At 31.4% G+C, this 72089-nt stretch overlaps 4 protein-coding genes across 53 annotated transcripts; 2 read left to right on the plus strand and 2 right to left on the minus strand.

Moving 5' to 3' along the window:
- Nucleotides 1–17261: 17261 nt before the first annotated feature.
- LOC111284579 (heat shock 70 kDa protein-like) lies at nt 17262–21908 on the minus strand. Of its 3 annotated transcripts, none has more exons than XM_089762148.1 (4): nt 21792–21908; nt 20822–20971; nt 19786–19925; nt 17262–17854 (listed from the first exon to the last, which is right to left on the minus strand). In XM_089762148.1, the coding sequence occupies exon 4, from the start codon at nt 17851–17853 to the stop codon at nt 17419–17421; it is 435 nt and encodes a 144-aa protein (XP_089618274.1). In that variant the 5' UTR covers nt 17854; nt 19786–19925; nt 20822–20971; nt 21792–21908; the 3' UTR covers nt 17262–17418. The 3 variants fall into 3 exon arrangements, with proteins under 3 accessions (XP_089618274.1, XP_089618275.1, XP_089618273.1); XM_089762149.1 differs by lacking the exon at nt 21792–21908 and adding an exon at nt 21312–21451 and having other exon boundaries at nt 19786–19871; XM_089762147.1 differs by lacking the exon at nt 21792–21908 and adding an exon at nt 21312–21451.
- On the plus strand, nt 21710–42880 carry LOC111284578 (E3 ubiquitin-protein ligase BRE1-like 2). Of its 45 annotated transcripts, XM_089762180.1 has the most exons (19): nt 21710–21848; nt 23145–23306; nt 23397–23560; nt 23651–23738; nt 24262–24326; nt 24643–24836; nt 24899–25008; nt 25120–25239; nt 25319–25505; nt 25597–25745; nt 26298–26369; nt 26732–26808; nt 27529–27717; nt 37738–37809; nt 37995–38077; nt 38206–38343; nt 38437–38655; nt 42418–42487; nt 42592–42880. In XM_089762180.1, exons 9-11 carry the CDS (start codon nt 25337–25339, stop codon nt 26337–26339), a joined length of 360 nt encoding a protein of 119 aa, XP_089618306.1. In that variant the 5' UTR covers nt 21710–21848; nt 23145–23306; nt 23397–23560; nt 23651–23738; nt 24262–24326; nt 24643–24836; nt 24899–25008; nt 25120–25239; nt 25319–25336; the 3' UTR covers nt 26340–26369; nt 26732–26808; nt 27529–27717; nt 37738–37809; nt 37995–38077; nt 38206–38343; nt 38437–38655; nt 42418–42487; nt 42592–42880. The 45 variants fall into 45 exon arrangements, with proteins under 45 accessions (XP_089618306.1, XP_089618303.1, XP_089618292.1 ...); XM_089762177.1 differs by lacking the exon at nt 25120–25239 and having other exon boundaries at nt 38451–38655; XM_089762153.1 differs by lacking the exon at nt 21710–21848 and adding an exon at nt 22033–23015 and having other exon boundaries at nt 24917–25008; nt 26249–26369; nt 38206–38655.
- On the plus strand, nt 23721–25215 carry LOC149518432 (E3 ubiquitin-protein ligase BRE1-like 2). Its single transcript, XM_089761568.1, has 5 exons — nt 23721–23738; nt 23845–24084; nt 24225–24435; nt 24643–24836; nt 25120–25215. Exons 1-5 carry the CDS (start codon nt 23721–23723, stop codon nt 25213–25215), a joined length of 759 nt encoding a protein of 252 aa, XP_089617694.1.
- A 3723-nt stretch (nt 42881–46603) lies between the features above and the next one.
- Nucleotides 46604–54621, minus strand: LOC111285108 (uncharacterized). 4 transcript variants are annotated; one of them, XM_022874355.2, is made up of 10 exons: nt 54387–54621; nt 52823–53160; nt 52341–52466; nt 52199–52238; nt 52031–52113; nt 49291–49368; nt 49019–49072; nt 48734–48868; nt 48398–48542; nt 46604–48337 (listed from the first exon to the last, which is right to left on the minus strand). In XM_022874355.2, exons 2-10 carry the CDS (start codon nt 53129–53131, stop codon nt 46734–46736), a joined length of 2574 nt encoding a protein of 857 aa, XP_022730090.2. In that variant the 5' UTR covers nt 53132–53160; nt 54387–54621; the 3' UTR covers nt 46604–46733. The 4 variants fall into 4 exon arrangements, with proteins under 4 accessions (XP_022730090.2, XP_022730088.2, XP_022730089.2 ...); XM_022874353.2 differs by having other exon boundaries at nt 46604–48542; XM_022874354.2 differs by having other exon boundaries at nt 46604–48542; nt 52823–53217.
- Nucleotides 54622–72089: the final 17468 nt, after the last annotated feature.

Below are 72089 nucleotides of genomic sequence, written 5' to 3' on the forward strand. Positions count from 1 at the left end.
CCTCGCCATAATACAAATACCACCTATGTTCTGCCTAGTACTGAATGCCCTATCAAAATTAAGTTTTATCATATTTTCTATGAACTTCAGCCATTTAACCTCTTTTTGCCTTTTCGATACCTGTTGCCATTCCTACACCTACTAGTATTGCTCCAAATACATCTCTATAAACTTCATAGTCTCTTTAACTATCCTTTTAACATTATTGATCACCTCATCGTTTCTATTATTCCAAATGGCCTAGGAAAAGATAATCATACTTTCCAACTTATTTGCATTAACAACCATTACCAAAAGTTTCATCCACTCTTTTACGTTTTGTAGGTGTTGTCCTTCGATATGTATTGTTACATCAGATGCTTTCTACACTACTACAGCACTTAGACAAGTTAAAATTACATTCAATGTTCATTCATCTTCACGCTTACACCTTACTAACTTCTTGATATGTAGATTGGCATAAACTGGTAAAAATTCATAGGCCAAACCCCATGCAAAAACCTTTAGGTTGCTAGGGACACATGTCCCCCAAAACTTTTACTAAAGTTCAGCCTCATATGCATCTCCTTCTCCTTCTGTTCTAGTTTGGTTAGCATTAGCCTCATTTAATGCCAATCAAATTAGTTTATAACCACTCCTAACGTTATAACGACCATCCCTGCTATAATGCCATACATCACATCTTGTTTTCCAAAACTATTAAAAGGGATCAATAGCACCTTAGCAACCGTATCTGGATGAAAAAGACTAGCTAGCCTGTTGTTGTCCTAATCATTTATGTTATCCTTGATAAGCTCATACACCCTAGTATCAACTTGGGTGACTCCTTCCTTCAGTTGTGGCTTGAAATTTCCATTCTTAAGTAACCATGGGTCCCTTCATATATTGATTTTGGTACCATCCCCCACTTTTCATCTTATCCCTAATTCCAACAATTTTAACCATTTACAGATACTCCTCCAAATGTAAAAAGTGTTGTGCCCCATTTTTACTTCAAACAAGGAAGTATTAGGATAGTATTTTGCTTTCATCACACTATAAACTAATGTTTCTTTTTTGTGCAGTAGCCTCCACCCCTGCTTTGCTAGGAAAGCCATATTGAAGGACTCTATATCCCTAAAACCCTATTCCACCATCACTCTTTCTTCGGCATAAATTCTTCTAACATACCCAATGTATTCCTCTTCTATTGGTTCCACAACCCCACCAATAATTACTTATTATCATATCCATTTCATGACATAGGCCACTTGTAAGTAGGAAGCACGACATTGAATATAAAGACATGGATTGTAACATTAGCTTGATGAACACTTCTTTGTCCCCATTAGAGGTCCATTGTTGACTACAACTATCTACCCTTTATCTCATCTTGTCTACCATTCCCAAAGTACTTCTCTAGATTGTATGTGATTTGGACTCTAAAGCTAGTTTTTATCATCTTTTGATTGGCTATACCGGTATTCTTGCTGAAAAAATAGTCCTAATTTAGCGTAGTTGATCTTTTACCTAAAATCATCTTAATAGATCTTTAACAAGTGTCTTACCCTTTCACTTTCAATCTAGTTTGCTCTTATGAACAGCAAACTATCATTGCGAAGAAAAGATAAGCAATTCTTGGCCCATTCCTACTAGCTCAAACCCTTTTTAACAATCTTTCATTCTTGTACTTTATCAATAAAATAAATAATCCTTCTGTATAGATTAGGAACTAGTATGGTGATAAAGGATCCCCTTGTTGAAGTCTTATTTCTGGATAAATAATATCAATCACAACATCTTTAGACACAATATTATATCAAACCGTTTTCACACATTGCATCATCAAATATATCCACCGACCTTTGAAGCTTAATTTACCCATAACAGCTACAATAATATCTCATTCTACTTTATAATAGGCCTTTACTTATATCAAGCTTCAAAGCCCCCAATCCTTTTCTCCTTCTTTGCTTTTTCAATTTCATTGCATGCAACAACTCATAAGCAATAATAACATTATCAGTGATTAACCTACATAGGACAAAGGCACTTTGGTTTTCATTAATGCAATAAGGAAGCACCCGTTTTACCCTGTTAGCAAGAGTTTTTGCTATGATTTTATACATAACATTATAAAGACTAATAGGTCGAAACTAGGTCATTTTTCTAGGCTTAATGAGTTTAAGAATTAACACAATATGAGTGTCATTAATCTTTTCTACATTCTCTTCCCCATTTAACATAAAAAGGTAATAATCTAAAACATCTGTACCAATAATATGCCGATATTTATGAAAAAACAATGCAAGCATATAGTTTAATCCAAATGCTTTCATTGGGTGGATCTATGTCATAGCATCATAGATCTCATTTGGTGTAAATTTTGATAACATGAGTGTGTTCATCTCATCTGTCACACAAATCTTTATTGCCTTAAGGATTTCTTCGAGCTTGTGTTTTCTTTGTGTCCGAAATATCTCTTTGAAATACCTCATGGCTTGATCAACCTTAGCTATTTCACCTTCATGCCACTACCCATTTTCATCCTCTATCTCGTCAATTCTATTAATTTTCCTCCATTGATTAGCTTATGCATGGAAACAACTTGTATTCTTATCCCCCTCTTTGAGCCAAGCTATTCTGGATTGTTGGAGCCAATAAACTTCCTTTTTTTTCACCAAGATGCTCAAATAGTGCTTTGATTCCTTTCCCTTGCCATTTTATTCATATTGTTTCCTTATAGCTGGATACACTACAAGTCCTTGTTTAGTCTCTCTATTTCCAATGCAAGCCCATAAAAATTCACCCGGCCCCACTTCATCAAATTTCCCACGGTATCTCTTAGTTTTTGCTTCAATTTGATGCTTTGTCCTTATGCCAATTGTCTTTTATTATCCTACAGTACTTTGGCTTTTTAAGCTATAAAGCTTCAAAATGCTTCCTCTTATACGTTTTCTTCCATTTCTTTAAGTCGTGGGTCCCATAAAATCCACCATAATGGGTAAATGGCTAGTTCTTAATTGCTTTAATGAGATTAATAATTTTTAATGCACGAATATTTGTTTTAGATAAAAGCTTTAAACATGGCTATGAGTTGAATATATTGATTTCTTGAACTTTAATTGTTTTGACTCATAGATTATGAACTTATGATTTGAAATTTTCTATATGTTCATGGATTGAAAACATTGACATAGTATTTATCAAATTGTGCCTAAATGTTTGCATATTTTTTGAATTAGGTATATTGCTAAGGTTTTTTTTTTGTATATGCTTGCATGACTTTAATTGAAATATATGTTTGAATACTTGTATATGTTTGGATTGAGTATATTACTTTGCATTGAAATAATTAGAAATATATTTGAATAATTATGCCTCCATTATTCTTTAACATAGCATATGTGTTCATCATGTTTGAAAAATCATACTTATATAATTTTTTATTATGACGTGATGATTGAACCTCATTAGTACTCATGTTTCATTATATTACATATAAGCTTATGGTTTTTGTTTGAATAGGATATGCTTATTGAAGATTGTTTTTATCATTTTAATTTATTGATTGAATTTTTCAAATGCATGAAAATTTTTTGCTTCTTAAAAGTTGTTGGACAAAATTGCTAAAAATCTTTTGAACTTTCATTGATGCTTGTTTATGTGCTTATCTTTGAAATAATTTGTACCTTTCATACAAAATTTTGTGTGCCTTAAATTTATTAATCCTTATTTTAAAAAGGGAAAAATCTTATAATACAATTTTGTTTGGATTAAAATGACTTGTTTACGATAACAATTGGTATTCTTTTTTATAACATATCTTTAAGAATTTTTATCTTTAACATTTGGCATGAACTTAAATACATGTGCTTGAATGTATGCTTAAATGATATTTATGTTTTAGGTTCTAAGCACATGCTATAAAAACCTTATTTATCAATTGCATGTATATCATTCTTTTATCCTTTTGCTCATAAGTTTCATGTAGTAAATGTGAATGACTTTGTGCTAAAATGTTTTTATTAGATACACTTTATATTTTTATGCTTTATAATTGAATAAATGTATGTGAACTTCATTGTGCATATTACACTTGAATACATGCATTCATTATGCTCTTGATATTATTTGCTCTTGCATTTTGTCCAATGTCTTAAATTGATCTCTTTCTTTTAAAATGATAAAAAGGGGGAGAAATGAATATTTGCTAATAACTTTTTGCTATGACAAAAAAAGGGAGAATATTTTGTGAACAAATTTGCTTGTGCTTGATATGCATATGTTTATGTGTCTTAATTGTTATATTGCTTTAACAAATGTATTTTGAGTTGTGTTAATTTGATTAAGTTTTGCTATATATTGTTTAAGGGAAAGTTTTTCAAAATGATTTTTGAAAATGGCTTTCATACCTAAAATGTTTTTTCATCAAGCAAATTTATTTTTAAGTTTTGTCATATCAAAAAAGGGGAGATTGTTAGCCTTGAATTGATCTTTATTTTGAAATGATAATACATTAAGCTAAATAAGCTTGATTGTGATTTTGCAAAAGATTAATTTAGTACATTGTTCTTATTTTCTATTATTTTTGTACTAAATATATAATTTTTTTACAAAATGTTGTTTAAATTGCTAGAACTTAGAAAAATGTTTTTAAGTGTTTTTATTAAGTGAAAATTTGTTTTAGATTATAAATAAACCTTTTTCCATGGTTTAAAAATGTTGTGCAAAAATGGGAAGAAAGGATCAATCCCTTGCTTGACAGGATTGATCCCCTCTTGCATATAATCAACTGATTTTTCATCTAGAAAGCTTTCAAGTTCAATTTTTAACAAAACCAATCGATCCTCTATAGCACAAGATCGATTGGGTCAAGGGTTTACAAGATAAGATTGATCCCCTCTTTGACAAGATCGATTGGGTATTTTTCTAGAAAGCCACCAAGTTGAAAAACTAGTAAATCCAATCAATTCCCTACAATACAGAATCGATTGGGTAGCCTACAGGATCGATCCCCTACAATACAGGATCGATTGGGTCTATGACAGGATCGATTAGGTCCAAAAACCAATCGATTGGGTCTTGTCCAAAATGCTTTATATGGCTAGTTTTTCAAATCTTCTACGGGTATTTTCAACACCAAACCATCCCTAACAACTACAAACTCATTTTTTATATAAATTAGAACTCTTCCAACACCATTGAAGCCAAGAGAAAGAGGAGAGAAAGCACCAACAAGTTCTACATTCAATCTATCAAGAAATCAAAAGTTTTATAGCTTTGAAGTCTATATGTATTTGTTGTATCCAAATTATTCTTATTGTTTATTCATCATTCCTTGTAGTTAAACCAGGCGAACACATAGCCTTAGAGAGGTATTTCTTTGTTTGCAAAAGAGCCTTTGTATTCAAATGAGTTTGGAGAGCAAAAGATGTGGTATTTTTTTTGGATTAAAGAATAAGAGGTGAGGTATTCTCTTAAGAACTTTGTAGTGATATTTGGTGGAATCGTAAAAAAGGTAAAGGTTGCTATCTTGAGCCTAGAAAAGATAGGGATTACTTTTTGTAAGAATTTCATTAAGTAGTGGATTCAATTCTTTAGCAAGTGAGGCTAAATAAGATGAAGTAGGTACCTTTGGAGAAAGATCGAACCTTTATAAATTCTTGTATTTGATTTCTCTATTCCTATTCTTTTTACTTTGATTGTTGTTTATATTTGCTTCTAGGTTCATTAATTGTTGATTATTGCATCACATTTTCATCAAAGAGCATATTGATTTTAATTTTCCATTCAAATATCTTGAAATCTATTTTTGGGAAGAATTTGGAGAAAATCCAATTCAACCCCCTCTTAGATTACTTATCTACACTTGAGCTAACAATATTTGTATAGTTTCTAGAATATAGAATAATAATTTATCACTTTTTGTATAGTTTCTAAAATATAGAATAATAACTTATCACTTTGAGGCATATATGATGCCAACTTGGCTAAAACTACTTGGATTGGTATCATGACTTGAGAATAGTTCTCAAGCAATAAAAGAATTTGTTTGTTTGATTCTACCTATCCTTGTTGAGGATATTAAGAAACATTAGAAAATTATGAAAATCATAAAGATGATATTGGTAAAGCCAAATATGTGATATTGTATATCATGAGTTTTAAGTTTCTAAAGCAACACCAAAAGGGTATTTTTGTTCTTGTTTCATCTTCTAAAATTAAGAATGATTTTTTTTAGAAGAAAAAAATCAAGGAATGTCAAGAAACCTAAATTGCTAAGGCCCTTAGCTCAAGAGGTAGAATAAAGAGGAACAAAAACAAGGGCACTTGTTATGCAATGTCAAGATAAGCTGCTAGAAGATAAAATTAAAAGTTTTACTTGGTTAGCTTAGAAAAGAAAATACTTAGTGAAGTTTCCACTTCACATAAAAGTTATGATTAAGAAAATTTTTTAGTCATTAGTATTGGATACTAAATGAAGTTCTCATATATATGACAAATTTGAGGAACTAAAGAAAAGTATAAACTCAAATTCTCAATATAAATGCCAGGAAAAAGTAAGTTAGATGACCAAATCGATCTTTAATGTGATATTGTAGACTTATTTATATTAAATAAACAAGAATCACAACATTTCATAAAAAGGATATCTTGATCCTTATGGCTATGAATCTTATGCAACATGTGAATTGTTTTTGCTTTGAAAAATGACCAAATCATGTTTTACTTGAAAAAAGAAAGAGCTTGTATGCTTCTTGGACTTATGTATTCATATGTAGATTGTCAAATGAATCTGAATGCTAAGAGCAAGATGTTTCAACTTCACTCACATTCACTAAAGTTCATTCAAGGTATGGTTATGTTTATCGAGTAAAGCATAAGTCTAAATCTTTGAAAAAGTTTAAAAATTTTAAAAGTGAGATTAAAAATTGAATTGGCAAAGTATCTTAAGCAAAAATTTGATCAAGGTGGAAAACTTAAGCTAAGAACTTTGGGTTATCTAAAAGAAAATTGGATTTTCTCACTGTGGACTCCATTAGAAACTATACAACCAAAGTTAATATTTCTAAATAGAGAAACCAAACTTTGTTGGACATGGTCCTATCCTTGAGATGGGGTTTTACTCTTCTTACTTCTTTTAGGGATATATCCTAGAAACTACCATTTACCTACTAAACAAAGGTTTCATCCAAATCTATTGGCATGATAACATATGAGATATAGAATTGCAAGATGCCACACATTTTATAATTAAAGGATTTGAAAATGTATGACTTATGTGAAGTATGCATCATTTAAAAGGCTTGGAGCTTAGTTGGATAAATATTAATAGAACTAAAACAAGAGACAAAGGCTTTGAGTGCAAAGTACTCATAAACTTTGAAAGATGAGTAGGATACATTAATCTTTAAAGAAATATTAATTTCTTGTGGAAAAAGATGCATTTCTAATAATTGATGAGACTACAAAAGGTGTTGGAACATTTGATTTTATGGGAAATCAAAAGAGTTTCATATCAATAAAGATAATGATGAACCTTGTGTGTACAAGAAGTTAGTGGGAGTAAAATTGTTTTAGTGATGCTTTATATTGATAGAGCTCATTGGAAACCAAGTACCTATGTTACAATCTATAGTAGATTTAGTTATCCAAAGAAGATTTCCATAATAGTTATAAGAGAGGCAACACACATAATGCAATAAGGATATATAAGGATAGGTCTAAAGGTTGCATAGCTCTCCTAATGCATAAACATAATCAAGGTGCTAAAAGGGTTTAGCATAGTAGAATCTAAGAATAGATCCTTTGCCTATGTTATATAGCATAAACATAGACAAGACGCTAAAAAAGTTTAACATAACGATATTTGTCTATGTTATATTACATGAATATCTCCAAAGGTATGTGTCACAAGACATAAGAAAAAAGACATACCATGAATAGAATACAATAAAAAATTACATCTATCATATTTAGATACTATGTATTATATGTTTTAGTTTATAGAAAAGTCAAAAACAATATAAATGGTTGCTTCACATTTAGCTACCATTTAACATGGATAATAACAAGTTACAAAATGATTATGTTTTACTCTATATGATGATGCAATTAGTTTGAAAGAGTTTCAAACATAATATGACTACTAATTCTATAAACCCATGCCAAATACAATTCTTTCTTTGAGGTAGCAAAAGGAGAATTTTAAATCAAGAAAGTTCAAAAGTTGAGCTCTATAATTTTGAACATTGTTGAGAATAATAGAGCCATTGCATAAGCAAAAAGAATCAAAATCTAAAAAATGATCTAGATATGTATTGAGGCATCACCATTTGATTATAGAAATAATCAAGAGAAATGATACAAAAGTATAATGAGTTCCCACAAAGGATAAATCTAGTACATACTTTTACTATACATTATCCCATAATTGCTACATGAAAGTGTTCACTATTGGATACCAAGGCAATTGGTATTAATGCAAATAGGAGATGTTGTGTATGTCCTATTATCAATCGGATTGACTATGGGATACATGTCATATTTAGCATTACTATATAAGGCATTCTTTATCTATGAGATTGTATGTATATAATTGATATTACTTACTTCTTATAGATAAGTCCTTAGAATAAATAGGCTTTGTAAAAAAATTAAAATGAGATTATAGTCATAAGATCATCATTGCATTAAAGAATTTTTTTAAATTGTTCCTAGTTGATGGTTTGTTAAGAAAAGATATTAATAAAAAGTGCTACAACCTGTATATGGCTATGCTCTTGCTTTTGAAGCAAGCAACCATTCTCATAGGTTGCAGTTGGGATAAACTTGAGCTAAATGTATGTACTTGTTACAAGAAAAAGTTCATTGAACATGATCCAAGATGAGAATGTTATATGGTAGTTCACATAGTGTCTATAGCAACATTCTCATGCGATAGTTATTAAGTGATCCTTTGACTTGGAATTACTTATGATATTATATGATAAATGTTATACTTTGACTTTACTCATGGTTCTAATCAAGGATACTAATCAGGTATTTTTGGGTATCACATGAGGCATATAAAAATGCATAAAGTAATCAATATAGGATTCATCATTTTATATGATCAAGTAAATATCTCACTTAGTCTTGAATGAATTAACTTGAGAAATCTTTGGCCAAAGTGGAATAAGGTTTTAGAATTGTTCTAAAACTTATTCGAGAGTTAGTTTCAAAGTTAAGCCTTAATATGATTGAACAAGATTGAGTAGACACTAATTCATACTCAATGTTAAACCGACATATTAAGTGATAAAGGGATATTAATTATACTGCAAAACCATTCACAGATAGGTTGAAAAAACCACATTGACATTTCTTAGCAATTGGAGGTTATGGCAATATGGTTAGTATTGATTATAATCTATGAATATAAGATTGATTAATTAAGAAGTGAAGCCAAAATAGTTTTGATTCATCTAATCTAAACCAATGATTATAATCTTATATTTATTACCAACATGTTAAGGAACCTAATGGGTCTCACACCATAAGACATGGTGTGAAAGATTAAAATTGGGATAAATTAAGTTAGACTTAATTTATTGGGTTAAAACCTACTATAGAGAAACATGCAAAAGCCCAATATTAAATAGACATTGTATGGTTAGCTAAGGTAATAATCCTATTGAGAATAGGATTTGGTCAAGGGGTTATTCTATTAAGAATAAAATTAAGCATAAAAAAACCTTAATATCCTAGGACTTTGCTTTACCCTTTATCTCTATATAAAGAACTTAAGCCTCCTCCTTTTTTGGAATATTATAAGAGAATAGACAACTCATATGTTGAGAACAATTGAATGAAAACACAAAATGAGGCAGTTGACTAATCTCAGTAGCTAGATATTTTAATTTTGAGTTACTTCTATCCCTTGATGAAGTTCTTTAACCTTGTTCATGTGGATTGCTATTAAAGGCTAGAAGTAACTCAAAATTGAAATATCTAGCTACTGAGATTGGTATTTCTTAAAGTGTTCTTAATACCATCACAAGTAAAGTAAGTAAAATCTGCCTTTACCGAATCTTGTTTGTGTGAAAAAGATAAAAAATAAATAAAAAAAAGGTGGGTAGAAAAACTTATTAAGATTTGGGGATGGAAAAAATTTTAGATTTCATTACTTTATCCTTTGATCTTTAATGTTCAATTCCCAACAATATTTCTTGGTGGATGAAAGTTTACAGTGATTGATGATACTATGAAAAATTCAATCATGTCCATTTATACTGTTTGAACTTGTTTACGATTACTTCAATTTCAGTAAATTGTTCCATAATTAGTTTTGTATCAATGATTTTAAACAAATTCCACCTAGTCATTAGAAACTTTTTGCTATTTGTATCCTTTTTTATGTATCTAGCATCAAGTTTATCCTACAATTCTTTAGCTGTTATGCAATTGATGTATGTATCAAAAATTGAGTCAAACATACCTTTTAAAATGCATCCCTTACATGTGTAATCATAATTTTCTCATTTATTTTCATGGGTTTCATCTCTTGTTTCATCTTCTTTCTCTTTTGGTTTGCGAATGGTAAAAACATAGGCCATATTGAGGGTTGTGTGTATAATGTGCATCTTTTACTACCATCTTATAAAGTTATCACCATCAAACTTTTCCAACTTTTAAAAATTGGTAGCCATCTCTCTAAAGGAATTAAATGCTCCATCTTGAATCAAATGGCAAGAAACTAAAGATTGTTGTTAAAGAGAGCTTCATTTTTAGTTGAAGTAAAACCTTTTTGGATGAACTTTAGCATTGGTGGACTTCAATAATGGATAACCAAACTTAGAAATAAGAATGTTTCAAAGTGTGCTATAGGAGTCATTTTCCTTTAGACTTATTTAGCCTTACCAATATTTGGAATCCAATAATGGTTGTTAAATAGTCTATGAAATACAATGAAGCCTTTGTTAAAAATTACATTGCACTAGTGAGGTTTTTAACCATTAAATAGCCTTGGAGAAAACCGAAAATATTAGCTTATGGTTAGGTTTTCTATAGTAAATTCAGTCTAAAAGACTTTCTTCTAATTTGAAAGTGAGAGTGAGAAAAATTCTAAAGTTAAAGATTGATTGTAAGTGAATCCAAATGTGTTTTATACTTCTTTATTTATAGAGATTTGATTCAAAGTTCATGTCCCTTTAATTATGTTATTTAATTAAGAATACACCTCTATGTATATTTACATACATGTCATATGAGTGAACAATCACTAAGTGAAAGATTAAAATCTAATTGAACAAAAACTTAATGTTTCATCTGAAAGTTATAATTTTTCAACTAAGGCAGTTGACTCCACCTTAGGATAATCGACTGCTCCTTTGTAATTTCAAGCTTCAAAATGTTATGAACTTCAAGGCAATTGACTCTTTTATAAGGTAATCAACTTCCCTGGAATTTTAGAATGCTATCTACTATAAGATAGTCGACTTTCTTATATTTTAGAATGTTACTTACTTGATAACAGTCAACTCCTATTCATGGCAATCAACTTTTTTGTAATTACATAATGTTTTAGTCATGAGAGAAGTTGACCCCAGCTTAAAATAGTCAATTGCTTTTGTGTTTTCCTTGAAATAGAAGCCTTTCTATTGAAGCACTTGATTATCTCTAGGTTAAGCAATCAACTGACTTGATTTCTAGCTGTAGTAGTCGATTGCCTAAAGGTTAGGAACCAGCTGCCCTTTTATGGCATTTGTCGACAGCCAAATGCTCTATAGATAAGTTTTTTTTGTCTTTGCATCTTTCTTGAGCTTTTGTAGCTTAATTAAGTTATACTTTGGCTAAAGAGTAAAAAATGCCATTGAATTATAATTCAATAATCATTTAAGCCCTTAACATTTTATTGTAATCAATTAAGCTCTTAATCTTTTATTTTGACTCAATTGAACTCTTAAATAAAAAAAATACAATCACGTGTTAAAATTTAATAAACTAATACCTAAACTATAGTTAATTGAACCTTTAGAATAATTTTAGAGAGAAAATAGAGAAAAAGAAAAGAAAAGAGTTTATTTTATTTAATTTTAACATATATTAATTGTGTCATGTGATAAACTTTCATTTATTTTATTGATGTCTATGAAATTTTATCTTCGTTGGTAAAAAAATTAAATGTGCTAACTTTTTTATCCAAATAAATGCTTCATTAGATGCAAATAAATGTTGGATGTGTTAATTGATTGCAATAAAAAATAAGAGTTTGGATGATTTTTAATTATAGTTTAAGGGTTTTTTATGCCCTTTACCCTTATACTTTCAATTAATCTGTCACTTATTTTGAAAATAACTCTAACATTTGTGTTTTACTTATAAATAGTATTAACTATATCAATATCAGTTTAGGGTAATTATATTGAATTATTTTTTAAATATAGACCTTATGGAGTCATGATATCATATTGATTGATAGTATCATGATATCATATTGATTGATACTATCTTTTAAGATAAAAACCTTGAAATATTAATGATATTAGAAATAGAAATAAAATGTATAGTTTAAATAGAATATCCATACATAAAATGATTTTTTATTTTTCATGATAAGAAAATATTAAATTTAATTAATAAAATGTTTAAATTTTTAATATAAGCATGTTTGCATCATTTTAAATTTAGATTGATTGACATTTCAACTGAACTTTGATTATATTAAATTTATGAATTTGAGTTTGAATTATTATTAAAGTCAGATCATTTTAAGTTTCGAGCTACTTTAAGTTAGATTAAGCTGAAAATCCGATCAATTTATTACTGGATTCAGGTTAAAAGTAAACTATTTTTTATATGATATCTAATCCACTATAAGTGAAAATTAAAAATGCCACAACTGGGTCTTTTTACTTGCCACGTATCTTTATAGAAAAATTTTCTTTTCTGCCGTTAATGTCAAATTTGCACTCACTATCATTAATTCCCAAACTTTTGTTGTCTTTATCCACACATCTTTCATTCACGCTTCTCCCAAACTTTGAAGCTCTCTCTCAACCTTCCATTTCAAACCTTTTCTGTGTCACAATTCCTCAATTCTCTCTCTCAAACTTTCATCGCAGACCTTTGTTCATTTCATTAATTTTGATTTTCTTTGAAAGGTTTTTTCTTTTTTTTTTTTTAGTTTATTCCACTCAAGTATTAATTTTTAGTTTTCCTTTCTAATAGGCTAAATGCACGTTTTATTAAACTATTTTTCATAATCCTACAATTGACATGTGAATGTTCCTCTAATAAATTATGGGTTAGATGTTTGATTAATTGACCCAGAAACGATTCATAAACTTTTAGTTTAGTTTCTCTTCTTTTGGTCGAAAACTAATTTTGCTGGAAAGTAGTTTTTGGATTATTACTACAACCAGTTTAGTTGTTTTTTACTTGACTTAAGGTAAATTTAGTTCCTATTTTTAAATTGGATTAGACCAGTTTAGTTCCAATGGCTACGACCCCAGGTTCTATAAATAAAAGAAATGCACTCTACAAGCATTAGAGTGAAGGTTTTTTGTCGCCAAAGCCAATTATATCTAATATTGCTAATTATATCTTCTTTTTGTTGATTATTGATTGTTTCGTTGTACCTGCACTAACATCCATATATTCATTTATATGGTGCATGTTAGCATTTCTTTCTATAAAGAAATACGAACTATGAAGCTCTATAGCTTCAAAAATAAACCTCCTTATAGACTTGGCAATTTGTGTCACTATGTCATGTAAAATATTATATTCGTATCGTGTTTTACATGAAAATTATATATCATAATTTGTGTTGACACGAAAATATAAAATATAATATTTTGATCTTATTAAACCTATTTATGGTTTTTTTTAAATAAGCTTTGTTATCTTTATGTTCTTTATTCGTATCATTTTTGTATAGTGTCATTATATTGTGTTTCAAATTGCCAAGTCTACGTCCTTAGACCAAGGATGTATGTTTCTCATTGGTTTCCTGTTCTTCATATAGAGAGAGATAGGGGGAGGGAGGACACCTTTTTCATTTGTGGTCATCATCATATATGTGTCTGTTCTTCATACCACATATCTTTATGTATAGAGCATGTTCTTCTTATTTAGAGCCTGTTCCTCATATGTATTATATCCTATATGTATGACATATACCTTTTTATGCTTTTTATATCCCAATTAAATTCAATATTTAGATTGTTTCTTTCCATTTTTTTTAGGATTAGAATAAAAAATATGTCAACACAAGAGGTTGATATGATGGAAATGAAAGAAGTTGAGGATGATGAGATCCATAACATGGAAATAAAAGCAAGTATTTGAAGGTGAAAATGCAATGTAGCATGTCATTGAAGAATAAAGGATTGAGACATTATTAGAACCATATGTTGGCATGGAATTTGAGTCACTACATGATGCTTAAGAATATTACAATAAGAATGCAAGATCCAAAGGCTTTGGTACACAAAAATCACATTACTAAATCCAAAGGCAATGATTGATCGAGAATTTGTTTATTGAAAGAAAGGTGTGCGTGCAAAAAAATACTTGAAGAAAGAAGATAGAATGTATGCAGCACCAGATGAGACAAGAGAAGGTTGTAAAGCAATGCTTCAAATATCCAAGAAAGAAGAAGCAAAGCTAATTGTTTCTCACTTTTATATAGACTATAATCATATGCTAGCTTCACCAAATAGCATGCAATTTATTCGTCACATAGAGTACGAACAAAAGTTCAAAGAGATCTTGTGGATATTCTTGACGATTTCGATATTCATACAAGTAAGATAGTTTCTATTTTATCTCATGAGTTTGGTGGGATTGGTAATCTTAATATGATTGAGCGTGATGTTTTCAACTATTTAAGTTGTAAAAGGCAGAAATAATTGAAAAAAAAAAGATCAAATAATGTTAGATTGTTTTCATGATTACGAATAAAAAAAATCTAGGTTTTTTTTCATGCAATTCAAACTAATATCAATGGTTGCCTTCCAAATTGCTTTTTGGATAGATGCAAGATCTAGGATGGCATATAAACATTTTGGTGATGTGGTAGCATTTGATCATACTTATTTAACAAATAAGTATAAGATTGCTTTTGTTCCCTTTGTTGGTGTGAATCATCATTTTCAGTTCATTTTATTTGGATGTACTTTGTTATAGGATGAAACTGAAGAAATATTTATTTGGTTATTGAGAACTCGGCTTGAAGCTATGTATGGATGTCCACCAATAATTATTACATATCAAGATGCAGCAATTACTAATGCAATTGCAAAAGTTTTGCTTAACGCAAATCACCATTTTGTATGTGGCATATTGATAAGAAATTTCTTGAAGTTTTGAGTCATGTTTACCATCAGAATCCTAATTTTAAGAAAGAGTTCAATACTTGTATTCACAACACAATTACACTTGATGACTTTGAAGATGCTTGGATGAGAGTTATGAAAACATATAATTTACAAGGTATTTCTTGGATGGACAAAATTTTTTCCATTCATAAGAAATGGGTACCTACTTTTTTATGTAACAAATGTTATGCTGGAATGTCAACAACTCAAAGAAGTGAAAGTTTGAATAAATTTTTCAAGGACTATGTTAATGTTAGTACTTCAATTAGTAAATTTGTGGTGAAATTTGAAGAGGCACCGGATGCTTGGTACAACAAAGAACATGAAAAAAGCTCTAAGACTATGAATTCAAAGCCAATTTTGAAGACATTATATCCTATGGAAGCAGAAACATCTATCATATACATAAGAAAATTATTTGAAATGTTTCAAAATGAATTGATTCATGCTTAAGAGTATGTTGCTGATCAAATTAAAGTCAATGGTAATTCAAAAATATACAAGGTGCATGAGATTGGTAAGGAGAAGCCTATTTACATAGTAACTTTTAACGTGTTATTTAAAGATGCCATGTGTAATTGCCTTAAGTTTGAATTCATGGGGATTTTGTGTCAACAAGTTTTGGCAATTTTCATTAAGAAACAAGTATTTTCATTACCTTCTCAATACATTTTATGTAAATGGACAAGAGATGCTAAGAAAAATGCTTCTCTAGAAATAAGACAAAATATGCTTTTTGATAAGATCAATGAATCATCTACTTTGTGGTTCAACGGTGTTATGTTACAGTCTCTTGGTCTTTCTGAAAAGGCAACAAGATCAAGTAATCATTAAAAACATGCAATTCAAGGTATCAAAAACTGGAGTGAGGAACTCGATAATTTGATCATTGAGAATGTTGAAGTTGATGAAGCTAGGAAGTTAAATTTCATTAAGGATTCTGTAGGTTTTCAGAGCAATAATGGTAATGTTTCATGTGCTAGAATGACTTTACAAGATCCTTTACATGTTGTTACCAAAGGACACCCTCCTTCAATAAGCAAAAAAGGTAGCATTGAGAAAAGTGGCAAAAAGAGTATGGCATGTTCATCTTGTAATTGCAAAGATCATATAAAGCATCCTTGTGGTAAGCATCAACAACTAAAATAAGTAATCAAACTAAGCCCATTTTTTTCCTTTGTTCTATCTTTCTTAACTTTAAAAGTGGTATTTTTTTTATGTGGTTTTTATGAAAATTTCAGTAATGAGTTCCATTCAAAGTCAACTTCTAGCACTATTAATGTGAATGAGCTTTAATATTATATGGTATGTTGATCTTTTGTTTATTTTATATTTTTTCATGATAAGCTTTGATTAATTGAGTGATATTTTATTTGTATTATGTAGGATATTTTGCCAGATATGCTTCCATAAAAAGATGAAATTGGATCTCAAGTCACCATGTTCTGGAAGAATTGGTATTTCAGAAACTTTCTGTAAATGGCTACTACTTTTTTATTTTTTGTTTTTTGGCAACATGAAAAAATAATTAAACAAAAGGGGATTTTTTGAGAAATTGTAATGATTGAAGCTTAAGTACTATATTGTTTATTTGATTAATTGTTCTTTTTGTTGGCTATCAGATTATTGTTTTGCTGGATGAAGTGCATTGGAGTGTTTTTGTTTTTATCATTCTATTTGATAGTGTCATTTTTAGTTCCTGATATAACAATCTTTTGTATCCTCAACTGTGTAGCGTATTCTATTTTGATCTTTGTTGCAACTTCTACTGTTTGTCATTGATAGTTTACTTTTATAAACTTAAGTACCTTTTTATTGATTTAAAAAAAAAAATAAAAGCTTGAACTAAATGAATTTGCAATTTGAAATGACATGCATTAAAATTATTAAAAATTAGTAAATTAATCCCTCATAGAAAGTTGGAGCAAAACCTTTTTATTTCATTGTTATGTTTGAACAGTTTACATCTAAAAAGTTCTCATTTTATCACTCTCAAGCCACACTTGGTACATTACATAACTACCACTCAGGCAAAAAAGAAAGAGCAAAACAGAGGCAACACCAACAAATTTCATTTGCAGAACATCCTATAAAATCCCATTGATGAGACTTGATACTTCTCTAATCTTTGGTCCCGTACAGTACCACCAAACCCAGCTTTGCTGTATCCCCCACTCTTCGGCATCTTAGCACCACCCAGGTGCACATCTCCACCACCACCTTGATACATCTTTGCAAAGATTGGATTGCATAACCCCTCCAATTCCTTCAACTTGTCCTCAAATTCATCAACTTCTGCCAATTGGTTCCTGTCAAGACATTCAACAGTCTCATCAATGGCCTTTTCGATCTTCTGCTTGTCTGTCGGGTCAAGTTTTCCAGCAAACTTCTCATCTTTCACGGTGTTCCTCATATTGTATGCATAGTTTTCAAGGCCATTCTTGGCCTCCACCTTCTTTTTCACATCCTCATCCTCTGCCATGTATCTCTCGGCCCTTTGCACCATTCTTTACTTGGTCATTCCAAAAAAAAAATCTTACTTTGACAATTGAAACCTCATCGTTTACAAAGTTATCAACAAAAAGGAATCAATATTTTAAAAGTAATCTGTTATTCAGTATATCAAATTTGTTCTCCATCTACTTTTATAGACCACGAAAAGCAATGCTAAAGTCCCACTAGGCAATCTTCCATGGTGAAATTACAAGACAATTTTCATGTATGATGCTAAAAGTTATCAAGCAGAAAAAGGGCAGTTCTTTCTTCCTTTTATTGGTACGTACAAAGATTCAAATAGCGGTCGAATAACGGTGTAACGGCCGTTATTTTGTGGTCACATCACTATCTGCCACCGTTATTAGAGAAAAAACTGAAGAGAATTTGAATCTCGTCTATAACGTACGAATCGCAGCCACAAATTGCGGTGTAATAGTGAATAGCGGCAACAGTAGTCTGTTATTGCCGCTATTCCTATTTTCATTCAAAAATTCAAAAAAAAAAATTCATTTGATTCTGTTTAAAAACTTAAAATAAAAACAATAAGAAAGAAAATAAACATCAATTTACAAATTCAAAAAAAAAAAAAAAAAACCCACAAAACTTGAACTTTCAAAAATATCAATTCTCTCAAATTTAACTTCAATCAAAATCAAGTATATGCAGTTTAAGGTAAGCAATTAATTCAACACTCAAATTACCTTTTTTTTTTTATTTCCAAATTTACCGTGATTTTGTGTGTTTGAGATTAGGTTGGACTATGATACATTAGTAGAAGGAGGCAGGAGTTATTAGGACTTAAAATGAGAAACAAGAGATGAGAGTGAGACTTGAGGTTGACGGAAGCAAGCAGATAGCACACACCAAATAAAAAAAAAACTGAGAGATGAGGATGAGGATGAAGGTTTGGAAAAAAAATTTATTGAATGCAAGGTGAAAGAATGAGAAGTTGTGTGGGTCTGTGCAATTTAGTCAAGAGGTAGAGGAAGTAGACTTGAGGCTATTATTGTTGAAAATTGCCCACAACATAGAGGCTACCAAGTTTGATTTACTGTAAGTTTATAAAAAGCAATTCTCTTGACTCATAAATAATAATGCTCTTACTTAATTTATGAATGTCTAATCACTTATTATTTGATTTATGCATAATATAATTCGGTAATAATTTGATGAGTACGGTAATTAAATAATTAAATATATCATTCGTTATGATTATTTATTTTTCACATGTTTATTTATCTCTTGTTATTTTTTAATTATCATATAAATAATTTTTTAAATATGAATATTTTACTATAAATATTTTCTTAAATAAATAAAACACATGATATGATATAAATTACTTTAAAAATCATAAAATAAGAAGTTTTATGATTAATAATTAAAATTATTATATTTTATAGCAAGTTGAGCAAAATTTAAAAAATATCATGACCGCGATAGCCGCAATAACCTCGAAGGTCTCCGTTATATCTGCAATCATGACAAACGTGACACAACTGAAAACGTGACCGCTACCGCAATTTAAATCCATAGATAGGTATAATAAAACATTTCCAATTTGTAAGACACAAATGCATTATTATTACTAAACTTGGTAACAAAAAACTCATTTCACAAAGGTGATAAGTTGCTTTTCAAGCATTCTTAAAAAGTTTGGAACTCTAAATAGTTCCAATCTGAATATTTATACACAAACTGAATCAATAAAGAAACTTAATATTGTTATCATCTTATAGCTTTATGTTTTCAAATTTACTTCTAGACAGGGCATAACCATCTAAAAGTTAAGAGTCCAGCTAGTCGAGGTTGCTCATAACTTCACCCCTCAATGGAGCTCCAAGAAGGAAATATAGTGCCAACCAGAAATCAACAAGAAAAAATTGCACAAAAACTGCCAAAGAGCATATTCTAATAAATAAGAGGATAAAGAATGATTTACCTTTCACATAGCTGAAAGTTTTTACAAAGACTGCAGAACCATTGCCATCCGGATAATATAGGTCTATGGCAACATGTGCAGACTAACTGCAAGTGGGCAATGATAAAGTCCTCCTTAATAAGTAGAATATTTTGGCTCAGCTACCAAAGGAAACAATGAAATCAAATATTAAGTGACTATCATAGTTGCTTAAAAAAGGATTCAATAAAAAGATATAACTAAACAGATCTACAATAGCATGTTTTCACAATTACATCTACCGCATGTACTTCCTTCATCTAATTCTAGTGTGCTCAAAAGAATAGTAAAAAAATAAAGCTTCTTCCATAGCACGAAGGGAGTCGGCCAAAGAATGTGTCAAGATGAGTTAACAAAATATCGACTGATTGGTTCATGATGCTAGCAGTAAAGGGGCAAAAAACTATATGAAAGAGTGTAAAAGCTAGCATGTCTCCTTCTGAATGGGTATCTACACCCCCGCCTCAAACACACCCAAAAAAGAAAAGTTAAACTGTAAAATTTAGTCCGTTTCTCGACGCAAATAACACTGCCTACAAAAACTGAAAGAAAGTGATCTATCAAATTAATTCATGTTTAGGCTTGGACATTTAACTATAAAAGCTACAGCTAACTCTAAAAGGATCATCAATTTATCCATGGTTTTAAAATAAAATATTCTTAAAGACCATGGTTTTTAAAACTCAGCTGCAACAACGAAAGAAAAAATAAACTAAAATGGACGGAAACTCATCTGCTATGTTTTCATCGAAGCATTTTATCGAACAAGTAACAAGCATCATATAAAATGCCTTAATTCAATGTGACAAAAAATTGCAGAAAGGATGCAAAGTACCAATAGCAAAAACTAAAGATCTATTCAATACCAGTGAATCAGTTACTATTATAAAAGGTTTAGTATTATTAATAAAAGGAAAAAAAAAAACTAATGACTTAAAGTAATGGCAGAGGATTACAGAGAAATAATACAACATGGCAAGGAAATGTGAGAATATGCAATCATTAATCTATTCAATACCTTGAAGTAATTCTCCACAAAAGTGGGATCCCCAAGAGCTGAATGCTGTTTATAATGTGATTGCCAAACCAGCGGCTACTAACAGAAGTAGAGGTTGTGCCGGGCAACACTGAAGTCCGCTTTAGCAATTTCCTCTTTCACTTTCTGAAGCTGCAGAAGGTGAAATAAGAAATTGTCATCTCCGAAGGGCATGGGCATTTAATCTGAAATAGAGGCAGAGATGCTTAAAGAGAGATAGCAAAAGTTTGGGAGTTGCATAGTTAGAGAACTAAGAACAGAGTGAGAATTGAGGGATTGTGGCAGAGAAAAGGTCTGAGATGGAAGTTTGAGAGAAGCGTGAATGAGAAAGGTGTGTAGAGAGCAAAAATTTGGGAATTAACAATGGTGAGTGTAAAAAAACCCGTTTGTGGAGTTTTATTTTCCACTAACAGTGGATTAAATAATAATCTAGTTGATTTCGGTTTCAAAATCGGACGGAGTCGGATCTTACCACCTCCAAAAATGATGCAACTTGATACGATCTCAATTAATCGATGTGGATAGGCCATGTATTTGCATAAGGAAAGCTGAAGATATCATTTTTATGAGCCGTTAAGAATTGGCTTTTCTCAGAATTTAGGGGTAAACGCAACACTAATACAAATTGGGGATTTTTTGGTTGGAGAGCCATAAGGCCCAAGGGCTTAAACGTGGTTGTTGCGAAGTGTGCTGATTCTTTCTTCTGGTTTCTTCTCAATATATCACTCTCTGAAAAGCAAAATCTTGGAATCTGTCTCTTAATGTATAGCAGTGAGTAGAGTCTGTGTTTAGTAGCGTTTTGCGAACGGATGATGGCTTATGGGATGTGATGGTGTGGCAATAGCTTAAATAAGAGTTAAAGAATGGGGAGGGGTATAAATAAGAATAACAATAATAGCAGTAGTAAATGGAAAGCTTAGAATCGTAAGAACCGGAGAAGAAGAGGCCTCACTTGGATTGTCCCGCCGTGGCCCGTAACTTCTCCGCTTCTCCCAATTATACCAAATCGGTAATCTCTCTCTCAAATATATATTTTTTATTTTTTATTTCTCTTTAGTTTCCTGCTCAAATTAGGGGTTTGGCATGATTTTATTTGCTTTTTTATTTTTTTAACCTTCTGCTGTAATTTATTTTCAAATCACTATTGACTCTGGAATAGCTTTGTATTTGTCCTGTCGCTAGGAAGAATCAATGACCAAACCGAAAGATTTTTTAGACATTACTTTCGGCTTCCTACAAAAGAGAAAGTTACCCTAAATTTGTGCCTGCTATAACTATCGTGCTTAGAAGCTCTGTTGTATTCGTTTGCTGCATAATCGCTGGGTTTTTCTTCAACTTTCTAATTTCAAATGCTTTTTCTTTGTCGTCTAAAAAGTATTGGGAGTGGAGCAGAATTTAATATTTTTTACTTTTTCAATTTTAGGACCAACTGTGAGTTAATTGAATTGATAATGGTGGATAATTAGTGTGCGGCAAAACTGGATTCCCCTGTCCCTGTGAGCCTGTACTAGGAAAAAAAAATAGGGAAAAAGGGGTTCTTTCTCTTAGTGACTTAACCCTAATCAATATGGCATTGACATGCTTTTGTTTGGTCTGACATGCGGATGTATGGTTACAAACTGAATTTAAAGTTCTTTTACTTCATCTTTTTTCACGTAAGTGGCCTGCTAGGTTTATGCGATTCCAAATATGATGAAATTGAGCTGATAATGGTTGATAATTGAAGTAGTTTGCACTAACAGGGGATTCCCTGTAGCTGCAACATCAGTGCTGTATATGTGATTGGAAACATTGTAAATTAGAGAAATCTGATATTTTGTTCATCATCTTGACTTATCTAAGCTGCTTATATGCATTGATTTCCGATGTCAAAACTTTTCCTCTAATTTTTTATTTTATGTTGGTCACTTTCTGATTCTAACTGTTCCTATATTTGTCATGAACCAGTTCATTAAGTATCTATGTATATGCATGGGCAACATTTATCCACTATCCAATTTGCACATTTGCTGGGTTGAGAAGCTAGGCTCTTTGCTTAGGCTAATTTCAATCTTGGGGATGTATACTGTCTTCTGCATCCTGATTGAATTGTTGTCTTTCACTTTTTACCCATGCTTTAATTTTTTTGTTACCTTACAATTACAATGATATTGCTGCATATGCCCCCATGTGTAAGGTTGGTGAATATGTCAAGTAAATTTAATTTTCAAATAATCAATTTTTGAATTTTTTTTTATGCAATATTTTGTGTTTTATACGTTTCTCTTATACATTTCAATTGATATGGAGGGTTTTTTTTACCCAGGTTGACTTAGCAGTTCTCCAGTGCCAGAATCAAAAACTTGTCCAGCAATTAGATATTCAGAAACATGAGTTGCATGATCTTGAAACCAAAATTAAAGATTTAAAAGACAAGCAAACCTCTTATGATGATATGTTGATAACTGTGAATCAACTTTGGAATCAGGTATTTTTGCATGGTGCTCTTTTACTGCTGTATCTTTTGTGATCATCATGATTTGTAATTTTTATGTTGTGTTGTTGTTCTATTGTATAGTTGGTTGATGATTTGATCCTGGTCAGAATACGAGATGGACTGGACCAAAATGCTTTAGAAATCTCGGACCATGCAAATGATTCTTGAGGTTTGATCAGAAGTTTAATTGTTAGCAAACCTCTTATGATGATATGTTGATAACTGTGAATCAACTTTGGAATCAGGTATTTTTGCATGGTGCTCTTTTACTGCTGTATCTTTTGTGATCATCATGATTTGTAATTTTTATGTTGTGTTGTTGTTCTATTGTATAGTTGGTTGATGATTTGATCCTGGTCAGAATACGAGATGGACTGGACCGAAATGCTTTAGAAATCTTGGACCATGCAAATTATTCTTGAGGTTTGATCAGAAGTTTAATTGTTTGTTAAAAATTTTTTTTCTGTGTGCTTTTGGGAGTTGGGAGAGGTAGTCCTATGTCTTTTAATATTAATGAAATCAATTTTAGGTTCTCTCAAATATACAAAAGATCAGCTTGAGCTACTCTTTAGTTGCTATTCCTTCATGCCCTGTGGAGGAGATCTTTCTTTGTAGGCTTCTTGAAACAGATTTTGTTGATAGTAGTGGCGATGATGGGATTGCAAGTTCTTTTGAACAAGTCCTATCTTCTCGTCATTCATCCACTAAGGAGTTGATAAAATCTCTGGAGGATACCATTGCTGCTGAGAGGGTGAAAACTAAGAGCATGGTCCTTTCATTGCATGGAAAATTTTCTTTTGAACATTAGATGATATCTTTGTTTCAGTAGTTCAGTAATTTGTCTTTCCTCATATGTTTGCAGTGAATTTTTTAACTATTTTCTACATTATTTAGTACTTCTGTCTGCAGTTTTATATTGATTATTATTACATATTACTTCTTGCAGACAACATTATGCAGCTTTCTAAGATTGATGATATGATGAGAGAGGAGGCTAAAACTTTGTGTGAGGTGATTGGCACTCTACACTTGAAGCATAAAGAATTAGCTAATGGGATTCAAACATATATAATCAGCCATTCAACTGACCAATCTGAGATAGTTCTTTTAGAAGATTTTTGTATTTTATACACTTAATTGGATATAGATGCATGCGGTAACTTCCTAACATGTAGAATGCTGCTCTCAATGGCAAATTTGATACCAAAAGAATCACTGTATGCTGGCAACCTTACTGATTGTTAGCGAGTGTGAAACTTCATCTGTTCATTTGGTGTCTTCTCATGATTGTTTATTAAAGCTGTAAATAATTTGTTAATACTGAAAGGTGAGCTGGAAGAAATGATGGCTAAACTTGAAGAAAGCAAAAGAAAACCAGTCAATCTGAAAATGCAGAAAAATATAGCATCTGGGATGCGTGCATCAACTCCAGTTGCAGCAAATGGCAACTTGTCACCAGAAAAGACTTCAGATAAGACAATGGGGTTGTGGGAGATAAAGGATTCGATTGAGGAGACAAAGGTATTGATCTACATAACAGAGTTTTTCTCCATCTCTCTTCCTTTGTGTGACTAATTTTGTAGGATATGTTACTAAACAAGTGTCGCAGATAGCGGCAGCAGATTGACTTTCTAAACTTCAAGATGCACAGGAACAGAACCTAATCTATTCAAAGCAACTGAAGGATCTTCAGGTTTGCTTGGATTATTGACCTCTGAAAGTTGATTTTCTTATTTGTTGAAATACATTTTTGAATGATGCTATGTGTTCTAGTAATTTAATTTATAAGATTTTATTCTCTTAGAATGAACTGAAGGATGACAAATTCATACAATCCTCTCAGCTGTACACTTTGTTAAATGATCAGCTCCAGCATTGGAATGCTGAAATGGAAAAATAGAAAGCACTGACCGATGCTTTGCGGGTTAAACTGCTTGTTTTACCTTTTCACATGTTTCAAATGTTCGAGTACTTTTTGGTCTGTTTTGAAAGTATAATTTCAGACTGACAGGTTTCTTGTCATGAGGAGGGAGAAGGAACTGAATATAAAAGTTGAGTCAGCAGATGCTGCTAGGAATACAATTGATAATGCTGATTCTAGAATCGAAGAGCTCGAGCTGCAGCTCCAGAAGTGTATCATAGAAAGAAATGATCTTGAGATTAAAATGGAAGAAGCTACCCAAGATGCCAGTAAAATAATAAATCAGAATTGTACATTTTACTTGTTTAAGGCGGAAAATGGTGGATCTTTTGGCTTATTGAAATGCTACCTATTTTTCAGGAAGAAACGATATTAAAGCAGAATTTCAGTGTCATGGCATCAGCTCTGTCCAAGGAAATAGGAATGATGGAAGCTCAGTTGAATCGCTGGAAGGAGACAGCACACGAAGTGATTTCCTTGCATGCAGAAGCCCAGGCACTAAAAGCTTTGTTAAGTGATAAGCTTTTTATCTTGTCCTTATTGGTTCTTTTGGGGGGAATAAAATTTGAAAGTTGTGATACATAGATAAAATGTACATACAGGTTGTTTCTATATTATTTAAATTATATTTAGCATTAAAGTTGTTGAAAAACTTGATATAAAGATGATGGTTTACATTTGTACCAAGTGGTGGAACTTGATTGTCAGACAGAATATCATTTTGGAACTTTTATTTCTTTTTTTGGTGCTAAATATCATTTTGGAACTTTGAGTTTATGTGTTTGTACACAGCCATTTAGTCTTTGATTTTTATTCTTCTATCAATTTCATATACCTGCTTGATTTTTGTTTCATTTGATTACTAAGCATGTAATTTGAGGAAATTGTGATCTTTCATAAAATGGATCTATATTTCTTAAATTTAATGAATAGAATAAAGACAAATAGTTATGATTTTTGAGTTTTGAATGTTTTGGAACTTATTGGGTGCTTAAACAAATTGGTCGTTCAGGTCAGTTCATTCTCTAATCATTCAACTTTTGTCAAAAATTTTCCAATAGACAAACCAACAAAAGCACTTGGCAGAAGATTGTGCTGAATAGACTGTTGAAATCAAATCTCTCAATGATTTGGTGAGTATGTCTATTCTTCTGTTAGTTCCAGCTAGTTTATTTATATGTTGTTTACAATATTGGGGGAAGGGGAAATGCCAGAGCTGGGGTTCTGCATTAATGCCATCTATCTTTGCTTGTTATATATATGTTTTTTATTTTCTTCGTTTGCTATTGAAATATAAGAAATTTTTACATTGTCTTTTCGCAAAGTTTTTTGTTCGTCCCTTATTGTGCGCATTCATACTCGAACTTATTCTTAGTATAATATCTTCAGATATTGTATGCATATGACTTAAATCGATATTCATTAATATCTTCAGATATTGTATGCATATGACTTAAATCGATATTCATTACTGAATAGTATTCACTTGATGCAGATTGAGAAATTGCAGAAGGAAAAATTGGAGCTGCAAATCTTCTTGGACATGTATGGCCAAGAAGGCTATGATAGTAGGTGTGTTAATTTGAGGAGACTTTCTCAAGGCACACACACACAAATACATACAGCGAGAGAAAGGAAGAGAAAAAGCAATAAAGAAAAGCAGAAAAATTTTCTTTAGTTCTATCCATTGCAAGCTGTAGATCTTTGTCAAATTTTCATCTGACTTGCTTTTTGTGTAAATCCTGTCTTATATCAGTCTCTGTGATTTTTCTTGTCTATTATGCTTGAAGTGAAAAAAACCTATAATTAATTCTCTTTAAATTGGATCTCAAATGACTTGTTGCGCTAATAAAGGAACAAGATTTGTGTGTGACTTCCAATTGTTTCTGAGTTATAGTAACCCTGTTGCAAAGCTTAAACTTCAGAATTTTTAAAGTTCAATTTAAAAGTTGATCCTGAAATGGTAAAATATTTCAAGTTGCATTTTTACATATTTGTTTCATTTGTTAGTGCATACGGATGTGCGGTTTCTTGCTTCTTTGCATGCAAAGTAAGAAGCTGAAGTGATTCTGAGTTTGAAGTTCCGTGGGGTTTAGTTGGGTTCTCTTAGTTTGTGAGCTGGAAGTATGATATAGTTTGAGCTACTCAATCTTTTGCATTAACGATTAGTTATGCTTTCTTCTCTATCATGTCATTCACATAACCATTATCTAGTTTAGAAATCTCTTGCTTTTACCTTTTGGTTGCTTTGGCTTTTTATTAATAAATTTGGGTTCCCAAATTAAATTTCAGAGATGTGATGGAAATAAGAGAATCAGAAAATAAAGCTCATTCACAAGCTGAAGTCTTGAAAAATGCTCTGGATTAACATAGTCTAGAACTGAGTGAAAGCTGCTAATCAGGCTGAGGTTGCTTGCGAACAAAGGCTTTTGCTGAAGCTGAAATAGCTGAGTTAAGAGCTAAACTGGACGCTTCTAAGAGGTTTGTTCTTTTCTAGTTTTTGGATTTTTTATAAATGGTGTCACATGGATGTCAGTTGGTTGACAATGTCAATGATTTGACTGACAGAAGTTGATAGAGGGTGCAAATATGCTAGTGAGGGATTAAATTATCTAGGATTTTATTTTATATTTTAGGGGCTTGAGTAACTTATATAGATATTTAGGATATTTTATAATATTTTGGTTATTTTATATTAATTAGTACTTCTTTTCCAAGTATTAGGGTCTGAGAGTCACATTTGGTATTTTGTATTTTATTAGGCTTTGGGATTAATTATAAATACCTATATATTTTAGTTAAGGAGGATTTAGATGATGAATATTTGAGTTATTGTGATATTGAGTATTGTGATTTTCTTTCCCTGTTGATTTTCTCTGGTTTTCTCCCTCACTTCTGTTTCTTCCCCAATTTCTTCTTTTACTCCATAATTGTTTCTTTCTATTTCTGAAATTCTTTATAGATTTCTATATTTCATCTCTTCTCCCTAGTTGTCCTAGATCAATTGGTATCAAAGCTCAGAAGAACTTTTGCTATCTATCTTTTTCTTTCTTTTTGCCTTACAAAAAGATCCAGCCAAGAAAAAAACAGTGCTGTTTGAAAAAAGTGAATATGAATTTCCAGATCTGTCCAAAGAAAAAAAAAACAGTTTGGTTTAAAAGAGGGAGGGAGGGAGAGAGAGAGAGAGAGAGAGAGAGAGAGAGAGAGAGAGAAGAATCCTTCCACCACTGCCCCACTGTTTGATCTCCAATCCATCACCTCAAAAAGCTTTGCTAGCTGCCAAACTGTAATCCTAGAAAGTTTTGTGATCATTTGTGTCACTATAGTGAAAAGTTTATGTAACCAAAGACAAAAACAATGTTCTTTGTTTATCTTTTATTAATGACGATCATCAAATATATAGAGGAATTGATATGTACAAAAAACTCATAAAATCAAGACACAATCATCCAAATATAAAAACCAATAAAAGTAACTAATTACCAGAAATATAAATCCCAACAAATCAGGAAATAGATCTTGATACATCCTATCAACACTCCTCCTTAAGCTAGAGAATAGATGTTTATCATTCTTAGCTTGTCAACAAGGATCTCAAAGCTTGCTTTATGTAGTCCCTTTGTTAGGATGTTTGCTACTTGTTGCTTTGTAGGAACATAGGTCATATAGATCACTTCCATATCAATCTTGTGGAGACCCACACCCAACCTGTGAGATGTTATCCTCTTTGATCTGAAATTCTTACGATTTTGTTCCACAAAATGCGCTTCACAGGTTTATGTTTAAATCTCAACCATATCCTCATATTCTTTCAATGTGGGAATGGGGCGTCACAATCTGCCCACCTTTAAAGCTTGATGCCTTGTCAAGCCAAGTCCAACCACAAGATCAAAATCACACTAGACGTTGGGATTCTAGAGGTGGCTCCTACTATGTAGCACTTAGTGATTCTCATGGGCCCATCATGTAGCACTTAGTGACTCCCACAATGTAGCACTTAATTTTTATCGACTGATGGCTGCTTTGATATCATTCGTGAAGACCCGCACTCAACCTACGAGGTATTGTCCGTTCTGAGACCGAGACATAACATAGCCATATTACCTTGAAGTAAAACCGCAAAGTAATACAAAGACTTTTTTCTTAATCATTCTAAAATTTTTCAATAAAATAATCTATTCAAGAAAATCCATAACTTTAATTCAACTAATGAGAAATCTCTATATTCTCAAATGCAAACTAATAAAAATACTAAACCGCTTCATAAGATCTCATTAGCCAACAATGTCTCTAATGTCCAAGTAATCTTTCCAATCTAATCTTCTAGCTTCTCACACAACTAAGCAAACTTATCACTTACTCATTTGTAAAGAAAAAGTAAAAGGGAAATGAGTAAACCACAGCTTAGCAAGTATAGGCTCATACACCTTACCGAATTAAGCATTGTTTTCATATGTATCACATAGATCATTCAAAATATTTGTCAAACCAAAATGTCAAAACATTTAAAAAATCATCATTATTTTAAAAGTTTTGGAGATCATAAATCAATATCAAAACAGGTCAATTCATAAATCATTGCAAAATATGCTACCATTCAAATATTGTGATCAAACCAAATCATGGAACAATCATTAAAAATCATCATAAATCATCTTCATATACAAATCATAATTATCATTAGTTTATCGTTAGCTATGGTCACTACTATAACCCATGACATTGGCCCTATCGACAATTTCATCCTTATGAACATTGCTAACTATTATAACCCGCTAGCCAGAGTGTTATGCTAACTACTATAACTCGTTAGCCAAGGCCGTAGAACTAGTTTTAGTGTCGATGATCTCACTTCCCATGGATGTAAAAACATAGCTATCATAAAGTCGTTCCTTAAACAAAAATCATTTTCTCATTTCATTCATAAGCATGATCTATCATTTATATAGCAAAAACACAAAATAATCATATGCTTGGTCCTATTTTCATATATCGAAAATAATGAAATAAAACATTTACTCATTTAGAAACATACATATATACATAGGTTAAAAAATAAGTAAAGTGTGTGAGATTTTACTTCCGTTCGATTCCACCATTTTGTTTTTCCCCCAAAACAATTAACAGTCTATTGAAGATCATTTCAACATATCAGAAATTAATCAATCCTTTTTGAGACCATTTATACTAAAAACAGCTAAAGTTATTCAAGAATCAACTCAACTAACTAATACTGATAGCCTAAGCTCCTTTCACTAAAACAGCCATATCTCAATATATCAAACTCGAACTTAAGATCTTTATGGTGCATTAGAAACTAGACTCGATAAGCTTTCTAACCATATATGGCCCACCACATAATTCTTTGTAGATTAATTGTAATAAAATTTGCAATCCACATCATATGCTGCTGCTAGACAACATGTATACCTTCAAATAAAAATTACATATTTATTCATAGGAAACTCCAAATTCAATTCCGCTTGTTTTTTTTGGAAAGTAGACTCAATAAGCTTTCCAAACATATATGGCTTAATTCGTAATTCCTTGTATAAAATTTAAGACAATATTCATAATTCATCACTGAAGCTGCTGCCAATGCAGCCTGCACATCCTTAAGTAAAAACAAGAGAACTCTTTATAGAAAATTCAGAATCAACTTTCGTTTGTTTTGTTAGAAATTAGATTCAACAAGCTTTCCAACGATATATAATACTTATAGTAATAATCTATCCATTAATACAGAATTCCATTTTAATTCACTGTTGTAGATAATAACATCTCATCCAAAAACAAAATTTCTCCTTGATTCTTTAAAAATCCAAATCTCCACTTTCAGCCTTTAATATCCACTCAATAATCATCAATAAATCATAATAACATGAAGTAAGCAAAGCCCAATAATTTGCCCAAATAGATCATGAAGATTAGTGAGAGATTACATAATTTTTCTTGGTTTTTCTCTCAAAACTTCAACTCCAAATAATAGTAATAAACACAATACTTAAATAAAAAGAGTGCGTATACTCACCTTTAGGAGATTAACCCAATTGTAACCTCTGATTTCGAATCTCCAATTTGATTTTTCATACTCTTTAACCCTAAGAAAGCTGAAGACGAAGAACTTTCATTTCCTTTCTATTTTACAATAGCTAGGTTTTATTTCATATAATACCTCAGCCTCCTTTTCTTTTAGTAAATAATCTCTTAATTAAACTAATAGGCTTTGGTAATAGTCTAGCCCAATTATCATTTGGGCTAGGGTATTACATTCTCCCGTTTATAAAAAGTTTCATCCTTGAAATTTGATTTACATCCACATCTTATTCCTCCATTTTTGAAATCATTTCTCTTGTTGTATGTTTGTTTCGTTAAACTTTTTCAAAGGTAACAATTTCATCTCAAAGCTTGTTCTTTCCAATCAACCATTCAAATAAGATAGTTTCAATATGTTAAAACTTATATCATCCTTAATTTCTAAATATTCATACCCAACCACATAGCTTGGATTAAGAACATATTCTCTCACCATAGATTTGTAACACAGTATTACAATAGATATATGAGGTGGTAAGATTCTTTATATAAATAACTTCTTTCACTTTACCAAAAACTTCAAATGTCCTAACATAATGTAAACTTAACCTTCCTTACCTTATAATTCTTGTAACACTTTTAATGATGACACATTTAAGTACAAATGATTAATCACTTGAAGTTACAAATCTTATCTCCAAATTATGGCATAATTCTTTTGTTTACTTTAAACCATTCCTTAATGAACTAAAATTTATCAGCCATTTGATCCATAAATTCAAGAAATAAAAGTTTCTTCTTCCTTGTTCTTATCCTAATAAGTTTGAGATTTAGATCTATTTTCATACGAAACCTCAAAATGAATCATTCAATGTTTGTCTTATGACTATTGTTATAAAAATGTTTCTTTTCAATTCATGACATAAGCATTTCTTAGAAAATATCAATCAACGATAAAGCCTCCCAAAAATAGAAGGAACACAAAATATTCTTACTCAAAATTCATTAGTCCTTATATATTAAAGATTCATCACTTTCTCAACTAACAATAGCATAAAATTCAGAACTTAAATCAAATCATGCTTCCACTACATACTTTGATATTCCCTTCTAAAACTCTAAAATATCAAATTAACTTTCATAACATTGTTTTATAACAAGAAAAGCATATGTCCGAAAATTTCATGTAATTTGCTTCACACCGGGTATTCATAACCATATATAATCTTAAAGTTGAATAACAATATCAACATATCCTTTAGTCACCAAAAAGATATCACATAGTACTTTAACTTTCTTTTCTTCTTCATCAACAATATGAAATTTTCTATCAATTATCCGTTAGAATACATATGAAATCAATGCAATAAATCATATCCATACATTTTCACTATGTAAATTCAAACATAAATCTCTTATTACTAAGTTGTCTCCAATTTCAAATATTGTTCTTTCAAATTTCATAGACCAATTATTATTTAACGATTGATTCTTCATAATCTCCACAAACATCATAATGTCTCAAATTCTCCTTTTACCAAATATATTGCTATCATCTGCAAGGCAAAGTCAAAACCTATACTTCATAACCCTTAAGAAAAATTCTCTTACAGAATTTAAACAATAAGAACTCCAAATACTTGAATTCTTGCCAAAAGTATAGTTATGAACAATAACTAAATGCATCACATTATTTTCATAAATTTCTCAAATTTCTCTAAAATCAAGTACATGCTGAGCATCATCAAATACACAAAATCATCACTAATTATTAAGATCTGATTATAAAATGAACAATATTTTGCACTTGTAAGATTTTAAAAAAATCATTCTTAACCAAAATGTATATATTTTTTTAGTAAATTAATTACTCCCCCAAACTAAACTTCCTTACTAAATCATTTAGATAACCACAAATTTAATTTTTATTCATAAATTTAATTCCTTGTTAAGTACATAGCCTTGTACCACAATAGGCAATGTTCTCCGTAAATTATAAAAATTTGAAGGAATCCAATATTATACTTCAATTAGAATTATAACTACAAATTAATCACTTTAACCGTTAAAAAAAAATCAGTACACCCTAAATAGGAATTTAATGATCAAACTTCAAATTAACTATATTAATGTCTAACTCGTGGGACCAGATCTTAAATATTTTCTCAATAAAAATGTAAAACTAAATCAAGTGAATATCCTACTTTACGTATATAAAACTATTTACCACAATTATAATATTTTGAACCAAACCCATCAAGACAAATTCTCAAACATCATAACCGAGAATTAATTACTTCAAATTTTCAAAACATCATTTCATTAGAACTTCAATATTTTATACTTTTAATTCCAACAATGTACACTCCTATTCCAATCTTAATCCATGATCAAGGATTCGCTTAATACTTATCAAATAACTTCAAAATCTCATAAAGTCGAAGGTCCTTTCTCAAACCCATTGGATCTCCAAACCACAAAATAAGCTCTTAAACATCCCACATAGTTTAAAGATCATAACCTGAACTCTCAGAAAATCTCCAAGAATCATAACTTAGGCTTTTAAAGAAAATCTTATCACAATCTAAAAATCATAATCTAATTTTTAAAAATTCTCCAAAGATCGCAACTTAAGCTCTAGTATCATTTGTGGAGACCTGCACCCAACTTGTGAGGTATTATCCGCTTTGACCCGAAAATCTTATGGTTTTGTCCCACAAAAAGTGTCTCATAGGTTTAGATTTAGATTTCAACATATATATCATACTATATCCACACATTCTTTCAATGTGGGATTGGGACGTCACAAATCTTCTCTGTGATAAAATGCGTATCAACCTCCACATGCTTTATTCAATCATGATGCACTAGATTATGAGCTAAAAGGCTTATGATAACAAAGACATGGACTGCACCAATTGTTGTTTCTATAACTGGTTCTAGAGCTAAAAAGCTCCATTTGGCACTCAATCTTCTACTTGGACATTTTTTGGCTCATGTAGAGTTATTGCATGGTGAGGAGCCTAGGATGATCACCTTGATCACTTATGAAGGTGTTTGAGCACATTTGGGCTATTTCATGCTATGTGGGTTTAATTGGCCCATGTTTGTATTGGGCCTTGGTAATTTGGCCATGTGTGTATTGGGCCTAATTATGGGCTTGGTGTGTGCATCTAACAAGAATTTAGCATTTACGATTATTTTAGGCATATTATATTTGATTTTATTTGCTTTTATTTGGTTATGTAATCTTTTATATTTTTGGACAGATTTTGTAGTCTTCTAGATTACCAAATCTAGTAGAATATCTTAGGAGTATCTCGGATATTTTCTTTCTTTTGATTCTAGAGATTATTATTAAGCCTTACTAATAAAGGCCAATAACTTTTAATAGCTGCACCATCTAATGAATTATTGATTGAAGATTCTAGAATTGCATTCTCTTGCATTCTCTCTTTTTCTTATCAAAACAAGCTCTTGTTTTATGGTGAATAACCCTAGATTCTTATCACTCTTCCTTCTTTCTCTCTAAGAGTGTGGCAAATCACCCTTGTTTAGTTGGTTGTGGTCTGTTGACTTATCAGCTTATTTAACTTGGTTTATCCTTCTTTTTTCTTTGTTTTACTTGTTGATAACCGAAATTTCACAAACTATTTATACTTCCACAATTGGGGCGCATCACATTTATCCTCTAAAAGTCAAAACTTTATCAGTTTATAAATCTTTATTTTAAGGTGAACGTGATTCCATGGGAGCTAGTTGAGAGTTTGGAATGTGATATTTATGAAGCTACATTGCAGTTACAAGAGTTGATTGCTTTGAGAGAGAGGTGTGGGTTTGAAAATCTTTATCTTTCTATCTTTGATGAATACCATGATTTTAAAGATTATATCAGCATAAGAAAAAACTCAAAAACTGGAAATCACAGCTTATGTATGATGAATTGATGGAACTAAAAGATGCATTAAGGTATGTGATGAATTGATGAAAACAAAAGATGCATTAAGCGAGGTATGTGCTGAATTGGGAATAAAATGGAAAATTTTATTGATTCTTGCCCAATTTCATTTTCTCAAGAATGTTCTTCCAATGTATATGAGAAGAAAGATCCCATTGAGGAAAAACATGATGATGTTACAGTTGTGAGCATATCTTCTGCTTTTTAGGTCTTAAAGAACAATCTTGTTGAAGATGGTTTAAGAGATGAGATGTGCCGGATAGAATCTGTTGAGTTATTGCAACATGATTTGCTTAATGAGAATGTTGAATCTACAGCTTGCAAAACTAAATTTGTGGCTATCATAAAACCTGGAAAGTTTGTTTAAGTGGTTCTTAGTGAAGATCCTTTATCTGTTGAGTTTATTCGTCCAGTTAATGAGATTAAGCCCATTGTTATTGATGATAGTTCCACCATTGACTTCATCATTCCAAGTGTACTGAAAGATGAGAAGTTGCTTTGTTGAAGATGTTTATGCCACTAATGAAGTTGAGATTTGACATTGCTATTTGAGTCTTGTTGGAAGGTTTTCTTGCCTTGATTTTTCAGAAGTGGATGTTGAGTTTCTGACTAAGGGAGAATGATGGAGGATCTGAATATGCTAGTTGAGGGCTTAAATTACCTAAGATTTTATTTTATATTTTATGGGTTTAATTGTAACTTATATATACATATATATATGTTATTTGATAGTAATTAGTATTTTACTTTTCCAAGTAGTAGGCTTTTATTGTTACTAGTTTTTGTTGTCACGTACATTGCATGTGAATACTTGCTTTTTATTTCTTTATTTATAATATAAATCATATTAGGATTACAAAGAGAGTTTGGGAGAGATCTCCACTAGATTTTTTTATCCCAAACCTAATAATCTAACCTTGCCAACTCACAAGCAAGCTTATTTGCATCCCTTTTAACACAAGAAAAAGAAAACATAGAAAATTCTACCAATAGATACCACACAACAGCTACCAAGTTACAACCATCCCACAATGAAGCCTCACATTTTTCAATCTCCTTTATAGCCAAAAGAGAGTCGCTTTCAATTATGATAAATGATGAAACATTGTTCTCGAGCCACTACTAAACTCCACAAAATAGCTCTCATTTCAGCATTTATTTTTAAATAATAACTATATATTGAATATAGAGTTGTGTATTGTAAAATATTAAAATTCAATACGATGGCCAAAAAACATAGTTGAAATTAATAAAATGCCTATTAACATGTAAAGATTGTCTTAGGTGCAGAATAAATTAGATTAACGAAAAGTTTATTACTTTCTAATGTTAATGTAAAGTTAAAACTTTGCAGACAAAGAACTTTTCATATAATAATTATAAATAAATATGCATTTGTATATTGTATAAATAATTGAAATTAATGAAGTGCATGTTAATCTTTGAAAAAACATTCATGTTAACATGTAAAGTTTGTTCCATGTACATAATAAGCATATCATGTTAACATAAAGTTTATTACTTTTAATTAATTTAAACTTTGAAAAAAAAAATTAATGTATACATTAGCTCACTTTTATTTAACAATTAAATTTATTTAATGAAACTATTTCAGCAGAAATAGAGTTTTTATTTTTAAATTAGATAAATCTTTTTAATATTTATAATAAAAAAATTTTAAAATGGCAATTTAGAAATATAATGAACATGTATGTTTTTTTCATCAGTTTAAAAGATTCTAAACCTTTGTGCTTATATAATATATATTTGATAATTTTCATTTTATTAGGGTTTGGGAGTTAGTTATAAATAGCTATGTCATTTTAGTTTGGAGGTTTTGGATGATGAATATTTGAGTTATTGGATTTCTGAGTATTGTGATTTTCCATGTTGATTCTTTTTTTGGTTTTCTCCTGAAGTTCTGTTTCTTCACTAATTTACTCTATTCGTGTCTATTTGTCAAATTCTCTCTAGATTTCTATGTTCTATCTGTTCTCCCTACCTGTCCAATACTAGAAGTTCTAAATAAATTGTGAAGTAGTTTCCTTTTTTTGTTTATTTATTTATTTCTTTAGGAAAGCAGAATGTTATGGTTATCTCTTCTTCAGTGTCTTATGCTTTAGTTTATATTTATGACCACAGAGCATCTTTTGAGATGAAGTTTTTAAATTGAAGCTATACTATAATTTCTTTAAGATTTGTTAATTCACTTTGCTTATCCTCCTAACCTTAATATATGCATCTAAGAACTCAGACATTAGAACCATTTGACACTTCCTAAACAGTATATAGGTAAAATGCTTATGTATTAGTTTTCCAAACTCCATATACAATATGATCCAAATTGATATTTCATCTTTTGTGTGAAATTTTTGTGTCTCATATAAGAGGTTTGGAGTTATTTAATATATTTTTTGGTTTTTATTTTCATACCTTGTAACCTTTCATTTCCTGAAATTTCCATTTGATAGTGTTATCTTACTATTTTATGTGACGGTAAAACACAGGATGTTTTGATGCTCATAGAGGCTATTAAAAGAAAATATTGAGAGTCAAAGACATACATTTCTGAAATTAAGGTGCCTTCTCAATTCCTTTCCCTCAGAAAAAGAAGTATTTTATTTATTTTTTGTTCCTGCCACCCTTCTCTCATTTTTACTGAATTGCTAGAGAGCTACCTTTTCCTTTGGTACTACTATTGCCATTTTCTGCCTCTTTTGTGTTCCCATCCCCATGGTGAGAAATCTCTTTTGTTGTTTTCTAGACCATTGCCCATACAAAGATACGCAGACACAGAACCAGCATTTGTTGCAGCAGATGGCTGAGAAAGATGACTACAATATTAAGGTCCATTGCATATTATATTCCTTTATTCTTTGACTCTATTATTGCTTTCTGTTTACATTGTCAAATAGTTCAATTATCTGGTCTTGATGCTTTGGTCACTTTTATGATTGCAATGGGGTTAAATGCAGCTTGTCTCTGAGAGTGTAAAGACAAAGCAGGCACATAGTTTCTTTCTCTCTGACAAGCAGACATTAGCAAGGCAACTTTAGTAGGCCAATTCATCAATTGAATCCATGAAAATGAGGATTGCACAGAGTGAAGAGCCGGTAAAAGTAGTTAGTACTCTGCTACTAAAACTTGTTTCACAAATTTACCTTCTAGATGTATTTACTTGTTTGTATTTTTTTATCAACTTATAGTTAAACACTTGTAGATGAAAGTTTGTCTGATAGATGCTATTAAATTCACTCAAGCGGACAAGATATTGTTTTTTATTAGCCTTAAACTGCAAAGTGGGAGTTGGCAGATACTGAGAAGGAGTTGAAGTGCCTTAAATCTACTGCAACATCTTATGAGAAGGATTATGAGCAGCTCCAGTGGAAGGTGGATGAGTTCCAAGTGAAGTTGGATAAGGAACGGTGGGTTTTCTTTTCTCCTTTTTTGATGATTCCCAGGCTTATAGTTTTGTGTCTTACCCAGCTGATTTACATTTTGGTGGAATTAGAAGATAAAAGAGTATATGTATGTTATGTCTTCAATAAGCATTTCTCTGCTGTATATTGCTTATCATATGATGTGCACAGTTATTTGCTCCAAAGAAAGATGTGGGACAGGCTATCATAATGGTCAACAATTGCTACAATAACGATGTTTTAACCTATGCTATTACTGCATTTATACTAGCATATTTCATCTTAGGCTTTCCTAAGGTTATAATTTGTATCTGTCAAGACTTCAGACTTGTTACCTTTCCAAATACCTCCCTTTTCCTTCATCTTTTAAATAATTTGTTTAGCTTTCCTGCAAATTAAACCTCTCTTCTCTGATGAAATGGGGGTTTTTCTACCCCTAAAAGCCAAAGAAAGAAACTTGAGGAAGAGCTCAATGTATTGAATAGCAAGGTTGCTCAATTGAGTTTTGAAATAGGAGAGACTGCAATAGAGAAGCTCCAGGATGAAATAAAAAATTGCAAGAATATTCTCAAATGTGGTGTGTGTTTTGAAACTCCCCCTATGTGTTGTCACACTGTCGGTCTCAAGCTCAGATAAAGGAAGAGAGTTGCAATAGGTTGACAACTAGTATAAAACATAGTCAAACCATGATGAAAGACCAAAATAAGAATTCTCGTTATGTCGTGGCCTCCCAATGATGTGTTACATCGGAGCCCCGGATGTAGTGCTAAATATGCTAGGGTTGCTAGGTTGTAACTCAAAAGTGATATGCCGCATCACCACCCGGATGCGGTGTCAAATAGGCAAGAGTTCTCATGTTTTGGTGGACAAACACAAGTAAAGAAGCTAGTCCATATGGGTAAGTTATGCTTTGTTACTTGGAATATCGGATCATTAACTGGTAAGCTTGTGCAGATAGGAGATGCAATGGCTAGAAGAGGAATTAATATTATGTGTCTTTAAGAAACTAAAGGGGTAGGGAAAACGGCTAAAGAGATAAAAACATAGGGCTCTAAGCTTTGGTACATAGGGAAGAAAAGAAGTAGAAATGGAGTGGAGATAATTGTTAATAAGAATTTGATGGATGATATGGTTGAGGTTAAAAGAAAGGGAAATAGAATTTTACTTGTTAAACTTATTTTAGAAAAGGAATTGTGTCTATCATTAGTGCCTATGCCCCACAAATAGGTTTAGATCAGAAGAGTAAGCAAAAATTTTGGGAAGATTTAGACGAGACAGTGCGAGCCATACCATACGAAGAAAAATTGTTTATTGGAGGAGACATGAATGGTCACGTAGGCGAGGATGGTAATTGGTAATGACTTTGAGAGGGTACATGGGGGATAAGGCTTTAGAGAAAGAAACGAAATCGGAGAGACTATCCTTGAGTTTGCCACTGCATTTGACCTAACAATATTAAACACATGGTTTAGGAAAAGGGAATCACCCTTGGTGACATTTAGGAGTAGATCAAATGCTAGTCAAATTGATTTCTTTTTTACTAGGAAAGAGGATACAAATAGTTGTAAGGATTGCAAGGTTATATCGTGTGAGTGTGGCCACATAACATAAATTGTTAGTACTCGATCTATTCCACCTCTGGGGGTAAAAAAAAAGACATCAGAGTCATGAACTACTTATTAAGTGGTGGAATTTGAAGGGGGACAATGGCAGCGTTTAGGGATAGATTAGTAAAAGAAGTTGATTGGAAGCCTGATGAGGATGTAGAGGTAATGTGGGAAAATATTACAGTCGGAATTTAAAGTGTTGCTAAAGAGACATTTGGGGAATCTAGGGGTAAGGCACCATTATGAAAGGAATCTTGGTGGTGAAACGAGGATGTGAAAAAGGCAATTAAAGCTATGTAGGAATGTTATAAAATTTATGGAATAATAGGGATGAGGAGAGTTATCAGAAGTATAAGACAGCAAAAAAGCAAACCAAGAAGGCTATTTAAGACTTAAGGAGCAAGATCCATGAGGAGTTATATAGAAAACTAGAGACAAGAGTTAGAGAAAAAGAATTGTTCAAAATTACTAAGATGAAAGATAAAAAGAATAGAGATCTTAGTGGCATTAGGTGCATCAAAGGCAAAGACAGAAGAGTTTTAGTGAAAGATGAGGAGATTAAAAAGAGATGAAGATATTATTTTGATAATCTCTTTAGTAGCAGTTTTGAGCATGATATAGGTGGGTTTGACATACTTTCACAAGATGTAAATCGTGTGTTTAAACGTAATATTAAAAGCTATGAAGTTAAAGAGGCTTTAAGAAGGATGAGATTAAAGAAAATTGTAGGACCAGCTGGAATCCCAATTGAAGTCTGGAATGCTTAGGTGAAATAGGGATAAAATGGTTGATGGATCTTTTCAACAAAATTTGGCTTACCTAAAAGATGCCAAAAGAATACAGAAAAAGCACTCTCGTGCCTTTATACAAGAATAAAGGTAATGTGTAAGATTGTTCGAACTATCAAGAAATAAAACTTATAAGTCATACTATGAAACTTTGGGAGAGAGTAATTGAATGTAGGTTACGACGTGAGGTCATTATTTTCGAAAACCAATTTGGGTTTATGCCAAGATGCTCCACAATAGAGGAGATCCACCTTTTGAGACTTTTATTAGAGGGTTTTGGTGAGAAAGAAATCTACATATGGGATTTATCAACTTGGAGAAAACATACGATAGGGTTTCTTGAGAGGTGCTTTCATGGGCCTTAATGAAGAAAGAAGTACATTTAAAGTACATTAACATAGTTAAAGATACGTATGAAGGAGTGGTAATGAATATGAGGATGGTTGGGGGCATGAAAAATAGCTTTCTTATTACTTTAGGATTACATCAAGGCTCAGCACTAAGTCCTTTCCTTTTTGCATTAGTTATGGACAAACTCACTAGACGTATATAAGATAAGGTACCATGGTGTATGTTATTTGTTGATGATATAATCTTAGTTGTTGAAACTTGTGATGCCCTCAATATGAAATAAGAATTATGGAGGAATACATTGAAATCTCAAGGTTTTAAATTGAGTAGATTTAAAACTGAATATATGGAATGCAAGTTTAGTTGTCACAAGAAAGTGAGTACTAGTATGATTAAGTTGGATAGAGAGGGAGTACCAAAAAGTAGCCAGTTTTGATATTTGGGATCAATTATTCAAAGTGATACTGAGATAGAAGCAAATATCAAACATAGGATTCAAATAGGATGGTCAAGGTGGTGAAGTGTTTCGAGTGTTTTGTGTGATCACAACATACTTTTAAAGTTAAAAACGAAGTTGTATAAAATAACTATAAAGCCAGTATTACTATATGGAACTGAGTGTTAAGCTGTTAAGAAATAACATGAGAAGAAAATAAATGTGGCGGAGATGAGAATGCTTAGATGGATGTGTGGTAAGATTAGAATAGACAAAATAAAAAATGAAGAGATTTGAGAAAAATTAAGGGTAGTCCAAATTGAAGAGAAAAAATGAGAGGATCATTTGCGATGGTTTGAACATGTGAAACATAAACCTAGTCATGCACCGATTAGGAGAATTGAGTCTCTAGATCTATGAGAGATCAAAACATCTATAGATAGACCACGAAAGATATGGATGCAAATAATAAAAAATGATATAATAGTTAAAGAATTAGATGAAAATGTGATTGTTAATAGAAACGAGTGGCGCAAAAAATTTTAAATTACAACCTAACTTGATTTTCTTATTTGATTTTTCACAGAGCTAATTTTAGAGTATGGTATATAGGCTCAGTGTGTTGTTGTGCTGTGTGTTTTGACCTACCAAAGAAGGTGAGAATGCTATGCTGGATACTTCGTCATCATTTGTACTTTAGCCTCTTTTATCTGCTTTGGATTGCGCTGACCGGCCAAAATTATTGCTTTATATTGGGCAGGTTGTAATTGTGACATGCTATCATCTATTTTGCAATCCATGTATACAGAGAAATTTAGAGATACGCCATAGGAAGTGCCCGGCTGTGGAGCTGCATTTTGTCAGAATGATGTTCGGTTTGTGAAAATATGAAAGAGTTATCCCATGGTTTGTACTTTTGTGATTTAGGTTGGTCGAAGTTAGCATCTGAAAATCAAGGATGGCTCCATAGTTATGGAAATAATTTTTTTATGTAATTATTTAATTGTAAAAGGAAATTGAACGAGGTAAATCTTCAGAATTTTGTTTCATTTGGATGTTTGACCACGTGGTTATCTAGTTTAATGTTTCACACTAACTTGTTCCTGAGGATTACTTGCGTTGGAAGAATGCGAAGGTCTCCTCTCCTGGACCCTGGTGTAGATGTGATCCCAAAAGAAAGCACCTTTAATGCTCCTTGATTTAATATTTAATCAACTACGGGAACATAAGATTTCCAGCTATATATATATATATATATATATATAAAACAAAATAGTTGTAATTGAAAAATACACCATCACTTTCAACTGGACAAACTAACAAAACGATTTTTATTTATTTATTTTTATTTCGTTATACGAAGTGACCGTTTCAAAGTCAAAAACTGAAACTCAAAAGAAATTAAGAGATACTACTCTCTCTTGTATCATCAACTTTCCACTCCAAAATCCACACCTCCTTTGTACTTTCCAAAACCCTTTTTCCTGTCTTCATTGTTGAACCCTCCAACAAAACATCACCCCAGCTGTCACCAAGGCACGCAACTGGGCATCCCTGTGTGAGGCTCCAGCGCTTTGGGCTGGTAGGCTTGCATTTACTATACCTTCTTGAAGACTGGCTTAGCTGGATCTCATGCTAACCCACTTGTCTCAGATTATAACAGTTTTTTGAGTTGCTGATGTTTTTATTTTTTGGGTTTTAATTGCTTTTTCCTTTGGTTAGGGCTGGGGAGTGGCTGTAGCATTGGTGGGTCAGGTGATTTGGGATTGTTAAAGTGGTTGGAGACTGTACAGTGGAAGCCAGGTTACTTATTTCCAATCATTAATTAATTTCACTTCATTTTTCTTCATTTCATCCTTCAAGCATGTTGATAAGATTTGGAAATGTAAGATCACGATATAGAGTTACTGGTTTAATTTTCTTAATATTTTGGATATAAAAGTTTAATGAATGAAAAAAAAAAAAATTCATGTTAAACTGGGTTTAGTTAAACAATTCACTCGAAAATTTATGAGAATTTATTATTAAGATTTTGTTCAAGTGTGTTTAAAAATGAATTATTGGTTGAATATTTTGAGTGTTTGGCTAGTAAATTGCACCGTATATTCATTATCTTTGTGCAACATTTTAATTTCAACCATGATGTTTAAAACTAAATTTTGACAAACTTTTAAAAATATTCCAAACATCCATTCTGTCGCCACCATTAAAAATTTTACACAATCTACCACCTGAATGCCACGTGACAAAATAGATGGACCCATTTGACTTTTTTTATTATGTTTTATGCCACTAGGACGTCTACATGGCATTATATACTAATATTATACTAATATTTATAATACTAAATAGGATAAACTAATAGAATAAATATAACATATAATAGAATAAATAGAAATAGAATATATAATATATAATATAGAGATAAAATAATAAATAATTATAAATATTTTTATAATTATAATAATATTATTAATAATATGATCAAATTAAAATATCATTTTTAATATGATTAAAATATAATCAAATAGAATTAATTAAAATAAAATATTTTTTAATTTTAAATGGAATTATATTATTATATTCTATCAATATTAGATTGAATCTACTATTATTATGTCAAATATGTTATATTAAATATGGCATTTAAAATTTAAAATTCTAATTTTTCTAATTTCTAGTCTATAATTCATATTAATAATTCATACATATTCTTTTGATTCCTAACAATGATTTAAGAAATGAATTCATTTAGAATAATTTTTAAAAAGTTGCAGTTGGAAACGAAATATTGCACAAATGTCACGATGATTGATGCATTTTACTCTTGTTTGGTGGAAGTGTTGTTAGAAGTTATGAACCTTAAGACTAGAAGCTGTTTCTTTTATCTGTTTTTTGGTTTGTTGAGAATGTATCATTAAGATATCGAGTTAATTGTTCAACTTGTTTTAATGTTACATATTTGACATTTTATTGTAATAATTTCCGGATAATAGCTGCAATTGAAAAAATAAAAAAAATAATAGGACAGCCTTTTATTATTTACTTTTTGTACACGCACTATTGAACCACGCAATGGGAGGTAACCCTTTCTCATTCCTTTAACCCCATCCTGCCCATCCCCAAATTCCAACTTGAGACCTCCAAGATGAAGTCTTAACTTCAACAGTTGGATTGCCTCCTTGGGGTTGGGACAACCATTTAAATTAATATAACCGATTGTTTAATTGTTATTCATCAATGCACCGAAGATTTCTCGTCATAATACAAAGGAGATCTTTAGTTTTTAGTGTATTCTTTTTATGGTCGATTATAAAGGTGAAGAAGGAATGGTAATAACTATAAAACTTGTGTGAAGAATTAGTAATTTTTAATTTATTTTATAAATCTGTGAAAAGGCTTTATTTGTTGTCATTGTCTTGTTGTTTCAAAATGCACAATATAAATGAGAAGTTGCATAAAGTTTATTCTTGTGTCACAATAGGCAATTAAACATACCTTCGTAGCCATTACAAATGCTTCATATTTGACTCTTTTGTGGCTGACAGGAGTACCACTTACAGTATATAGGTGTTAATTTGATTTTAGACGTCAGACTCTGCTTTGCGTTTTTCAAGTTGTGAAAGGTATTCTAAAACTTAATGTTTTCATTTCAATATGAAAAGAATAACCTTATCTTTTTAGTTAATTTCTTGGGCTTGGGCATCTCAAATCAAATAATTTTTGTATAGTTTAAACAGGTTTCCAATTCCATGCTTTCATGGTCTATCGATGATATCTTTTATTCCTAAGTTGTTTTAGTAATAGTTTAGCTCTAGATTTTTTGTTACAAACATAATCAGAAAGACGAGCTTCCAAGGTGGTGAGAGGAGCAAACCCAAGAGAATTGTTTGGATTTAATCCTGATAGGATTTAGTTTAAATTGGTCTCGTCTTTCCATCCTGCAGATGGTAATAGAACAGCAGATTTATCGGTATCCTTTTTTTCGTTAATCTGTTTTATCTCATTCATATTTTGGAGGTGGCATGAAATTACATGTTTTGGAAACATTGTATTCTTTGCAGGGTTGTCAAATAAGGAGGGGGAATGCTCATGGTGACAGTGTTTGCTTCAAAAATGTTAGAGCTCTGTTTGATGAGCTTCCTACTCCTCACCTTACAGTGGAAATAACGTCTGTTCCTGCGGGACCTCTCAGTGAAAAAGATTACATCAAGGCTGAGAAATTGGAAGAGTTCTAAGGTCCGGTCCTTCCGTTTCAAATATATTTAAGATGAAGGCTTTCCTTTTTTATGTATCCAGACTGTAATGCGTACTTATTAGAATTATCAACGGTAACTTATGCTCACCTGCTGTTGTTCTTGTACTTTACAACTCGACAATGACGGTTGAAAATGAGAGAAAGCAATGCACTGAATTTTGTGGTAACAGACTTCATTGTAGGCAGGCAATCTTCTTTCTTGAGTTTGCGTTAACTGATCTGAAAAGGGAATTGGCTAGAGACAAGAAAACTCATTGTCTAGCTCTATATATTGATCATCTGCCAGAAGGGTACAAACAGCAACAGAGATGACAAATTAAAGCTCCATGATTATGAACACAATTCTAAAACTGGGGGCCATGAAGCCACAGATCTTGTTTTCCATGTTTTTTTTCCCCGCTGAATCTTGTTTCTTTTCAAAAGCCTAATAGACTGAGCAGTCAGATTTTAACATCCCAGTCAGATTCAGCTAAGGAATCAGTAAGCAGAGTAGACGCACCTAAAATCAGCAATCGAGGAAAATAATTTTATGTATATATATATATATATATATAAGATCTTCAAACAGAGAATCAACTTCTAGGAAAACTGTAAAATTTCATTTCCCGATTGTGGCTGTCACAACAAATTAATGAAAATGGTTACTACTTTACTCCTACTGAAGCCATCAAATCTTCATACTCCGGATCACTTTCCTCTTTTCTTGCTTTTGCTTTATCACCTCCCTGGTGTTGAGATAAAACAGGAACAGAAGTGGGAGAGAATGGATCATAAACTTGCTGTCCAGTAGAATGACCAGACGTAGGTCTAGTAGACTGCAGGAAAGGACCACTGGCAAATCGTGGGTTTGGAGACGCAAAATTTCCTGGCCTAGTTGGCATAGCTGGGTAGTGCTGCTGACGTTGCAAAGAATGCGCTGGCCTGGAAGGAAAGGGACCAGCCATATTGGGTGTTGGGGGAGATGGAACAAAGTTTCTCAATCCCATTTGTGAAACTGGAGTTGCATTTGCAGCAGGACCAGTGCTTGGGAATGCTGGAGGTCGGAGTGAAGCAGACATGGCATTTGGGTTAGCAGTGAGCGGTGAAGACATGTGAGTTTGAGGCAAACCCATCTGGTTGCCACTCAGTGGCCCAGGAAACACTTGCATTACTGGTTGGGGAGTAGAATTGGGTACACCAAACTGGAAAGATGGTGCGTGATGTGCCTGCAGTTGAACTGCTGATCTGGGGTCTAGAACAAGTGGATTTGCAGCCTGACTGCCTGGCCTTGGAACCATTGAAGAGCCTGGACCCTGGTGAGGTTGAAATGTGAAATCCCCAGAACTTCCATGTTGTGGTCTTGGAGCTAATGCTGCAGGTTGATTTAGGGGAGCAAAATTTGCCATGTTTCCAGAAATAGATCCAGAAATTCCTCCTGGCAAAGATGGTGACAAGGACATGGATGGCACTCGTGAGAAAATTGGTCCAGATACCATTGCTGGATTTATAGATGGACTCGGTGATGGTGCCAAGGAAATGACAGGAGAGGAGGATTGCATTGGTGTTGGTACAGGCATAGGTACAGACACTGCTGTTGGACGTAAAATAGCTGATAATGCAGGGGCAGACACTAGTGGAGGGCCAGGACCAAAAGACATGGAAGGACGGTTAACAGGCACACTGGATAAACAAGGGCCAGATTGCCCTGTTGCAAAAGTTGCTGAAATGTTTGCAGGGGCCATCGAACTGGATGCCACAACCGGTTGTGGAACTACAGGATGAGGCACCTGGGAAAGAACTACTGGTGGAGCCAGTTGCCCAACATTGTTCAGACCTAGGGATGCAGAAGTGCCTGACCAACCTGTGGAGCTTCCTGCAGGTACCTTTGGTTGCTCTTGTTGCAGTCTTGATGAAACACTTGATGCAGTTTGAGGAAACAAAGGCATTGATAGTCTTGTCCCAGGGAGTGGCCCCAGAGCTTGGGGCTGGCTTCCAGCATATGGTAGTGGGGACAAAATGCTAGGTTGAGTTGGAGGATTCGGATTCGAGACAAGAAAATTTCTAGGAGGGCCGGAATGACCCAAAGGATGCATCTGAGGCAAATATGGCTGTGATAATACTTGTCTTGGCAGCAGTGGGCTGGATGAAACAAAGGATGAGTTTTGAATAATTGAGTTGTATCCAGCTGCAGCAGCTGGTCGGGACCCAAAGAGTGAAGGCAGGCCTGAAGGTGAGGACTGTGCAGGCACAGAACTGTTGGGAATTGGTGCTGAAAAATTCAGCGATGTCAGGCCTGTAGAGAACCATGAATTGTGGTATTGAAACTGACCTTGTGAAGAAGCTAGTGTAAGTTGCGGCACTTGCTGATTTAAAGCAGCATCAGTCACACACGACACAGCTACATCCAGCGTTTGACTACAAACATTCACATCATTTCTAAATATCGTGGGCACCGAACTAGTACCTAAATTTCCCTGCAGCAAAGGTATGAATAGTTATTTTCATAATGCAGTAGTAATACTAAGAACAGCCGGTGCAATACCAAAAACAGAAAGGGAGTAAATAAAACCACACATCAGTAGCAACACTAAATAAATATCATTTCTTGATCTTCTTTCTATTTTTCTGGAGAGTTTTTCTGGATTTTCAGAGTGATGAAACTCACTGATATTGAACTAACTAGCAACTCAATAATTGCAACTGCTCCATCAACTTTCTCAAAGCTGTCAGCTGATAGATGAACATACAACTCTTCATAAGCATCCTGGGTTTCAATACCTTCAGGTGATGAAATTTCAACCTGATGATGAAGACTAGCTATAAGTCAAAAAAGCTTCATTTAAACATTCTTGAAGCATATATTTAAGGTAGAGCTTTCTTTCGTGAGAAAATAGAAAAAGGTTCAGTTCAATTAACTTGATGGAGTTTTTCTCTCAGCCCAAGGAATTACCTTCTCTCCAGCATTTGCTTTAATGCCATAAATTTGTACTTTAGCTCCAGTTTCCTGATTTGCAAGATAAAAGGTAAATTTAAAATTTTCTCCTGACAAAGAGTATATCATATATATGTGCAGATGTATATACTTATGTATGACAACATATATATATATATATATATGTTCACACAAACTTACACATAGAAAGCGAGATCTTCATTATATCTCAATGACCTTAATAGTATATCAGTATCAGTAGAACAAAATAGCACAAACCAAATACTTACCTTTTCTAGACGCTTCTTAGTATCACTTCCAGGACCAAATATTAGACCAGTAAAATTGCATCCGGGATATTCTTTCACCTACAAAGGTAATATTCTGTCATAACGTACAAATTTAAGGTATGCACATAAGGAGAGGATGGAAGGAATTTAATAATTTGTAGAGAGAGAGAGAATAGCTTTGCTATGAAAGTCAGAACAAATTTGAAGGTTTCCATAACAATCCATAAAAGCAATTAACCCAGTCAGATTTGTTCCATTTTGAAGCAACTGACACAAACACCACAGCTTCTCTGATGACAACATATGAGCTGTGATCATGGCAACCTCCTTAATCAACATATTACCGACTATTATGATACTACCACTAACTTATTCAGGTTGAAAATGTCCCAATATGCAATTTTCCATTAAGAAGGAACAAATATAAAGCAAGTACAATTAGGGACAGCCAAAATTTTTCACTTTGGGGGGAGGACAGGATAAACATAACACCTTTAATTCATTACAATTGAATTAAGAGTTAAAAAATAATAAGGAAAACCATTTTAACAAAAAAATATAGTAAAAAGGCATGCTAAATTCAAATGAGATAATAATCTAATTAAATGAAACATAGAGATAGTTTTTGACAAGTAAAAAGATATATAAATTTCAAATATTATAATTCATATTGTATTCATAAAGAATTGAATAAAAAATGAAATCTAACCAATATCGTAGGAAGTTTAATAGAAGTTGATATAATGCAATGGTTCAATCCCATTAAAAATCTAGGAACATTTAATGCTCTTAATAAATATCATGAGCTTTTTAATAATTTAATCCCACTAACAATCTTGAAAAATTACAAAAAGGAAGAATTATATACTCTTGTCAAAATATCAAAACTGTTAACTTAAATTTTCAAAAACATCATATATATCCCAAGGACACTTGTCCATGAAAGAAACCTTGTGGTTAAGTTTTCATTTATATGATCGATGTCAACATATTTAGTTGAATAATTGAATAGGTAAATTCAGATTTGAGGGATCTAAAAATTGTACGTATAATGCATAGATGAAAAATAGTAAAAGAAAATCAAATTATTAATTAAGTTTGGAACTAAAAAATTGTAAGTACGTATATATATATATGGAGAGGGGGCGTGAGATAAAAATTAATCTTTCTTGGTTGACAAAAAGTCAAAACTACCATATTACCAAAGGATCCGCCCATGGATGCAATTACCATTAAAATTTCTAAGCACTGAACAATGAGCAGAAACAATAAGAAAAAAAGGATCTTCTTTTCTTTTACTGACCTTACTCAGGATTTAGTCCTAAAAGCAGGACAATGGCAATCCATGTAACCAACCTCAGAGCACAATGGCAATCCATATAATCAACCTCATGTTGAGTGGAAAGAATTGTTCATAGTTATTGTTGTCTAATAAGTAGCTGAATGCTAAAACTGGTTTCTCCTATTTAAGCTATCTTTTATTAATTAGTGTCTTGTTTATTTTTCAAGTATTAAGGCTTTAAGGATATCTTTGGTATTAGCATATATAAGACATTTAGGATAAACTGTCAGCAGCTTTTTAGATTGACAGAATTATTATCAGATAATTTCCAGGATTACTGCTCTTGTGATTGAGTGATGCAATCACTTATCAACTTTAACTGTGAATAATTTAGCATCGCACTGTTAGATTGCCCAAATAAGAAAATCATCCAAGTGATCAACTCCTCAAGCTTAGAATGAGCTTCTTCTCCAATAGTTTGTTCAAGCTCTCAACACTTTTCATTTTTCATAAAAGATATTTGGTCAAGTCCTTAAGATGAACAAAATGGAAGAGGAAACCTAAAATGTCATATTACTTCCGCCATAAAAGCACTAAACTCATAAGACTTAAAAGTACGTTCAATGGCATTGAAACTTTCCAAAATGCTAAGTCAACCATTATTTCACAGAAAAAGTAGCCAAATAATCTTGTTTCAAGACCACCCTGCAGGTTGCCTATAAAAGACACTTATTTTTCCCAGTTAATCAGCCAGCTTCACATCTAGTAATCACTGTCTTACTTAGGTCAATGACCCTGTCATTTTCTGCCAGAGTTAACAAATACAATAGCACAAGCAAATAAGGCCATCCATGAAGCAACTTTGCATATCTTTCTTGTTATATCAAGAATACACTTAGGGCTGAGTAGAGTATCTTTCACCATTTAGCTTTTTACTGAGACCATGTATCACTAAGTCATCACTGATCATCAGATCTCTTTTAGTTTAAAACAATGATATTTAATTCTTCCTTTATAAGGGCCAACCATGATATATTTGAAAGAGAAATGATCTGAATTCCTAGATTTCAAAACCAAATCAGTCCAATTATATTCAATTCTATTTGACCTGGCTTATTCCTCTTCTATGCAATTTGCTTTCAGTATCTATCATCCAAACTAGTACCAACTTGCTGGTAAAGTATAGAGGGATCTTCAGATCACAGGGAATGAAGTTAGTAAATTCATAAATGCAGAAATAACAACGATGAAGCTTATTATGTACTACAAGTGCTGCTTAGTAAGGAAAAAGTTCAAATATTTCAGACTCGACAGAATTTTCAATAAATTTTTCATCTGCAACATTGTCATTAATAACTCAAATATATTGTTTCTTTCAGCAGTATAATTAAAAATGATGGAAAAGGGTGACATATGAGAATTAGATGCAGTAATATGACAGCATAAAAATGAGCTTACAGGGATAGGAACCGTTGCCTCTTTCAATGAAGGTTTATAATCTGCTGGTGCTTTGTAACTTGGATTCAATTTTAGTATTTCACCTGGAAGTCCAACAAAAGAATGGTTAAAAACTAAAAATATTGGAGAAAGAGAAATATATCATCTGGCAAAAGCTGTCAAAGTTACCAATAGCTTCCCGTCTTTCAAGCTGCAAAAGTTCTGATTTCTACATTCACAAATTCTATGTAAGTTGGAAACATCAAATACCCCATAAATCAGTACAATACAAAGAAATTAACAGAGGATGCAATATTAACTGTATTTCTACCTCACTATCAAGTTGAGTATCAGAAGATCTTTTAACCATATTCTGAGCAGCTAAGGGTGAGTCTTCGGGATCCCCAACATTCAGATTTCCTGACTTTAGCTGCTGTGTAATCTGATCCACCCGAGTCTGCTCAAAATTGGGACCACCACAGAGGTAGTAATATCACTTAATGGCACGTGGAATGTGAAGTTTCCATGCTAGGAAATCACACAGAAGACACTGACATCTTAGCACCCAATGGGATAAGGAAATGTTCAATTGCCATCAGATGGCAATATAAATATTCCTCCCACAATCTGGGCTACAAATGCCTCCAACTCAATACTCAAGATAGTTTAAACTTGTTGATAACTTCTAACATTTGACACTTAAAAGGTCAATAGAGAAAGGAGGAAGTTGAAAGAAAATTTCTTAAGAAAATAATTAGGACCAGAAAAACAAAATGACTGTCAAATGCACTTTGTAAAGAAAAGATCAAATACCTGATAAGCTAAGGCTCTTCCCCTTCTGACAGCAAAATCCTGTGTCAGATCAGGGCCCCATTTTGTTTTCCTCTGAATATGGTTCATATTATCTTCATTGGCAGTATCATTTCCTCCTGGTTTTTTACCTCCTTGGACGATAGGAACCAAAGAACCTGACAATTTATTTTTTGGTATAACAAAGCCAGTCTTTGCAGCAAACCTAGAGAACTTTGGGCCTGTAGTTGATGTTGTGGATGAAGTAGTTGTTGCTGACATGTTGACAGTGTTAAGTTCAATGGCAGATGTCTGGTCAACCTTTGTACTCATCCTCTACTCTCAACAACTTCCTACTGCCCCTGACATATGTATGTCACATATAAAATTAGTCAGGGTTCAGGAGGAATCCACTTATACTGTCAATTGTAAAAGGAAAAGAAGGGTAAAAAACTGCCAACTAGCGACGATAGAAAGGAAAGCAGACAAAAAATAGTTGAGCAGTCAATTCTTCATTTCTTCTTAATGTAAAATCCTATAGTATGATTCGATGGTTACAAGACTTCAAGCAAGAGTAGAGGCCCTACTTAAGCTTGAAAAGTCAGCTTTTAAATGTGCTGTTTCTTAGATGGATTTTCTGTTGGACCTTGAGCCTGGTAAGAGAGAGCTAATGCAAGAGAACTTGTAATATGAAAAACAAAAACGTTCAACAAGAAAGAAGCCCCATATATATTACCGAAATAATTGCCAACTTTATAAGGCTTGCAGTGAAGGTTGGTTTTTACATTGTGGAATTGCATATGGTTCTAAGAAAATAGTCTGCAATCAACTCAAGTATTCCCCCCCACCCCAAAAAAAAAAAAAAGAACCTTATTGTTTCAAATGCTAAAAAAAAATTTTTCAGTATTATTCAAAAGTTGTCCAAGGTTTCGACAGTATCCTATAACCCTTGATCCAAATACCTAAAAACGGACTTATAAAATTCATTAACTTGCTGGAAGACAGAAGTCTTTTTCTTTTCAAAATGCGGAAGGGGGATTTGAACTCAGCTCTTTGAACAAGGAAACATGCACCTACAATTGAGACAAGTTCTGGATAAAACTTCAACTGTTTAAACTTGTGATAATACACATTACAAACAAGCATCAGTAAGAAGTACATATAATCTCCATTACCACAAAAATCAGAACCTAAAAAGTTCAAGCAACCAGTTTCCTTCGTAATTCGTATCTCAAACTACTTAAGGGGAGTCCAAATTGGTTCAAACCAACAAGCAATGGCATGTAGCGCAAACAGAAGCTAATTTACCGATAAATGCCTTTTATCAATAATCAAATTTACTCACAAAAAAAAAAATCAAATGGCAGAAAAAGAAAAGGCAGCTTAAACGTAATCAATAAAATCAGAAAAAAAAATTAACTAACATGGAAATGAACAGGCTGCTAATCATATTTTATCAAAATAAAAATTCAATTTTCACTTTTCTTTTTCATTTGCCAGATATCTCAGCAAACAAACAGAGGACAATAAATAAGAATTCCAAACGTAATTCTAGTACTTAAGAGTGAAAAATTAGATATGAGAGTACCTAGGGTTTAACCGCACGGAAGCTGAGCTTGAAATGGTGTGCTTTCAAGTTTAACTGAGCTCAGAGATAGAAGCGAGTTGTTATGCAGCAAAATACAGGTTCTGAATTTTGATTAACCAGCGATAAGCGAAGGTGACTGGCGAGGCCTGCTGATTAGTCAAAATGTGCCACAAAACGCCCCAATTTTACCAAAAGTAGGATAGGACATCGGAGTTTCATTGGGGTTGTAGGTAGATTTGCTATTTGTATATTAATAATATAATGTTATTTCATATTAAATTTGTGTAAAATGTAAAAGTTATATATTAAATTTGATATATTAATATAAAATATATTATTGATTTATGTTAAACTCATATCATGTTTAAAATTATTAGATTTATTTGTATCATTAAATTAAAGATTTGCTATATGTATATTAATATCATGTTTATTTCATATTAAATTTGTACAAAATATAAAAGTTATATTATTAAAAATTTGATATATTAAATTTAAAAATATATTATTGATTTATGTTAATCTCATATCATGTTTAAAATTATAAAATTTACTTGTAGATTTACTATTTGTATATTAATATCATGTTTATTTCATATTAAATTTGTGTAAAATATTAAAGTTTTATTATTAATGTCATAACATATAAATCTGTAAACATACAGCTAAACACCATCAAATAAGTTGCTACCAATATTTTATTTAACTGTAATTGATCACCTAATGAATATATTCTTTTAAATAGCTCTTACGTTTAACTAAAGGTCTCTAAAAAATAAGTTATGGTCTACTAATTAAAATAAAGTTCAAGAGTTCAGTTACATATAGGAAAAGTTATAACACTTCCACCTACCCATTCAACGGATAATATCATTTTATTTTAAATTATCCTAAAGTATTGATTCTAATGGTCTTAAATTTAATATTGAAAATAATTCTTAAGATTTCTCTATCAATTTGATAGAATTCTTAAAAATATTTCATCGCCTCAAGAGTATTCAAAAATCTTATTTGTTTTCATGAAGAGACTCTGTAGTTAGAAAGCTTACTCAATTTTATTTTTATTAAATTTTTATTTTATTGAAAATATATCTAATTCTTTCACCATTTGACCTAAAATTAAAAATATTTTCTTACTTAGAAATATCTTAAATAATCATCTATTTGTGATTACTAAGAATTTTGTCTTCAAAATTTATTATTTTTATTTTTATTTTTATTTTTAAATTTTTTATCATTTGGGTTTATTTAGAATCTTAAATCTTATTAGTTTCTTAATATTTGAAAAGAAAATAATATGACAATTATTTTTTGAAGTCTTGTTTAAATTCTTTAACTAATTGAGTTGAATTTAAAGAAATTTTTTACTTAGAGATTTCTTAAAAAAAATTACCATTTAAAATTTCTAAGATTCTTATTATTGGATAAATTATCAAATATTTTCAAACAAAATTTAAAGTTATATTGTTAATTATTTTCGAAAAAATATAATTATTTTTATTAAAATTTCATCTAAATTATTTCATTATTTAAGTCAAATTTAGATAAATTTTTTACTTAGAGATTTCTTCTAATATTTATCTTTTAAAATTTATAAGAATTTCATCCTTGGATAATTGTTAATTCAATCCTAAATTTTTATATTATTTATTTTTTGTGTAATTTAAAAAATAAATATTAATTATTGTTATTAAAATTTTATCTAAATTTTTCTCTATTTGGGATGAATTTAGAAAAATTTTTCACCTAGAAATCTTATAGAAATTAGCCATTAGTAATTTTTAAAAATTTCATCATTGAATAATTATTATTTACTCTCCAAATTATATATATTTATAATTTTTTTTCTAATTTTTTCTAAAATTTAATCATGCAAAATACTTTTAAAAAATAATAAATAAAGAATAACATAAAAAAATAAAAATAAAAAAACCAAAATAGGAACCAACTCGGCTCGTTTAACGTGGCGTGGCTTGGCTACAGGAAAAGAAAGCGGCAGGAACGACTCAACTCCCAACTCACCTTGGCTAGTGCTAAGGGCTCGGAATGTGGGTCAAAAATAGGTTTACAACCAAGTCGAGCCACCCTATATGAAAACACACGGATCTGGTAAAGATTAAAATGCCAAAATGGCATCGTTTAATAGATGTATAAAAGGGCCAAATTTTTTTTCCTCAAATTTCTTCTTCTTTTCTCTCTCTTCTTCTTTTTTCTTTGCCTTTTCTCTAGAAAACAGATAAATGCCAGTTATCATGTTCTAGAATTTCTCATCAAAATCTGGGAATCTTACCAAAAAATTCAAGTTTCGTAGGAAACTTTACCGAAAATTGAAAAAATTCATTGGAATCTGAAAATATTTTAGATTTTAAAAAAAAATTCAAAAATCACCAAGCCTTCAGAATTTTTAAAAAAATCAATTAGGCTAATAAAACCCTTGCTAGAAACTTTTCTAAAATTTTAGACTTGACTATTTCCTCTATTTTTTTCTCTGATTTTCGTGTACACCTTTTTTTTGTTAATATCTATGTTGTCTTTATTCTACTGATTGAATACTTATTTATAGAGAGAAATCCAAATCCAAATAGTAATCTAACTCAAATTAAACTCCTCAAAAAGTCTATCTGACATTGGGATTATGATTAAATTTCACTATTATCTCTAAAAAAACCACTTTCATAAGCTGATTGAATCCTCTTATAATTAAGTTTCTGTCATTCCTTTTTTTAACAGATAATAAAAAAATAATAATAAGATAATAAATTAATAGTAAGATAATAATAAAATAATAAAATAATAATAAGATAAAAATACAAAGATAATTATTTAAAAAATAAATAAATAAATAAATAAGACAAACACAATAAAAATAAAACAATAAATATGAATAATAAGACTTAGGCTGGGCTTGATCCGGGTTTGATCAAATTAGGTACAATCGAATTGAGTCCAATTATTTCAAGCTCAGACCAAATATGGTGTCTAGAATTGTCCCTCTTTATGCATTTCCTGTTGCATAGGAATTGTGCAAAAAACATAGACAACCCATTACATCCGAGTCCAGACTACTCACCTTTTTTTTTTTTTTTTGTTCTCTTAAATGGTCCTCAAACTTCTTGAATAGCATAACAGTTCCTTTAAATAGAGGTTTAACACTTTGAAAAACATAAAAACTCCCTTTAACAGAGACTCAACGACTTTTAAAAAATAAATAAGGCTCATATAAGCTGAGACTCATGACTTTTAAAAAATAACTAAAGTTCCTCTAATGAAGGCTTAACAACTTTTAAAAAATAAATAAGGCTCCTCTAAACAGAGGCTCAATGACTTTTAAATAATAAATAAAATTTCTTTAAACGGAGACTCAACAACTTTTAAGAAAGAAATAAGTCTTTTCTAAACAGAGGCTCAACACTTTTGAAAAATAAAAAAGGCTATTCTAAATAGAGGCTCAACACTTTCAAAAAATAAATAAGGCTCCTCTACATAGAGGCTCAATAACTTTTGAAAAATAAACAAAGTTCCTCTAAATAAAGGCTCAACAACTTTAAAATTTTGAAAAATCTTCATTTTCTATGACTGATTTTCTTAAAATATCCTTTTTCAAGGATTAGAATCTTACCTCATAGGTTTTTTTTCAAACAAGAATTTGAAATTCCTTGATCGAAAAGTCTTCATATTTATCTTCTCCATATGAGACCTTGCACTATTCTTGTTTCCTAGATTCATGTACTAGATATTCTTAAATACAATGTATGTTATGCAAATGTCAATTAATATCTTTTCAATTGTGGTACATAGATTCTCAAGCCTCTTTCTTTTGGATCTAAGACTCTTCAATCTTCAAGCACTAAGACCAAACTGATTAAATTCTCAATCATGTTTTTGATTCAATGTTAACTCTCATACTCTTTTTTTAAAGAAATTTTTTTTCTCCAAATTCAATGTCCTTGCCAAGAACTGAACACTTCATATTTGACTTTATCATTTTCAACCTTTCTAAGGTAATGTAGAAATCATTCATGCTATTATTCATTTATCAATTATTATTTCAATTTCAAAAAGTAAAAATGTAATAACACATTTCTTCCATTGCAAGGTGTTAAAAGGAATAGCCAAAGGATAGATTGGGAATAAATAGGAAATAGTCATTAAAAGAGAAACACAAGGAATGAAATGAAATATCTTTTATTTAAAAGAATGGTAGAACAACTTTGGCCATTAACAAAGAAAAACGGTTACAAAAATGGGTATGAGGTAACAATGCCCAAAATAAATAATTAAATAATCATAATAACATATTTTGAAATCTTTTCAAAAACTCAATCACTTGATACAAATAACAACTTATAGCTTATCAGAATGTGCTAGCCTTCATACTGGTGAATTGTCAAATTCGATGTCGTATTCTCCTCATTTAAGTCACCTTTTCAATTTTTCAACTTAAATGAACTCTCTTTGACTCAAACTGTAATTTTAGGGTTTTCAATTTGAGTCTTTCTTTTTCATTTTTTCATTTTTTTCTTTTTTTAAGTATAGTATTTCTTCATAATATCAGAATTTATTAGATTCAGCAAATCATTTCCATCCATTTTCGTTAATATTAATGTTTTGCTTAAGAAAGCTCTTTTCACAACATATGGCCCTTTTCAATTTGAAGTCCATTTTCCTCTATTATCATACTAGCTTGAAAGAATTCTTTTCAAAATCAAATCTCTTTCTAAAAAACAATGAGGTCAGACCTTTTTATCATGAGCTCTCATCATTTTTCTCTAATATAGCTGACCATGACATAGTACTATCAATCTCTTCTCTTCAATGAAATTCAACTGCTCATAGCACTATCGAATCTATTCAGTCTCTTCCAATCTAACTTATTTTAAAACTCTTAAGGATGAGATTTTCACTTCTATTGGCAACACAGTCTCCATTCCATATACCAAAAAAAATAGTGTTGCCCCAATAAAGGTATGCACTGATGTTCAATAAGCATGCAATGCAAGTGATAATTTTTTATGTCAATCCTTATAAATCCCAGTCTTCTTCTTAAGAATTTTTTTTGTATTATTGTTTGCTGCCTCAATTGCCTCATTCATTTTCGGATGGTATGACACTGAATTATGATGTTTGATACTGTATTAAGTGTATATTTCTTACATCATCTTACTGTTTAAATTCTTGATATTATCTGAAATGATTTTTTTCAAAAGTCCATATCTACAAATAATTTTTTTTATGAACTTGTAGACCACAAATCATGTCACACTTCCAAATGAAGTTGTTTTTACCCATTTTGTGAAAAAATCTACCATCATAAAAATGAACCTATGCACATTAAAAGCCTTTGGGGTAATAAGACCAATGACATCCACGCCCCACATAGAGAATGGCTAGGGTGGTTCCAAAACATGTAAAATAATAAGCGGAGCATGAATCTTATCAACATAGATCTGGCACTTGTGACATCTTTGAGCATAGTCAATGTAATAGTTCTCTATTATCAACCAATAGTACCCATCTCTCATGATCTATCTTACCATGAAATGTCCATTTGTATGTACCCTACATATTCCATCATGCACCTCCTCAATAAATTTTTTTACTTTAGTTGATTTACACATCTCAATAACACTTGATCATGGCTCCTTTTATATAAGAGATCACTATTCAGAAAGAAATTCATAACTAATCTCTTAATAACTCTTTTATCATTTTCAATCACTTTGTCTAAGTATTGCTGATTCTTAATGTATTGCAAGATATCATAATATCATGGCTTTCCATTTTTCTCCCCCTTTACATTAGAATAATGAGCTGGTATATCCTTAACATCTAGCTTGATGGGCTGAATATCGATGTTGTCATTAATTTGGATCACTGCTGCCAAAGCAACCAAGGTATCAACAATCAAATTCTTCTTATAAGGCAAATGATTAAAATGAATATCTTTAAATTGCTTGATCAATTCTATAATATACTTATGATATGGAATGAGTTTCGAATATATCATCTCCTATTCTCTTTTCAACTGATATATAACTAAAGTTGAGTCTCCAAACATTTTCAATACTCTAATCTTTCTATTTATAGTAGCTTGTAAACCCATGACACATGCCTCATATTCAGTGATATTATTTATGCAATTAAAATTTAATCTCATTATTATAGGAAAATATTAATCTTTTAGAGAAATCAAAATTACCCCAATTTCATGTCCTAAGGCATTAGTAGCTCTATCAAAGTACATTATCCAACAATTCTCATCATGCCATTCTTTCCAAGTTAGAAAATAGTCATCAAATCTTCAAAAAAAAATTCTAACCTTATTGGCTCATAATCTTCGATAGTGTGATCTATGAGAAACTCAATCATAACACTTTATTTGATTACCTTTTGGCTTATATACATGATGTCATATTTTAAAAGCATCATTTGCCATCTCACAATTCTTTCAGACAATGAAGGTTTTTCAAAGATATATTTGATTGGATCTAAGTTTGGCTATAAGCCAGGTAGTATGATAGAGTATGTACTATATGAGTCTTTTGGCTATCCAAGCTAATACATAATACATTTTTTTCTAAAGAAGAATATTTAGACTCATTTTCTATGAACTTCTTGCTCAAGGAGTAGATAGCTCTCTTTTTTTTACTAGACTCATCTTGTTGTTTTAGCACACATCCCGTTAACTTCTTACCCACTGTCAGGTATAAAATCAAAGATCTCTCTAGAATAAGTGGTACCAATGTTAGATGGTTTGACAAGTACAATTTAATTTTATTAAAAGCCTCTTAGCATTTCTTGTTTCATTCTCCAAGATTATTCTTATGAAGAAACTTAAAAATAAAATCACACTTATAGGTAAGCTCAAAAATGAATCAAAATATATAGTTTAATCTACCTAGAAAACCTTGAACTTCTTTCAGTGTGCTTGGAGGTGACAAATTCTACATAGCTTGTATTTTGTCTAGATCGACTTCAATTTTTCTTTCACTAACTATAAAGCTTAGCAACTTTCTTAACTTAGCTCTAAATGTATATTTGGTTCGGTTTAACTCGAGTTAGAATTTTTTCAATCTCTCAAATAACTTTTTGAGGTTGGTGACATGATCTTCTCCTTTATGAGAATTCATAATTATATCATTTATGTATATCTTAATCTTTTTGTGTATCATGTCATGAAAAAGCATTATAATGGCTCTTTGATAAGTTACTCCAGCATTCTTTAAACTAAAAGGCATAACTTTGTAGCAAAATATACCCCACATGGTCATAAAAATAATTTTTTCCCTATCATCTTCAGCCATCTTTATCTAATTATATCCTGATAACCCATTCATGAAGGAAAACATAGAATGCTTGGCCGTGTTATCCATTAGTGTGTTAATATGAGGCAAAAAAAAGTTATCATTTGGGCTAACCATATTCAAGTCACGATAATCCACACATATTTGTACCTTTTTATCTTTTTTAAGAACTGATAGTATGTTGGCTACCCATTCTAAATACTTAGCCACTTATAGGAAACCTGTATCAAACTGCTTTTTTACCCCTTCCTTGATCTTTAGAAGCATCTCATGCTTTATTTACCTTAATTTCTGTTAGACTAGTTTACATTCTAGCTTTAAGGGTAATTTATGTTTCACTATTTCTTTGCTAAACTCAGGTATATCCTGATAAGACCAAGTAAATACATCTATGAATTTTTATAGTAGATATTTCAATCTTTGCCTATTTGTCAATGAAAATGATGTATCGATCTTAAACTATTTTTTATTAAGTTTACCAATTCAGTTATCTCCAGATGAGGCTCAATTGGTTTATTTTCTTGCTTAATTAATCTCATTAGGTCTAAAGGTAATACATATTCTTCAAAATCATCTTCGCTATCAAGTTCATTAGCATTAATCAAATTTTCAAAATTAACCCCTTCATCATTATCATGATTATCCTCATTTTCATTTAAAAACCTGAAATTGAATAAAATTAGATATGTTGGCAAGATGTATTGGGAAAATGGAAAATGAAAACAATAGAAGAAAATGCATCATTCCTAATTTTTATTAAAATAATAATTGATAAATGGCCCATACATAAAATATCATCCCAATGCTTTTAGGCATAAGTTATCGGGATGTACAATTACATTGAAATAATCTCAATGATAATAGGTATTTTGATGGTGCTTTAATTGTTTAGTTCATAACTTATAGACAAAGGCAAACCCACATTTCTTGTTCATACCCTTTTTTATCTCCAATTGCATGGATGGACAACTCAATAAATGTTTCCTCCATACTCAGTTCTAGCTTTTCTTCAAAGTTTTCATTTGACTTTGGATACATGAACCCTCTAGGCCTAAAGGTATCATAAAGGTGTGGAATGACCATCATTATAGTTTTTGGTTCATAACCTCTAAGTTTCACCATCATTTTTTCTTTTTTGTTTGCTTGTTGTTTCCTCATTTCCTAACCTTCTGTTTCAGCCTAAGCACAACTTCTCATTGTTGTCGATTATCATTGGAGGCACTTTTATTCCTTGTAAATTTCTACCTAGCCTTACTCTAGGATATCGATCATTTTTAATAATCTAATTCACCATTATCTTTGGAAAACAAGGTTAATTTACCTTAGGTCCTTCACCAACAAAATTGATAAGCTTAAAAGATCGATAGAAGCATTTCAATGCCTCTTCAACAACCTTTACGTATGAAACATTCAGGGGCTGAGTCATTAGCATATCTTTTTCTTCAAACACTACCACTAAATAACCTTTCACATTAAACTTAATCTTTTAGTATAAGGTAAAAAGAACAGCACTTGTCATGTGAATCTATGGCCTTTCCAACAAACAGCTATAAAATGGAGAGATATCTATCATTTGAAATTTTACATTAAACGTGCCTAGCCCAATCTATAAAAAGCATCTCAATATCTTTTAAAACTTCATGCGTGGTCTCATCAAAAGCTCGAATAATTATATGGCTATTCTTCATATATGAGTAATCAACAGACAGCCTTGTCAGAGTTGACATAGGCATGACATTAATGGTAGAACTATTATCGATAAGAATCTTGGTTATAATATGGCTCTTGCACTTGACAGTAATATGTAGAGCCTTGGTGTTTCTTTTTCTTTTTGGAGAAATCTCATCATTGCTAAATGATATATAATTTGACATTAGTAGGTTTATAGCTAAGTGATTTACATATTTAATAGATACATTGCGTGCCACGTATGCTTGCTTTAACACCTTCATCAATGCATTTTGGTGTAGTTCAGAATTCAACAATAGCAATAGTAATGAAATTTGTGTTAGCATCTTATTTAATTATTCAACAATAGAGTATTAACTATCTTTTACCAGTTTCAAAAATTTGCAAGTCTTTTTCTCTAATACTAGCTTCTGACACTCTTTTTCAGGTAACATTTTTAGTTTATTCTATTTTTTCTCTACTTTGACCTTTTTTTTTTAGCCTTTTCTGGCATTTCTGGAGTATAGCATCTTTCACTTTAGGTTATGCCACTCACACCTATTATGTTGGTAGTATCAGTCTTGGGTGTGTTCTCTTCTAGCCCTTAGATTACCATTTCACAGTCATATCTCCATGGCATAGCTTTATAATTCTTATACGAAAATAGGGTAGGGACTTTAAAAGTCACTAGCCTAAGGATAAGCTTATCTATAATCAACTTTGGTTTCTTCCTATAGTAAATTATTACTGGTCTTGAAACCAATTTGGATGGTTTATCGACCATGAACACTTTAGCATTTCTTATAGCCTTCCCCTTTTCATAAAACTCAATTTGGTAGGTATCTAAGAGCTTTTATACCTCATGGTGGAATTACTTATAAGTTTTAATAGAATGGTCAGTTGTCTTACTATGATATTTGCATTTTTGGTTTGGTACGTAACTTTCATGATAAATATATAGATCCATCGACTATATTATGTTAGCTTTATATAAAGCATTAAATAGTTGACTAAAAAGAGTTCTAATCTCTTTCACATTTTTTTATATGATGCTTATAATCCTCATTCAAAGCATTTACATTATGGTTGGGAAATGATTGCCACTAACATTTGGCATAATTATCCCTCTTATATCAAAATTTATCATTCTATCTTTGATCAATTGTTGCACCTTATGTTTTAGGGTGGTGCAATTCTCAGTAGAATGACTAGTAATTCCATAATGGTAGTCATAATGAGTCGTAGAACCATACCATTTAGAATAAAGGGGCTTAAGTGGCTCCAAATGTCTAAGGAGAATTAAGTGATTATTGTAGAGCTTTCGATATAACTCTATAAAAGTCATAAAGATTGGGTCAAATATGAGTTTTTCATGATTATTTTGTAGTTCTTGTGAACCATTTATTAGGTTAATGGGGTAAATTGGAGGTTTTGTAAAAGGTTAGGTGTTAGGAATATATATAGGAGCTTGTGGTCTAAAAATGGGTTGATATGTTGGTGGGTAAGACTGTTGTGGGCCTGGCTGGTATGGGTAAGGTGAGGTATAGTTCACAGTAGGATAGTATATGGAATAGGCTTATGGTGAATAGGATTGGTAACCCTTGAATTGTTGTTTTCCAAGGTTCACAACTTGAGCTTCAGTTTTTTTTTTCCTCGATACTTTTTTGGTGGAAGCTTCTCATCTATTCAACTTGTCATTCTTAACGACATTCTCAATGATTTCGCTTGAAATCACTATATCAACAAAATTTTTTGTTTAATTCTCTATCATTTTTTCATAATAAGAAGATTTTAAAGTGCTCACAAATAACACTATGGTTTCTTTCTCAGTCAAATGTGGCTAAATTTGAGTAGCTATGTCTCTCTACCTCTGGGCATACTCTTTATGTAGAGACCTGCACCGAACCTGCGAGGTATTGTTCGCTTTAACCCGAAGGTCTCACGATTTTATCCCACAAAATGTGCCTCTCAAGTTTGGGTTTAAGTCTCTACATATATATCATTTCTTATCCACACATCCTTCTGATGTGGGATTGGGGGTGTTACAATCTCCCCACCTTTAATGCTTGACGTCTCTGTCAAGCCGAGTCCATCCACAGTTAAAAGCTTAAGTTATGTTTCTTGGAGATTTTCTAAGAGTTCAGGTTATGATCCTTAAACTATGTGAGATATAAAAGAGCTTATAATATGATTTTAAGAATTTTTTAAGAACTACGATTATGATCTTTAGAGATTTTTAAGAAGTTAATTTATGATAAGTAGATTAACGATGATTTTTAAAGAATATAGTTTATGTCCTTGGATTGAAAGAAATATTCTATGAGTATAGTTACAATCTATATATTATGTAAAGATTTTTAAGAATTAGATGATGACATTTGGATAATGTGATAATTTTTCAAGGATATAACTTTGATCCATAGATTATAGTGGTGAGTACAAGTAAATGATTCAACAAATTTTGGAGTAGTTAAAGTTTCAATGAATTTTGAGGAATCAATGATTCAATGGATTCTTGGTGTAGTTATTTTGTTGATATTTATATATTGCTTTTGGATTTTGCAGTTAAGAGAAAGTGTAATTACTTTGATATAATGCGATTTTATAAGTTGAAAAGATTTTTGATGCCACTTATAATGAGATATATTTTATAAGTTAAAGGATTATTTAAAAGAACAATTTGGTCATTGGAGATCCTATGGGTTTGAGAAAAGACTTTTGACTTAATGAGATTTTGAAGTATTTGATAAGTGTAAAGTGAATTCTTAGTCATGGATTATGATTAAAATATGAGTGTACATTGTTGGAATTAAAAGTATAGAATATTGGAGTTGGAATGAAATGATATGTTGAAATTTTGATGCAATTATTTATAGTTTATAATGTTGGAGAATTTATTTTGATGGATTTAGTCCTCCAAAATGTTATAATTGTGGTAAATAGCTTTATATACGTAAAGAAGGATGTTCACTTGATTTGGTTCTACATTTTTATTAAGAAAGTATTTAAGGTTTGATTATGCGAGTTGGATGTTTGTATAGTTAATTTAAAGTTTGATCATTAAATTCCTATTTGAGGTGTACTGATATTTTTAATGGCTAAAGTGATTAATTTATGGTTATAGTTTTTAATTGAAGCATACTATTGGATTCTTTCGAATTTTATATTTATGAAGAACATGGCCTATTGTGGTACAGGGTTATATACTTAGCAAGGAATTAAAATTGTGGTTATCCAAATGATTTAGTAAAGAAGTTGATTTTAAATGAGTAATCGATTTACAGAAAAATATATATATGTTTTGGTTAAGAATGATTGTTTGAAATCTTACAAGTGCAAATGATGGTTTGAATTTTACAAGGGCAAAAGATTGGTTGAAATTTTACAAGTGATGATTTTGTGTACTTGGTGATGCTGAACATCTATTCAATTTTAGAGAAGTTTGAAAGAACTTCTGAAATAATGTGATACTTTTTTTGGTGACAAAATGATTTGTTGATATTGTTATTCAAAGTTGTTATGGTTATAAAAACATGGTGTGAAGCATATTACAAGGAATTTTGTGGACACATGCTTTTCTTGTTACAAAACAATGCTATGAAAGTTAATTTGTTTGAATTTTATTGAAAAGAAATATCAGAGTGTGCAGTGAAAGCCTGAATTGATTTTAAGTTCTAAATTGTTGTGCTATTATTAGTTGAGAAAGTGATGAATCTTTAATAAATAAAGAATATTGTCACCTTTGATGTTTAGTGTATATGATGAATCTATGTTAAGAGAATATCTTAGTAAAAGCTATGTGATTGAATATGAGTATTAAAAATTCAAGATGATATGAGTTTTAACATATTGAAATATTTGTTTTTTTTTTTTCGACTAATTGATTAGAAAGAACAAGTTTTGAGGCAAGATGATTATTTTTTTTCAAAGTTCAATGAAACAATCATACGGTAAGAGATATGATTGCAAAACTAGATGAATGAGATGTGGATGTAAATCAAGTTTCGAGGACGAAACTTCTTATAAGGAGGGGATAATGTAATACCCCAGCCCAAATAATAATTGGGCTAGACTAATACTAAAGCCCATCAGTTTATTAAGACATTATTTAGTAAAAAAAAATGGCTGAAGTATTAGATAAAAGAAAACCTAACTATCGTGAAATAGAAAGGAAATAGAGTTCTTATTCCTCATCTTCCTTAGGGTTAGAGAATATGAAAAATCAAGTTGGAGATTCACAATCAGAGGCTACAATCAAGTTAATCCCTTAAAGGTGAGTATATGCCCTCTTTTTATTTGAAAAGAAATATCAAGTTGATTGCTATTATTTAGAGTTGAAGTTTTGAGAGAAAAACCAAGAAAAATCATGAAATCCTTCATTAATCTTGATGATCTATTTGGATAAACTACTGGGCTTTGTTTATTTCATGTTCTTAAGATTTATTGATGATTATTGAATGGAGTTTAAAGGCTGAAAGTAAGGATTTGAGTTTTTAAAGATTGAAGGAGAAATTCTGTTTTTGGATGAGATGTTGTGATCTGTAATAATGAATTAAAATAGAATTTCATATTAATGGATAGATTATTGCTATGATTATTATATATCATTGGAAAGCATGTTGAATATACTTTCTAATGAAACAAACGAAAGTCAAATCCGAGTTTTCTATGAAGAGTTGTCTAATTTTAACTTAAGGATATGCAGGGTGTAAGACAACAGCATCAGGGTTGAATTACGAAATTCTTCTTAATTTGTATACAAGGATTTACAGATTAAGCCATATATGTTTGGAAAGCTTATTGAGTCTACTTTCCAATGAAACAAGCGGAATTGAATTTTGAGTTTCCTGTGAATAAATATATAGTTTTTATTAGAAGGTATACAGGCTGTTTGGCAGCAGTATATGACGTGGATTTCAAAAATTGTTATAATTAATCTACAAGGAATTACGAGGTGTGCCATATATAATTAGAAAGTTTATTAAGTCTAGTTTCTAACGCATTAAAGAGATCATAATTCTGATTTGGATATATTGAGATATGACTGATTTAATGAAAAGAGGTCAGGCTGCCAGTATTAATTAGTTAAGTTAACCCTTTGTGTAACTTAGTTTATTTTTGTATAAATGGTCTCAAAAAGGGTTGATTAAATTTTGATCTGTTGAAATGATCTTGGATAGGCCATAATTATTTTGGGGGAAAAACTAAGTGGTGGAATCGAATAGAGGTAAGTAGAATCTCACACACTTTGCTTGTTTTCGAAACTATGTATATATATATGTTTCTAAATGAATGAATATTTTATTTCATTATTTTCGGTGTATGAAAATAGGATCAAGCATATGATTATTTTGTGTTTCTCTATATAAATGATGGATCATGTTTATGAATGAAATGAGAAAATGATTTATGTTTAAAGAATGATTTTATGATGGCTACGTTTTTACACCCCTGGGAAATGGGATCATCGACACCAGAACTAGTTCTACGATCCTGGCTAACGAGTAATAGTAGTTAGCAAAGACATGATCATACGACCCTGGCTAACGAGTAATAGTAGTTAGCATAAGCCCTGGCTAACGGGTAATAGTAGTTAGCATAAGCCCTGGCTAACGGGTTATAATAGTTAGCAATGATCATGAGAATGAAATTGTCGATACGACCGATGTCACGGGTTATAGCAGTGACCGTAGCTAACGATAAATAAATGATAATGATGATTTATGATGATTTTAATGATTGATCCATGATTTGGTTTGATTATGATATTTGAATGATAGTGTATTTTACAATTATTTATGAAGTGACATATTTTGACATTGATTTATGAATTTATGAAATATTTGACAAAACGATGATCTTGAAATGTTTTGATATTATGATTTGATAAATATTTTGAATGATCTATACGATGTGTAAGAAAACGATGCTTGATCTGGTAAGGTGTGTGAGCCTATACTTACTGAGCTGTGGTTTGCTCATTCCCTTTTTACTTTTTCTTTATAGATGATTAAGTGATAAGTTTGGTTAGTCTTGTGTGAAGCTAGAAGATGAAATGGAAAAGATTACTTAATCGTCAGAGAAAATGTTAACCAATGAGATCTTAAGAGATAGTTTTGTATTTTATATGGTTTGTATTTGCACATATAAAGATGTATTATCAGTTGGATTAAAGATATGAATTTTACTTGGTAGATTATTTTATTGAAGAATTTTAGAATGATTAAGAAAGAAAGTTTCATATTACTTTGGGGTTTTCTTCAAGGTAATACGACCGTGTTGCGTCTTGGTCTCGGGGCGTGATACCTTAAATGATTCAGTCATCTTCTACTCCATATTCTGTAAACAAAGCCAAACAAGAACTAGATCTATTATATGCTGATATTGACTATTAAATCGTAAGTAATCTCACTCCAAGAATGCATGCGGGTCTTATTCAGCTAGACATACCATCTAGTAGCAAAGCTAGTAAGGTTGTCATGAAATACGTACATAGCATAGGTAGCCATTTTTCAACAATACATTGTGATATGGGTCTTTGGACACTTTGTACCATAATATTTTTTGAATTTTGAAACTTGGAACTTTGTAGGATTAATGACATCTGAGACTAAACAGAGCCTAACAACATCCATGAAATAATAATAACTAATTCCTTCCACTGCTTACAACCTTTCTTTAAGCATATTCATCTTCCTATCAGCTATTAAGTCCTTTAGTGACTCGATCTCTTTTATTTTCTCTTTCTCTTTTGGATCATTTAGATTAGAGACGTAGATTTGTTTTACTGTATTTTCAGTAAAAACAGGATTTACATAACTCTGAAAATGCCTTAGATTTGAAATTAATGGCACTTCAAAGTATATATACGCTATAAGGTATATGAATTACTATGGTGACACATCTTATGTGGACTGAGTTTGATGCAGTTTATAACCAAAAGGGTATAGAGGGTCAGCTGCCTCTTGTGATGGATGGTCTTGGTGGCTAGTATTTTTTTCCTATACTCTTTCCCTTATTTAATTTATTCAAGGCTTTCAAAATCTTACTCAACTCCCCTTCAAGCTTCTCTTGAGCTCTCTCTATATTCTCAAAATGATTAAAATTTTCTTTTTTCATTTCTCTAGCTTGATCTTTCATATCGTATTAGTGGGTTGATTATGTAGGTTTCTTGCTTGGTAAAGTTATTTTTGAACCTTAGGTACCATAATTGTATTATTATTAGAAATGATATGCTTTATGATTAGTGCATGAATAGAATGTACTAATATTTACTACATAACTATCATTGATAAAAGAAATCTCAATTCAAAACTTTATTTAATAAAATTTCAAAACTATATCTAACCAAGGCCAAAACAATATTCTAAAGTCCTAAACATCAATGTAATATTTCTTAAACATTATTCTAATGCCTCCTTATGAAATTCCTAACTTGCCGATAATGATCTCATATCTCATATAGGAAGACAAGCAATTGTTGCCTATGAACTTCTACAAGTTGCACCATAACTTTTAATTCTTCCACTTTTTTCCTCCTTTTTTGATGCTTTGTCTACAACCATGCATAACTAATCGAACAAGTGCCTTAAATGATTTTTATTTTTTGTACATATGTCTTTCCATTGCTCACTTTGTTCATCATATTTCTTGCATTCATTAGACAAAACTTCTACCTATGCTGTGCGCTGATCCACTATCCCTTATAGCATCTAATTATGTCAGTGAACTCTAGTATTCATTAGTCAAAACTTTTACCTGTATTGTGCACTAATCCACTATCCCTTGTAGCATTTGGTTATGTCTTTATGCCTTAGCAATGGCCTTTTGTCTTTCTTTCACCTTTGCTTTTAATAATTTATTCTCTTTTAAGAGTCAAGCAAGTTTGGGTGTAACTAATAAGTGTGTCTTATCTAGATCATTGAACAAGGCTTTCCACTAGTATCTTTGTTTACTAAGGCTTTGGATTTTTTGCTCTTACAACTTCAAACTTTTTCCTATTTTTTTCTTCAATCATTTATTTTTTTTGTTTAAGTTCATCTTTCTCAGTTTGGAGTTTCCTTTTAACAATTTTTACTTTCAGTAGAGGATTTTAAGGAGTTGACTTTAAGAATAGATAACTTTTCATTCTCGAGGCAATACAATGCCCTTTCTTACATGCCATACAACGTATTTCGAAGTAACATCATATGTAAGCCTCCCTTGGTTAGCCCTGATAGTCTGTTTCCATGTCTTTTTTATTATTTCAATATTTTCATAAGCACCTCCTTTGGTAAAAGAGAATTCCCATTGATTAAATCCATATGTTTTTAGAATAAATTGCTCACATCCAGATTGTCTCTTCACCAGGGTTGGGGCATAAGTAACAGCACCCTATAAGCCTAACAAGAAAACCCAAAGTTGATTCTCACAGCTATATAACACTGTATCATGATGCATTTAAGGTGCTTTCCAAATTATCTTTTGATTATAAAGTGCATAAAAATATAAAACCTATTCTTCTTTTGACTTTGCTTTAAGCTATGTGCTACAACAAAACTCTTTGATTGGAATGCTAGAACAAAAATATGATTTATGGAACTTGCTTTCTTCACATTCAATGTGACTCTTCATCCATACATAAAGTAGTTGTAAGCACCCATTAAATCAACCTTTAACATTTTTGCGTTAGTAGTTCAAGGATCGGATGGTTTCTACCAAAATAATTAGTGTTGCATTGACTTTATGTTCT

This window comes from Durio zibethinus, chromosome 6 (assembly GCF_047325235.1).
Source record: "Durio zibethinus cultivar Kanyao isolate XHJ-2024 chromosome 6, ASM4732523v1, whole genome shotgun sequence".
In the NCBI taxonomy this organism is placed as follows: domain Eukaryota; kingdom Viridiplantae; phylum Streptophyta; class Magnoliopsida; order Malvales; family Malvaceae; genus Durio; species Durio zibethinus.

What these genes read in the sequence shown, in the direction of transcription:
- LOC149518432 (XM_089761568.1), top strand. An exon ending in GGGTGAAAACTAAGAGCATG is followed by an intron (nt 24,085 to 24,224) that starts GTCCTTTCATTG and finishes TTCTGTCTGCAG; the next exon opens with TTTTATATTGATTATTATTA. An exon ending in AGTTCTTTTAGAAGATTTTT is followed by an intron (nt 24,436 to 24,642) that starts GTATTTTATACA and finishes TAATACTGAAAG; the next exon opens with GTGAGCTGGAAGAAATGATG.
- LOC111285108 (XM_022874353.2), bottom strand. Translation starts at nt 53,131, where the DNA reads ATGAGTACAAAGGTTGACCAGACATCTGCCATTGAACTTAACACTGTC. An exon ending in CTAAGAAGCGTCTAGAAAAG is followed by an intron (nt 49,073 to 49,290) that starts GTAAGTATTTGG and finishes CTTGCAAATCAG; the next exon opens with GAAACTGGAGCTAAAGTACA. An exon ending in TGCTAGTTAGTTCAATATCA is followed by an intron (nt 48,543 to 48,733) that starts GTGAGTTTCATC and finishes CCTTTGCTGCAG; the next exon opens with GGAAATTTAGGTACTAGTTC.
- LOC111284579 (XM_089762148.1), bottom strand. Translation starts at nt 17,853, where the DNA reads ATGGTGCAAAGGGCCGAGAGATACATGGCAGAGGATGAGGATGTGAAA.
- LOC111284578 (XM_089762156.1), top strand. Translation starts at nt 25,337, where the DNA reads ATGAGGAGGGAGAAGGAACTGAATATAAAAGTTGAGTCAGCAGATGCT. An exon ending in AGAAGCTACCCAAGATGCCA is followed by an intron (nt 25,506 to 25,596) that starts GTAAAATAATAA and finishes CCTATTTTTCAG; the next exon opens with GAAGAAACGATATTAAAGCA. An exon ending in GCCCAGGCACTAAAAGCTTT is followed by an intron (nt 25,746 to 26,248) that starts GTTAAGTGATAA and finishes TTGGTCGTTCAG; the next exon opens with GTCAGTTCATTCTCTAATCA.